This window comes from Rutidosis leptorrhynchoides, chromosome 11, assembly GCF_046630445.1.
Source record: "Rutidosis leptorrhynchoides isolate AG116_Rl617_1_P2 chromosome 11, CSIRO_AGI_Rlap_v1, whole genome shotgun sequence".
NCBI lineage: Eukaryota > Viridiplantae > Streptophyta > Magnoliopsida > Asterales > Asteraceae > Rutidosis > Rutidosis leptorrhynchoides.
The window spans coordinates 195,484,677-195,556,765 of NC_092343.1; the positions used below are offsets into that span (position 1 = coordinate 195,484,677).

A 72,089-nucleotide genomic window follows, 5' to 3' on the forward strand; every position below is an offset into this window, starting at 1 on the left:
TAATAAAAATTATATTTGTAATACTTATCATTAATTATAGAAATAGGAATAGTAATATTAATAATAAATATAGAAGTACTTATAATAATAATAAAGGTAATTATAATAACAATATAATGATATTAGTAATTCAATTATTTTATACATTACTATATATTTCAATTTAATTTGAATGATTTATCTATATTATATTAATTTAATCTATACACTTATAATTATATTTATATATATGCACATTTATTTACAACAACTGTTCGTGAATCGTAGGAAATAGTCACAGGGTTAAATGAATTAGTGATAATAGTTCAAAATTTTCTAAACTCAACATTACATACTGATGCGTTGAAACAATACCTTTATTTATGAACGGATTGAGTTGTTTTGTTACACGAATTGATTTATTGTATATATGGTATTTTAACGATTTTAGGTTGGTTTCAAACATATATAGGCAACTGGTCCTATCCGCGTAGTTTAGTTTGTAGGTAAATCCGGTTCGTTCCACAGAGAGATGGAGTGTTTAATGGTTTTTAATAGTCTTTGAAGTCAAACTTATTTAAAGGGGGTTTTGGATTAGAAATTTATAAAATGACAATAATGGAAACGAGACTTAACTAATTTACTTCATAATAAAAATTACAAAATTACGAGATTTATAATTACTAACTTAAAAAAAATGAACTAAATGAAATTATTCTAATTGTGATAAAACAATTTTAATACTAAATGATAATAAATAAAACAATAATTTTTAATAAAATTAAATGATTAGGAATTTGTTTTAAACAATAAAATAAAATTACAAATTAACTTAAATTAACTAAAAGACATGTTTTAATTAAATTAAAAGGAATTACAATAATTAACTAATTATAAACTAATTACTAATTATAAATTATATTAATTAATACTAAATAGTAAGATTAAAACATGTGTTATAATAATTAATACTAAATATAAATTAATAACTTAAAAATAATAATAATATATTCAAAACCCTAGATTTTAACCTAATTTTGTACTGTTCCTGTATTTATACTTACGCGTTTCGCGTATTTATACGCGTTTAGCGTATGGTTTAATATGTACGCGTATCGTGTAGAGATATACGCGATCCGCGTATGTTATAATCCAGGTGACAAAACAGTGACGAATAAACTGGAATATAATGCTGTGTAATATTATTTTTTTTAATTTTACTTTTATCTTTACTGAATAAATGAACGAAAATAATAATAATAATGATTTATAAAATAAAAGGGAGTGTTTACTTAAATGTGTCACCTCTAGGTCCATGGATTGTTTTAAGTTTAAGCTCGTATTAAAATGTTTAGTATAAAACTTATATTTTCCTTTCGAAAAAAATAATAAGTTTTGACTAACTAAATTAAATCTAATTTTCATTGGATTATATTTAGATAGTTACTAGTCCTTAAGTATTTAAATTGAGACCCAACCCAGTTTTGACCTTCGCCAAAACCCAAATCATAACGGTTTCCCTTTTTACAATTTCACTATTATATGACTAGTGATATTACCCAAACCACCGAACCTTACTTTTTAATTTAGTGTTAGTAAATTAGTTATAAGTTCGTCTAGATCACTTTTAATGTTGAAGCTTAATTTATATAAATAAAAATAACTTTCGTTATTTTAATCTAACAAATTAAGTGACAAGGGTTAAATATCCAAATACATAATAATGGTTCTTTTAATTAGGCTCAATATTAAAAATACTAAAGTTACATTTTAATTTTTACAAATGATAACAATCCATTTCACTAGGGGCTCTACATCTAAGCAAACACTAGGGAAATTAGCTACTCATTATACTAGGGTAAACATAAATATATAAATATGTAAACATAACAATAACTATAAAAATTAATAACAATAATTTTTAACAGTATATACTTACTAAAAATTCTTCACTTTCATTAACTTCAATGGTAGAAAATTACAATAATAACACCCCTTTTGCGCGTACAATAATACCCTTAATCACGAACAATACACCCTTAATATTTGAAACTATCCTAACTCTTCAAACTTGAAAATTAATTTGGTACAGAATACTTAAAAATAAATGACAGTAACTAATGATTTTTTTTTTTGTGTAGTCTCCTTGAAAATGTATGTGTGTACTCCTTCTCTATTTTTCTCTCTGCTTTCTTTTTGTAAGAGTACTCCGTATTATAGCATGTGTAGTAGGTCAAAAGTTGATGTCCTTGCTGTACCACTTGAAAAAGAATGAATATTAAAACATAAAAGTAACCGTCCCATTTGCTGTTGAATCTGGATCTGGACTGGATATTACGCATTTCGCGTAGGAGTCCACACGATCCGCGTAAGAGTTAAATACTACGCGTTTCGCGTAGGTTGCCACACGATTCGCGTAAGAACAGCCGACAGTTTTCTTTGTTTTTATTTTATGTTTTGTTCTCTTTTGATCCCGCGTTGACGTTTATCGATTTGGAACTTTTCATTTGAACTTTTATTCTTTGCTCATCTTGAACTTGTATTCGGGTAATGTTATCTCGACATATATTTGGTTTAAATCCATCGTTTATCATCTTTTCTTCAAACTTCGAGCTCGTATTATCTTTTGTCGTTTTCTCGTGATTTATACATTTGAATGTCTTAGTAAACAGTAAAAACCTATGAAATATAAATGATATTGCGTCGAATAATATGTATGTTTAAAACAATATCAAAATACCCCACACTTGAACGTTGCTTGTCCTCAAGCAATTACATCTTCTAAATAGAATCGGAACATTACATATTTTTCCTTATCGATCATTAAATCACACAACACACACTACACAAAATGAAACACACGCTATATGGAATAAGTTGGAAACACTACACAATTTTTATTGAATCACACGCACACCACACGAAACGAAATTCTGACAACAGAAACAAAGTTGAAACTCGTGATTAAGGTTTAAAAATTTGGATCCTTAGGGAAAATTGGACCTTGTGAAAACATTTTATGATTTTATAAAATGTCATGCTAGTTTTTACACTAGACACGTTTTCCGGTTTTAACCTCAAATTTCGGTTGAGGGTAACTGAAAACCAAAGTCTCAGTCGGCGATTAGCAAGCTATCCGCCCCCATAATTGAAGTATCATGGAACTTGAAACCGAATGTCCTAAAAATGGTTTTACACAATATAATTCATAAAATAGCACAAGTTTTAGAGTAAAATTATATCGTGTCCAAATATCATCGGTGAACCATGAGTTTGCACACCTCAATTTGTTATGGCATATGTATGTTGACCGCGGTCAAACATAGATGTGGTTGATCTTTACGGAGATCATCCATCTGGGGATTAGATTCATTAGTCTTAAAAGCTAATTTGCAATGTGCCCCCCCATTGTACGAGACAGATCCATCTCATGGTTAGGATAAGTCTGACCACCAAAAACCCTGTTTGATGCTGAGGTGAGGTGGATTTCCAGCCGATGATAGAGATGACTTTTCAAGATTTTTCGTCAACCTACAGCTGTTCTGGACTACATCTTCTAACATAAGTTAGCAAGTGTGTCATTTTGGAAGACTTTACGTCCTTTACGAGATGTTCAGGTTTATACATTCCAAAGCGATGATATCTGCAATACTTCATAGAAACATGTGATAAATAGTTCTAAACATATAGAGTTTATAAATTCTGTTATACTTGGTTTTCTTTTATATATTTCAATCAGATAAACTTATGTATTTTTAATGTATGGAGACAATAATTTCGGTTTTTGACACCTAATCTTTAATTGCTCGTAATTACCTTAAAAATTGATTAGTTATATTTGTTTAAAAAAAATGTAAAATTTTTCATAAAAACCACCAAGTTATAAGTTCTCGAGAATTTATATATTCCCTACCCTACACTTAAGATTATGTAATGCCCTCATTACATAAAATCAGATTAAAATGTATAAATTTGAGAGGACAAAAAGTGTACAGTATATAGAACTTCCTTTGTTAAGTAATTGGATATTGTAAAATGCTTATCGTATGAACATATCCAATCCATTTTATCACAATAATACTTTCTTTTTCGCTATGTCGAATCTCATCATCATAAGTACCTGTCAACAAATATGTTAATCACAAACGAGATGGGGTTGTACTTTAGTAGTACAAAAATTTTACCCCACACTAGAGTTTTTGTAAAGATAATTAAAGATAAAAATAAATTAACACACCATAAAAATCATTTTATACAAACAAATAAAAAATAAATAATTCTAAAAATAAAAAATAAAAACTAGAAAAATGACCACGCAGGGCCTCCCTGATCTTCCTGTTCTCGTTCCTGTTGCTGCCGTTGTTCGTTTAGGCATTGTTCCTCGTAAAAACGCCTATAGGCTTCCTGACTCGCGGCTAGGGCAGCGTTGGGATCATAAGGTGGAGGTAGAGGGTCTCCGTGTTCTTACCACTGGGGGTATGAAGGAAAAGCTGAGGGAGCGTACTGTTGTAGGGTAGCTGCGTATAAATAAGCCTGATGATGCGCCCACTCTAACTGTGCTCCCTGGCCCCTCTGATCGTAGCGGATGTTTTCTAACATAGTATCATGGGCCAGTTGGGTATGCCTAATATCCCCTATTTGCCTAGACAAACTAGTGTACTGTTCTTCTGATCTCCGTCCCCAATTATCATACGAGTTCCTTAAATCTAAACTCAATGAATTAAACGAATTTTGTAGCATATGGAAATCAGAAACACCTACGTTAGACGTACTAGCCTCATCTGGCTGTCTTCGTCTCCTCCTAGTTTCCCTAGCGGGTTCCTCATCCTCCTCCATAGGAGCGTGAGCGACTACTTCTTGCCATCTCAAACTAATTACCCCACCCCTCACTTGTATGGCCTTAGCCGTCCTATACACGTCCAATCCTAAAGTTCTAACAGCTTGATTTACCGGTTGGATTGGAGGTTCTGATTCACTCGGGTCGAGTCCGAACCAGCTTCCTAGACACGTGATATAGTGACCCCCCGACATGTCACTCGTCCCTCGAGCACCCTTACCAACATGGGCCAAAAAGTAAGCAACTCCATAGGGTATACTAATAAATGTATCCCTATCTCTGATCGCATCCAAGTACCAAAGGTCAATATAATTAATTTTATCTGTATTAGTAAATGACCTTTGGTTTATTGTGTTCGCTATAAACTTATGAATTATTCTGAAGCGAACATCAGTGATCTTTAGATAAGATTCCTGGCCTGGCTCATATGTATTTCTATTAGTGAAAGATCGCCAGACTAAACCAGAATCATAGTTACCTGTATATCTAGCCCCTGTAAAAATATATTCCCTAAAACCGGGAGCTATCATCTCGTCTACGGTGTAAATCCCTAATGCGGTAGTCATGTCACTTAGGGACATTGCTCTATCTACCCCACCTAGCCTAAATTGTAGAAAATTAATATCATCAATATTTTCTGGGTGTAAACTTATTCTAACGGTAGAGTAGAATTCTAAACACCATTCTCTGTATACAGGGCTATTTAAACTAAACAATCTCTCAAAACCAAAGTCATTCCAAATTCATTTGTAAAACTTTGGTTTAAAATTCCCTTTATTTGCAAATCTAAATTGACTGGTGGTCCTAAAGGAGCCCAGTCCACAACGTATACTGGAGAGATGTTTCTAGTGACTAAAGAAAGTAAGTCCTTAACCTTTTGTAATCGGTTAGGTACATCATCAGGAAATCTCAGGTTTGGGTGTAGATTCTGTAGTTGTTGTTCCATTTCTGGGGTTACTTGTTCTTCTCCTTGTTGTTGGTTAACAGCTCTCATTCTGAATAATCCCTGCATAACATTTTAAAACAAGAGAACCGTCCCAATTGGGTATGTTAATGTTAGCAACGAATTTATTCTTGACATACAAGCTTGTTTCAACACCACATGAATCAAATCTTAACAACAAATAAAAACAAACAAAAATAAATCAAAAATTCCTAATCAAAAATCAAGTTTCAAAAACAAAAATGTGAATCACAAATGGAAATACGCAATGAGCTAAGTATATATAATCCAATTCAATCACATTGTGTATAATCCAGCTTCTAATCATCATCACAATACACACTTGATTCATGACAATTACAAAAAAAAAGTATCAAATTTACACTAAAAATAAAATCACAAAATCAAACAATCAAACTTATGTTCAAGGGTTCTAACTACTATCAACACAACTAAAAACATCTAATTATAACCAAAATAACACAATTTATAGCAGCTCCTCAATTTGTATAAACCCTAATTTTTCAATAGTCAATTAAACATCAAATTTTTATGCTAATCGGGTTTATATTCATGCTTACAACATAGCCATATCAATAATTAAGCTAAATTTATCAATAACAAGCATAAAATTCGGATTAAAGCTATATAAATAATTAATGAAAAATTTGAAGAACAAGTGGTAAAATGGGTTGAGGACCCTTACCAATTTCGGCATGTTGAAAGGTAGATGAATTGGATGAGATTGAGAGTGTTTAATTAAGTTTTGGGTGTGATTTTGGTAGAATTCGGGTGTTCTTCTCGTCTTCACAGCAGTAAAAACAATAATAATAATGGGAAGGAGAAGCAGAAGCAGAATTCGACAGATTATCTGGACTTATTTTTGAACCTACGCGTTTCGCGTAGTCTTACGCGTTTCGCGTGGCTTTTGATTATACGCGTTTCGTGTGGATAACCCCACGATTCGCGTAAGTTTTCTGTCCCTTTTTTTTCAACTTTATAAGTACTTAAAATTTCAAAATATCAATTTTAAATTCATATTTGATGTAACGGAAATTTCGGTTGTTACACCTAGTTTTTATCCGTTTATAAATTTTCAATTCCAATTTATAATTTAATACTTCAAAAGTTAACGTTTTAATATTTTTCAAAAACAACTTGAAAATAAAACACTCCAATTTTTTTATTTTATTTTAAAAAAAAAATTATATAAAAGAAAATTAATATTTAGAATTAAAAACAAGTACATGAAAAATAAAAATTAAATGAATTTAAAATACACACTATATTTATTTTTATTTGTTTTTTTATATATACTTTTAAACCAACTAATTTTTAAACTTAAAACTTTGTTTCCTATCAACTAGGTAGAGACAATCTCGGTTGTTACACCTATCATTACCCACAACAAAGGTTTATAAGTTATATATTTTTACAGTTATTGATAAAAAAGTATAATTTTAGTAGTTTTGATTTTTCTTCTGTTTTTGGTGGTTTACCATATAAAAGATATATTATGAATCCAACAATAAATTTCGTGCAATTTGAAGAACGACAATTCAGTTATTACACTTAGCATTATCGTTTTCAATGAAAACAGGTTAAACTCAAGGTTTATCAATTTTAAACGGTAGACCCTTTTTAATAACATCACAGCAAACAAATATAAACTAAAACATACCAAAACATAAACACACAAAAATTCAAAAATACAAAAGTGTACAAAAATACAAAAAATGCACAAAAACACAATTGGCAAGAAAAAGACTTAGATTGTGAAACCGCGTTGACTAGCCTCGTAGTGTAGTCGTATCATTTCACCCCCCATGGCTTCGTAGGTGTAACCTTGTTGGTTTAAGAGGTTTTCTTTTGAACATTTAAAAGGTTCTTCTCGGCATAAGGTTACGTACTCGAAATTAGAGTTTGTCTAGTTCTTTGGACAATTTCCATAATGAGCTGGTTTTCCACATTTTACACATTTGCCCAAATGACGCGCTCGGCGTTTCTTAGCTGATTTTGATTTTCCTTTGGCATAATTTTTCTCGTTAAGTTCTTGCCTTATTTCTTTACTCGCTTGATCGCATCTTCTCTTTATATCTAACACCACATCTCTCGGTAAAATTTTATCGCACATTAAAAAGAAGTGGTTGTAGACATATTGATTGCGCATCTTGAAAATAAACAATAAATAAAAACGAAAAGAAGAAAATAAAAAGGTAGAGTGGAGGGAGAAGACTAGTTCTTTAGGGTCTGCTAGGGAAAGACCAATCTAACCCCACTCTTAAAGATAAAAATAAAAATTGAGAATGGAGTTTAAAACCTTAAAGTTACCCTGAATTTACTTATCCTTAGGGTAGAATGTGATCTCGTCTCTTTCCGTAGTATTGATTCCTTCAAAGTATAATTTGAGTCGATGACCGTTCACTTTGAAAGTTCCACCGTCTTTGCTATATAATTCTTCGAGATAAGCATACTCCAAGTGTTTGGGTAGCTCTTTAAGCTCTAGTACGGGTGGTTCTTCCAAGGAATTCTTTATACGGAATCTATCTTCATTCTTGATTTCCTCAAACGATTCCTCTTCCTTGGGAATTTCTTCTTTAATGGTCTCGTCATCCGTGACCACCTTCATCAACTCATCAAAATCTTTATCAATATTGAAGTATTCATTCTCACTTACCGGGGCTAACCCCAGGATATCAATTTCCAGTAGCTCCTGCAATTCATTCTCGACACAAAGATCTATAACATCAATTTGAAAACAAGAGACATCGGTGGAAGTGGGTCTTTTCATGGCTTTGTCAATGTGACAAATTATTCTCTCATTTCCCACACCTAGACTCAATTGTTCTTTTTGGACATTAATGATAGCATCTGCAGTGTTAAGGAAAGGACGTCCTAAAATGATAGGAACTTTTGTGTCCTCTTGCATTTCTAGAATAACAAAGTCGACGGGAAAGATAAGTGAGCCAACTTTTACAAGAATATCCTCGGCTATACCTATGGGAGTATCAAATGATTGGTTTGCTAATCGAATACCCATCCGGGTTGGTTTTAAGTCTCCTAAGTCAAGTTTTAAATATAACGAGTAAGGCATTAGGTTAACACTTGCACCTAGGTTGGCTAGTGCATCGTACACTACCGAATCACCCATCATACATGGAATGATAAAACTACCCGGGTCTCCCAATTTTGGAGGTACATTTTGTTTCTTCAAGATGGCCGAACACTCCTCATGGAGGAATGTGGCAGAAACGTCATGGTATTTACCCTTCGAAGATATGAGATCTTTCAAAAACTTCCCGTAATTGGGCATATCCCTAAGAACCTCCGCGAGTGGCATGTTAATGCTAATTTGTTTGATCTTGTCCGCAAATTTCTGATATCGACTCGCGAGTCTATCTTTCTTTAATGATTTTGGGTATGGAATAGGTTCCTTATACACCTTTACTGGTGGTTCTTCACTTTTCTTTGATATGACCTCTGGTGGATCATCTTTTTCTTATTCGTTGTCAACTTGCTCATTTTTATCAACCGGTACTTGTAAAATAGAAGGAGATAAAGGAACATCCGGGGACTTTAGAGTCTTCGGGTTAATAGTTAAACCACTTCTAGTAGTTATAGCATTTACATGCTCATTTCTTGTTTGGTTGTTGTTGGGATTCACTTGAGTATTTGAGGGGAGAGTACCTGGTGGTCTCTCTGATAGTAACTGTGAGATCCTTCCAACATCTCTTTCTAAATTCTGAATTGTGGCTTGTTGATTTCGAATTTTCTGAGTTTGGAGCTCTGCATTTTGCTCGTGCTTAACCATAAAATCTCTCAAGAGATCTTCTAAACCGGATTTCTTCTCGGGTTGTGGTTGTATGAGTGCTTGTGGTTGTGGTTGATTGTGTTGGAAATTATTTTGATAAATTCGTTGAGGTTGATTTCGGTTATTTAAGTGATTGTAACCTGGTGGTGCATTTCTTTGATTTTGATTTGGGAAATTCCGGTTATTTTGGTAACCTGGATTTCCTCCTTGATAGTTATTATTATTTGAACCTGAAGGTCCTCCTATTTGATAGTTGTTTATAGGAGGATATTTTCGGTTGTTTGCTTCTATTGCTGGAAAATCATTGAAATTCATTTCACCTTTTCGCAAGTAACCTAAGAAATTTGCTTGCTCTTCCATTGTACTTTGATCACAATCTCTAGTAAGATGGGGACCTTGGTACAGTTCACACCCTACTCTGATAGCGTGCATTTCTTTGGTTACCTTCTCAATTTGTCTTGCTTGATTTGCTATTTGGACTTTTAAAGAAGCAATTTCATCATTACTTTCGATACTAGCAACCTTTGATGATCTAAAGAATTCCATCTCTTGATGCCAATTATGGGAATGGGCTGCTATATCGGCAATGATTGTGTGAGCGTCTTCAGGTGTTTTCTTCATGATCGAACCTCCGGCTGCAACATCTATATCTTTTCTAGTTGCCACATTGACTCCTTTATAGACTATTTGGACCTTTTGGAATGTATTCAACCCGTGTTGAGGACATACCCTAAGCATTTTGTTGAATCGGGTCCAAACTTCATAAAGAGTTTCATTAGGCTTTTGCATAAAGTGGTTTATATCACTTTGCAATTTTGCTGCTTTTGAAGCAGGAAAGAATTCTGACAAAAACTTATCCATCATATCATTCCAGTCTTCAATATAACCTTCTGGTAATGAGTCTAGCCAATCTCTTGCATCATCCTTTAAGGACCATGGAAAGATTTTTAAACATGCAACTTCATCGGTGACATCTTTGATTTTGAAAAGCTTGCAAATGCTTACAAACTTACGAAGATGCTCGTTAGCATCCTCATTTGGGGCTCCACCGAATTGACATGTATTAGTCACCATGTAGAGAAATTGACCCTTTATTTCAAAACCGTCAGTCATAGTGGGTTGAATAATTACGTGGCCTTGACCTGTTCTTGTTGCCTTCATTAATGCTTCCATCGTTTGATTTGTAGCCGCCATCTCTTCTTCTTCTTTAATAAATGGCTCTATGATTGGTTGGATAACTGGTTCAGAGTCAGATTCTAAGGAAAGTGATTGTAAATTCTCAGCAAGAGATTCTACTTCTTGAGCTCTTAAGCGTTCGTGGAATTCCCTTTCGGGTTCAGGATATGAAGGAGTTAATTCAGTGTTGGAGGAACGTAAGTTCATGCATTAATTTCTATTATGAGATCATAACACCAAAAGATTTTCTAGTGTTACTTACTTGTTTCTTTTTTAGTGTTTTTCTGTGTTTTAAAATTACTAGTACTTCCTGCTTCTTTTTGTTGTTTTTGTCCTTTATTAATTCTTTTCGGTTCCGGATTAAGTTTAACGAGATTTTCTGAATGGATCATACAATTGGGAAATTGTACAAAGAACTAAAGGATTTATTCATAAACTTTGAACTTTCTAGGAAATGAATTTCCTCGAGAGGATCGAATAACATAAAAACAATGATAAAAACCCTTAAACAAACAGATTTTCCTTCTGATTTTGCCCACGTTTCGAATAGCCAAAAGATGCAGCAGAGGGGCAGGATCCTTCTATTGACCAATAAAATTGGTGATCCAACAACCCGGTCCACGTACAAATCTAACTACTACTACGAATCAGAAAAATTATCTATTTATTTAACTGCCAACTCCCCGGCAGCGGCGCCAAAAAGTTGATGCGTTGAAACAATACCTTTATTTATGAACGGATTGAGTTGTTTTGTTACACGAATTGATTTATTGTATATATGGTATTTTAACAATTTTAGGTTGGTTTCAAACATATATAGGCAACTGGTCCTATCCGCGTAGTTTAGTTTGTAGGTAAATCCTGTTCGTTCCACAGGGAGATGGAGTGTTTAATGGTTTTTAATAGTCTTTGAAGTCAAACTTATTTAAAGGGGGTTTTGGATTAGGAATTTATAAAATGACAATAATGGAAACCAGACTTAACTAATTTACTTCATAATAAAAATTACAAAATTACGTGATTTATAATTACTAACTTAAAAAAAATGAACTAAATGAAATTATTCTAATTGTGATAAAACAATTTTAATACTAAATGATAATAAATAAAACAATAATTTTTAATAAAATTAAATGATTAGAAATTTGTTTTAAACAATAAAATAAAATTACAAATTAACTTAAATTAACTAAAAGACATGTTTTAATTAAATTAAAAGGAATTACAATAATTAACTAATTATAAACTAATTACTAATTATAAATTATATTAATTAATACTAAATAGTAAGATTAAAACATGTGTTATAATAATTAATACTAAATATAAATTAATAACTTAAATATAATAATAATATATTCAAAACCCTAGATTTTAACCTAATTTTGTACTGTTCCCGTATTTATACTTACGCGTTTCGCGTATTTATACGCGTTTAGCGTATGGTTTAATATGTACGCGTATTGTGTAGAGATATACGCGATCCGCGTATGTTATAATCCAGGTGACAAAACAGTGACGAATAAACTGGAATATAATGCTGTGTAATATTATTTTTTTTAATTTTACTTTTATCTTTACTGAATAAATGAACGTAAATAATAATAATAATGATTTATAAAATAAAAGGGAGTGTTTACTTAAATGTGTCACCTCTAGGTCCATGGATTGTTTTAAGTTTAAGCTCGTATTAAAATGTTTAGTATAAAACTTATATTTTCCTTTCGAAAAAAATAATTAGTTTTGACTAACTAAATTAAATCTAATTTTCATTGGATTATATTTAGATAGTTACTAGTCCTTAAGTATTTAAATTGAGACCCAACCCAGTTTTGACCTTCGCCAAAACCCAAATCATAACGGTTTCCCTTTTTACAATTTTACTATTATATGACTAGTGATATTACCCAAACCACCGAACCTTACTTTTTAATTTAGTGTTAGTAAATTAGTTATAAGTTCGTCTAGATCACTTTTAATGTTGAAGCTTAATTTATATAAATAAAAATAACTTTCGTTATTTTAATCTAACAAATTAAGTGACAAGGGTTAAATATCCAAATACATAATAATGGTTCTTTTAATTAGGCTCAATATTAAAAATACTAAAGTTACATTTTAATTTTTACAAATGATAACAACCCATTTCACTAGGGGCTCTACATCTAAGCAAACACTAGGGAAATTAGCTACTCATTATACTAGGGTAAACATAAAAATATAAATAAGTAAACATAACAATAACTATAAAAATTGATAACAATAATTTTTAACAGTATATACTTACTAAAAATTCTTCACTTTCATTAACTTCAATGGTAGAAAATTACAATAATAACACCCCTTTTGCGCGTACAATAATACCCTTAATCACGAACAATACACCCTTAATATTTGAAACTATCCTAACTCTTCAAACTTGAAAATTAATTTGGTACAGAATACTTAAAAATAAATGACAGTAACTAATGATTTTTTTGTGTGTGTGTAGTCTCCTTGAAAATGTATGTGTGTACTCCTTCTCTATTTTTCTCTCTGCTTTCTTTTTGTAAGAGTACTCCGTATTATAGCATGTGTAGTAGGTCAAAAGTTGATGTCCTTGCTGTACCACTTGAAAAAGAATGAATATTAAAACATAGAAGTAACCGTCCCATTTGCTGTTGAATCTGGATCTGGACTGGATATTACGAGTTTCGCGTAGGAGTCCACACGATATGCGTAAGAGTTAAATACTACGCGTTTCACGTAGGTTGCCACATGATTCGCGTAAGAACAGCCGACAGTTTTCTTTGTTTTTATTTTATGTTTTGTTCTCTTTTGATCCCGCGTTGACGTTTATCTATTTGGAACTTTTCATTTGAACTTTTATTCTTTGCTCATCTTGAACTTGTATTCGGGTAATGTTATCTCGACATATATTTGGTTTAAATCCATCGTTTATCGTCTTTTCTTCAAACTTCGAGCTCGTATTATCTTTTGTTGTTTTCTCGTGATTTATACATTTGAATGTCTTAGTAAACAGTAAAAACCTATGAAATATAAATGATATTGCGTCGAATAATATGTATGTTTAAAACAATATCACATACTTTGCTTATCGTATCGAAATCATATAAAGATTAAGTTTAAATTTTGGTCGGAATTTTCCGTGTCGTCACAAACCCTGCATTGTTCAGTTCCGTCATATGCATATTTTACCACAAATATCGTATTGTGAGTTCATTTGATTCCCTTTTACTCTTTACAATTTTGGGACTGAGAATACATGCGCTATTTTTACAACTGCTTTATTAAATGTTTTTGAAATATATTTTGAACTGAGAATACATGAAATGCTTTTATAAATGTTTGACGAGATACACATAAGTAAAACATTCCTTGAATGAATTATTATGCAGACAGAAGTTCTGTGGATTATTATTGAATTATGTGGACATGATAATTGCCACTAATTGATGTGAATATTTTTCCCCTGATTATCATTGCTTGGTAACCTAAGAATTAGAAAACGGGTATAGCCCTAATTCACGCGAATCCTAAAGGTAGCTACCGGGTTTAACACCCCCACCCAGAATGTCCACTAGACGGAAGAGCTAGTGGGCATGGTGTTTAGTACTTCGAAGTTTATATATTATACAGACGAGAGGTTCTGTTTTGGGGATATTATTGATGCGCATTATATGTTAAGGTCGGTTACCATGTTGAGCAATGAAATCGAAATGAATGTTGTGTATCGAGAGAATGATTTTTATACACAGGTTATGTGTATTAGTTTTGTGCACGAGATATGTGCACGATTATTTAAAAATCGCGAGGCAACCTACGGGGGAGAAAAGGATACGAACCTACTCTGCTAAGCATTATGAAAAATGGTTTCGTACACGAGATAGGTGTACTGTATTTGAATCTTGTGGTCTATCAAAATGATGAATTTTATTGTTTTATGATAAATCTATGAACTCACCAACCTTTTGGTTGACACTTTAAAGCATGTTTATTCTCAGGTATGAAAAAAAATCTTCCGCTGTGTATTTGCTCATTTTAGAGGTATTACTTGGAGTCATTCATGACATATTTCAAAAGACGTTGCATTCGAGTCGTTGAGTTCATCAAGAATATTAAGTTATTTATAGTTGAATATATTATGAAATGGTATGCATGCCGTCTACTTTCGATGTAATGAAAGTTTGTCGTTTAAAAACTAATGCAATGTTTGTAAAATGTATCATATAGAGGTCAAGTACCTCGCGATGTGACCAAATGTTGATGACTTCGTCCAGATGGATTAAGACGGGGTACGACATATTTAATTGTGAACTATATGCTTTTGGTGTTGCTAGCTTATTATGAATTTTGGATTTTGGTTTATGCATAATGTTTACATAGTTGTCGAATTGCTAGCTTGTATGCGGTATTGTGTAAATGATTGCAAGTAAGTAGGTTATATATGTATATGTATAATTATTGCATTCACTAAGCTTTAGCTTACCTTCTCGTTATTTACCTTTTTATAGGCTCTGACGTGGACAAGGGTAAGGGCATTCGTTCGGATTAGTGATCCCGCTTTGTTTTGATTGGGGACGCTTTTGGCATATAGCTTTTAGAGACTGACCGAGATTTGGGTAGTTTAACCCCCAAACACCATGCTCATAGTGTCGTTTGGAATTTAAACTAGTGTGGTCAAAACTCATATTTTGTACGGAACTCGTATTACGGCATATGTGGGCCCGGTTTCATAAAACTTATTTTATTATTGAATCGTGTGAGTTTAAACTATTATAACATGTTGTGAAAAGCGTTTCGTCTAAATATATCGGGAAGTGAGAGATCTTTAATTGAAATTTGACAAAACCGGTGTGACGACCCGGGAATTTCCGACCAAATTTAAACGTGATCTTTATAAGATTCTGACACGATAAGCAAAGTCTATTAAACTGAGTTCCAAAATGATTGAACTATTTTTCATGAATGCATTTAACCTTTGACCATTCCCGACGATTCACGAACAATTATTTATAAATAAATATGTACATATTATATGAATATAAATATAAGAATATATAATATTTTGAGTTAATAAAGTATACTTTAAATAATTGGAATTTAAAATGTAAAAATAACAATTAGAACAATTAAAGTATTGTTAAAATATATATAAATATATATATGTTATTATAAATCTACGATTTCTATTAAATATATATATAAAATATATATTAACTATTCAGTAAATGTAATCATATAATATAATACTACATAAATAATAAATGGTATTATATTAAATTACAAGTTTAAAATATAAGTGATATATTAAAATTATTATCATTACTTTCAATGTTATTGTTATTATTGATATTAATATTAATATTAGTATTAGTAATATTATTATTTCTAATATAAACCATATATGTATAAAATCTGATATGTATAAGTTGTTATATTATTATTATTAGTATTATTATTATCATTAATAATATTATAGCTAGTAATATTATTAGTATCATTAATAAGATTATCATTATCATTAGTACCAATTAAATTATGAAAATTTTCATTTATCATATTATTTATAGTCTTTTATCAATAATATTATAATAAGTGATATTAGTAAAAGTATTACTAATAATGCTAATATAATTATTAAGAATACAAAATTTATGAATTATATAGATACAAATACATTAACAGATATAGGAAATCAGATATATATAAATACTTATATATATAAAGTTCAGTTATATATTATATAGATATAACTGATAAATATATATATGTACGGTTATATGCAATTATCATCTTTAAGAAATTTAATTTGTTATTCATACTAATGTAAACACAGATATATATTATGCCTTTTCTATCACTATCTAGCTGATTGAGGATCTTTGATTTTGTATCTATTTTGTTAACTGTCCTAATCCAATCCAATACACAAACCGAATTAGCTCACAAGCAAACCAACAAATTCTGTTAGATGTTGCAATCCCCTTTTTATTTATTTATTTTTTTGTCCTTCCTCTGTTCTGATAGTCGACTTTGTGCACAATACAACAAATCATTCAAATCATTTTTATTAGATATATACTGGATTGATATCAGTGTCTAATACGATACCTTCTGCAATTTAAAAAAAACAGAAACCAGAGTTAAACAGCTCGATACCTATGTACCACTACCTTTTCTTCAAAAACCCAAATTCGAATCCAATTTCAAAATGTAATAATGCAGCAATGTTAGGAATTCACCAAACGAACTTTCTGCAAAGACTCAACCTTCAATTTTTCGAATTGAGTAAGAATTTTTTGAGTCAAAGTTACAACTTTAAAAGTCAATTATCTTGTTCATTGTAAAATTCGAATTCCTGTTAATGTTTCTGGATCAATTAACGATTCAATAAGATTCTAGGATGGATTTACGATGTATTTTATGTAGAAAACATTGTCTAAAAGTGATTGGATTTTAAAATCAAAATTGGAGTTCTTCACATTTTTTTACAAGCTATTTTGATTTTAATTGTTTTTATTTTAGTGTCTGTTAACAGAAATCGAATTTAAAAGCTGATTTCTGATTCATACAAAAGTCTAGATTTAACTGTTAAATTAGTTGTGGTGATTAGAAGGTGTTATGGGTCGTCTGATTTTGAGGAAGAAGAAAGATATTAGGAAACAGAAAAGTATACGGTTTATAAATAATTGGGATCTGATATAATCAGATAAACAGACACAGCAGCATGGTAAAGGGTGTAGACGGGTATTCAAGCGGTTGAGGGTTTGATCCTCAGTTGGGTCTTTTTTTTAAGGAGCCTATTTTGAGGTAGTTCCATGTTTTATGATTATTATTATTATTATTATTATTATTATTATTATTATTATTATTATTATTAGTATTATTATTATTATTATTATTATTATTATTATTATTATTATTATTATTATTATTATTATTATTAATATCATTATTGTTATTATGATTATTATTATTAATGTTATTATTACTTATTGTTGTTATTATACACTTAAAATGATTACTATTATTAACAATTAGTTATTATTAAGTAATAACATTAGAGCATAATAAGTATTATTATTATTATTATTGTTATGATTTTGGTTATTATTATTATTTTCATAAATATTAGTATTATTATCATTTTATAAATGTTAGAACCATTTTTTTTATTAATATAAGCATATTATTATTATTATTATTATCATTATTTTTATCACTAATGAAATCAGAACTATTAGCATCTTAATTAGTAATATTAAGTAGTATAACTATTATCATTTTTATTATTATTAATATTACTCTAGTATTACTATAACTAATATTTTGTAAACAAAAGGTTAAGTAAATAAAAATATGTGTAATAACCATAACATAAATATATAAACACATTACTTAAATATACAAAATGAATATATAATAAAGTATATAAATTATTAATATAAAACTTATCACTAATAATGATATAATTATTGGTTCAATTACAATTATATGTATTGATGAAAATATAAATGATATAGGTTCGTGAATCCGAGGCCAACCCTCCATTGTTTATTATCATCATATGTATTTTTACTACAAAATACAGTATAGTGAGTTTCATTATTCCCTTTTAAATGCTTTTGCAATATATATTTTTTGGGACTGAGAATACATGCGCTTTTATAACTGTTTTACGAAATAGACACAAGTAATCGAAACTACATTCTATGGTTGAATGATCGAAGCCGAATATGCCCCTTTTTGCTTGGTAGCCTAAGAATTAGTAAACCGATCTACTAATTGACGCGAATCCTAAAGATAGATCTATTGGGCCTAACGAACCCCATCCAAAGTACCGGATGCTTTAGTACTTCGATGTTGTTTTTATCATGTCCGAAGGATTTCTCGAAATGATAGGGGATATTCTTATATACATCTTATTAATGTTGGTTACCAGGTGTTCAATCCATATGAATGATATATTTGTCTCTATGCATGGGACGTATATTTATGAGAAATGAAAATCTTGTGGTCTATTAAAATGATGGAAATGATTATTTATGTTAAGTTAATGAACTCACCAACCTTTTGGTTGACACTTTAAAGCATGTTTATTCTCAGGTATGGAAGAAATCTTCAGCTGTGCATTTTGCTCATTTTAAAGATATTACTTGAAGTCATTCATGGCATATTTCAAAAGACGTTGCATTCGAGTCGTTGAGTTCATTAAGATTATTATTAAGTCAATTATAGTTGTATATATAATATGAAATAGAATGCATGATGTCAACATTCGATGCAATGTTTGTAAAATGTATCATATAGAGGTCAAATACCTCGCGATGTAACCAAATGTTATTGTATTCGTTCTTATGGATTAGGATGGGTCTCTACAATCGAACAGAAGCTGATGAGGCTCGTGCGCGCCGAGCACCCTAGGGTGCTGCGCGCCGCGCACTTGTGCTGATATAAAAAAAATGATTCGCGTATTCGGTTAGATATTGGGTTGGGTTGTTACAAGTGGTATCAGAGCATGGTCTAAGGGATTTAGGCGACTTGAGATAGGTGCCTAGACTTAGACTTGTATTGTGTATGCTCTTTATGCGGGACTTGTAGGAGACGGGTCAGACCGGGAATTGGTTAGTGCCTAGGTTTAGGTGAACTAACTATGCGCAAATTGTTTTGCGTTGTGTTGCAATCATCAAGCGATATAGACGTTGTACTAGCAAGTTAATTCGACGTGCTCTTGTAACAATGATTAGCTACCATTGTTACGGGTTCAAATCGTGTCAAACAAGCGATGTACGATGATTGTTGAGCAAGTTGGGGCGGTGAGGTGTATATGTATATATTTATGTCTTGTCCTCTCATTTCAATGTTTAATCTATTTCCGTTTTATAGTATGAAGATGAGAAACAGACCCGAGAACAATGATGGAGGTACGAGTAAGGATGTTGAGTTCACGGCCAAAGTTGAGGCCATCTTTAAACGCCAAAAAGCGGAGTTTCTCGAAGACGTTTAAAAGATGTTTCTAGATTCAATTGACGAGCAAGTAGTCAATATAGTTAAGGAACAAGTTAAGCTTGTTCTACAAGAAGACAACGTAGGAAGGCGGGACTTCTTTTATAAGAATTTCAAGGATTCTCAACCTCCCACTTTTGATGGCGAAAGGGATCCGCTAAAAAGCAATCGTTAGATCTCCGATATGGAGGGGGCTTTTCGAACTCGTGAATGCCCTCTCGAAAAGAAGACAAGGTATGGTTATAGGATGTTACGGGGTGATGCCAAGTTGTGGTGGGATGCAAAAATCCAACCTTATGGTGAAGAACAATGCATGGATTTCACTTGGGATGAGTTCAAGGCGGAGTTTTTCAACGAGTACCGAACTTCGGCCGATCTTACTAGACTTAAGGACGAGTTGCATGCCTTGAGGCAAGGGTCGATGGATTTGAACACTCTCAAATCCGTTTTCTTGTCAAAGACCCAATTTTGTCTGGGGTATGTCGGGAATGATAAAATGTTGAAGGAAGACTTCTATCGAATCTTAAACGACAACTATCAAGATAAGATTAGTGTAAACATGGTGAAAAGCTTTGATGAGTTGTTTGATATGGCCAAAGGTTTTGAGTCGATTGCCTTGAGAAAGAGTGGCTTCACTTTTAGCAAAAGGAAGTTCGAAGCTACTAGTCATTCGAACAAGAAGAGTAAAGGTGCAACCGAGAGTGTTGGTAGTGTGAAGAAAGGGGCCTCCGGAGCTTTTCCTTATTCTTGTCACAATTGTGGATAAAGGGGGCATATGGCCTGTGATTGTACCAAACCATCTACTACAACCAAACTCACTTGTTATAATTGTGGTAAAGAAGGGCACCGAAGGCCGGAGTGTCCCGAGTTGCGGGATGATCATGTTAAGAAGTTAGAGAAGGCGGCGGGTACGGCTCGGGGATGAAATTACTTAATGACCCATGATGAGGCCAAGCAATCAAACGAAGTTGTCTCAGGTACTTTCATGGTTAACTCTAATTCGGCAAGAATCCTATTTGATAGCGGTGCTAATTTATCGTTTGTTTCTCCAAGTTTTGTGTCTAAGCTTGATAAACCGCTAGCTAATTTAAGTCATCCGGTAGAAGTTGAAATAGCGGATGGTAAGACGGTGCTAGGGGTTGATGTGTGTAATGATTGTGATATTGTGTTTAGTTCTGAAATGTTAGAATTGATCTTATCCCGATGACCTTGGGTTAATTCGATATTGTCGTTGGTATGAATTGGCTCGATCATCATAGAGCCGATATTGCATTCCATGAAAAATCTATTCGTGTGAAGACCCCAAGTGGGGGAGAGTTAATTATTCACGGCGAGAGACGGAGAAGACTTGTGCCATTATGCACTTATGCAGGGGCACGTCATTTTCTTGTTAGTGGTGGCATGGCTTTTCTTGACCATGTGGTTGATACTCGTGAAGAGCCACCATCCATTCATGAAATTCCGGTGGTTAGTGAATTCGAAGATGTTTTTCCGAATTAATTACCGGGTATTCTAGCGAAAAGACAAGTTGAATTTCGCATTGAGTTAGTTCCGGGAGCTACCCCCATTGCTAAAACTCCTTATCATTTAGCACCAACGGAAATGCAAGAGTTGTTAAATCAAACCAAAGAATTACTTGAAAAGGGTTTTATTCGACCGAGTACTTCTCCATGGGGTGCTCCGGTTTTATTCGTGAAGAAGGATGGTAGTATGCGGATGTGCATTGATTATCGTAAGTTGAACAAGGTGACAATCAAGAATCGTTATCCATTGCCTCGGATTGACGATTTGTTTGATTAACTCCAAGGCGCGACTTATTTTCTAAAATTGACTTACGGTCCGGCTATCACCAAATGCGGGTCCGTGAGGAAGATATTGAGAAAACGGCCTTTCGAACGCGTTATGGGCATTTTGAGTTTGTAGTTATGCCTTTTGGTCTTACAAATGCACCGACGGCATTCATGGATCTTATGAACCGAGTGTACCAACCTATGTTGGACAAGTCGGTGATTGTATTCATTGACGACATACTTGTCTATTCGAAGTGTATGAAGAAACATGAACATCATTTGCGTGGTGTGTTGAAGACGTTGCGGAAGGAGAAATTTTATGCAACATTCTCCAAATGTGAATTTTGGCTAAGGGAAGTTCAATTCCTTGGCCATATTGTGAACAAAGATGGTATTCAAGTAGATCCGGGGAAGATTGAGACGGTAAAGAGTTGGGGACGACCGACTACACCTACGAAAATTCGAAGCTTTCTCGGATTGGCCGGTTATTATTCGGTTTATCCAAGACTTTTCTAAAATCGCTTCTCCATTGACAAAGTTAACGAGAAAGAACGCGAGATTTAATTGGGAAAACGAGCAAGAGATTGCTTTCCAATTGTTAAAAGAGAAGTTATGTCAAGCTCCAGTGTTAGTGTTGCCGAAAGGGATAGAAGACATGACGGTTTATTGTGATGCGCCTTTAAATGGGCTCGGTTGTGTTCTAATGCAATGAGGTAAAGTCATCGCGTATGCCTCTCGACAATTAATGGAACACGAAACGAGATATCCGACTCATGATCTTGAGTTGGCGGCGGTTGTTCATGCATTGAAAATTTGGCACCATTACTTGTACGGTGTCAAGTGTATGATTTATTCGGATCACAAGAGCTTAAAACATCTTTTTGATCAACGCGATTTGAATCATCGTCAACGTAGGTGGATGGATGTGGTAAAAGACTACGATTGGGAAATACTTTATCATCCGGGTAAGGCGAATGTGGTCGCGGATGCGTTAAGTCAGAAGAGTCAACATCCGGCAATACGAGTTGGATCACTACGCATGATTATTACTAACGATTTTCTTGTAAAGCTTGGCGAGACTCAAATAGAAGCTTTTGTTAACAACAAACATGAGGAATGAATCGTGGGCCAAACGGAGTTTATTACCTTAGGCCCGCAGGGTTTGTTGTCCTTTCAAGGACGAGTGTCGGTGCCTAGAATGGGAGATTTTCAATGAGTGCTACTTGATGAAGCACATAAGTCAAAGTATTTCATTCATCCGGGCGCGACGAAAATGTATCTTGATTTGAAGAAAGAGTATTGGTGCACATTACCATGGATTTCATTACAAAGTTACCAAAGACGGTGAGAACCCAATTTGATTCGATTTGGGTGATAGTTGATCGATTGACGAAAAGTGCCTTGTTTCTTCCCATTCGAGAAACAATATCGTTGGAGACTTTGGCTAAATTATTTATCAAGGAGGTGATATCGAGGCATGGGGTTCCTATATCTATTATTTCGGATCGAGACACTCGTTTCACATCTCGATTTTGGAATAAGTTTCATGAAGATATGGGTACACAATTGAGAATGAGCACGGTGTACCATCCTCAAACGGACGGTCAAACCGAACGTACGAATCAAACATTAGAGGATATGTTACGGGCGTGTATTATTGATTTTGGTGGTAGTTGGGATGAGCATTTGCCCTTGGTAGAATTCTCGTACAATAATAGTTATCATACTAGTATCGGGATGCCACCTTATGAGATGCTTTATGGGCGGAAGTGTCGAACTCCGATTTGTTGGGGTGAAGTGGGTCAAAGAGAAATCGGGAGTACCAATTTGGTTTTAGAGACGAATAGCAAGATTGAGATGATTCGTACTCATTTGAAAGTAGCTCAAGATAGAGAAAAGTCGTATGCCGACAAACGTAGGCGGTTGGTTGAGTTCCAAGAAGGTGACATGGTGATACTTAAGGTTTCGCCATGGAAGGGTATTATTCGGTTTCGAAAATGGGGAAAGTTAGCTCCTCGGTTTATTGGGCCATTTAAGATTTTAGCTCGTGTTGGTGAAGTTGTGTATCGTTTGGAATTACCCGAAGAGCTTGCAGGGATCCATAATACATTTCATATTTCCCATCTCCGTAAGTATCTTGCGGATGATTCTTCATGGATGCCATTAGACGAAATTGAGCTAAACAACAAGTTAGAGTATGTTGAGGATCCGATTGCAATACTCGACGAAAAGGTAAAAAGGTTGAGAAATAAAGAGGTGAGAACTTTTAAGGTTCAATGGCGTCGTAGTAAAGGTTCCGAGTTTACTTGGGAGCCCGAAGAGTTTGTGTTAGTTTATCTTCCCTCTTGTCATGCGGCTTGGATCGCGAGGACGCGCTCCGACTCAAGTGGGGGAGAGTTGTAACACTCGAATAATTATTGTACAGTGGTGTAAATAGGGTACTCAAAGTGTGGGAAATATTGTGCAGTTAAACAGAGGTTAGGGCTTGTCCAGACCAGGGTGCGCTCAACGCACACTTAAGGGTGCACGTGATGCACTACTACTGTAGCCGGATTCTGTTTCTTTTAATTGATATTTTGGAAGGGTTTTTTGGTAAATTCACTTAGGGCCGAGTTAAGGGCCACAAGATCAGTAGATGGAGTGTCATAACTCCACTTTCAACCACCTTCGTCTTTCTACTTCAAGTTTAGAGAGAGAAACCCATTTGAGAGAGAGAAAGCTCAAATCAAGGAGGAAGAAGTTGATTTCGGGCCAAACCGCGTGTGTTAAAGTTGTTCATCTAGCGTTTAGCTACGTGTTGATTGTGGCGGTATGTCCTAACTTTGATTTCCTTACTTTAATTTATATAAGGGCTAGGGTTTGGGTTAGTGATGAACATAAAACCCATATTTGGTGATCTTGGGTGTTCTTGGGTAAGGTTGAGTCATAAGGACTCAAAGATGACTAACCTAGGGTTTTGGAAATGTTAATTTGTGTAAATAGGTCTTAAATGTTAGTAAATCACTAGCACACTTAGTGGTTAAAGTGAATGGGTGTATATGGATATGATAGTGACCCAAATGAGTGTGTTAACCTTGAAATGGGTCAAATGAGTCTTTGATGACCTAAGTGGATTAATGGGTGCGAAAATGAGATAACTTTGTGTTAAAAGGTGTATTAAGACCATAATCGAATTGTTGGTAAGGGTTGGACATAATCCTGACCTAGTGTTAGAATGAATGGTGCAAATGGGTCACGTTTGCACTATGGGCCAAATGGCATTTGGATGGCGAATAAGTTGGTTGACCAACTTGAATGTATGATTAATATATGTGCATAATATAATAGGTACGTTATTTTGAAGTTACGAGCTTGGTTTATCAACTCACCGAAGGTGTAAGGTGAGTGGAATAATTATGCATGTACGTATATAATGTATTTATTTATGTAGCGCGAAATGTGGAATTGTCGCGGTGTTCAAGACACCACATTCTATGTAACGAGTGGAATTGTCGCGGTGTTCAAGACACCACTCATTGATTTGATTTACATGTGGAATAGTCGCGGTGTTTAAGACAACACATTGTCATGGGAGTGGAATTGTCGCGGTGTTCAAGACACCACTCATTTGGTTGATTGACATGTGGAATTTTCGCGGTGTTCAAGACACCACATTGTCATGGGGGTGAGTTAGTCGCGGTGTTTAAGACATCACCCGGGAGATTAGTGATTACGCTGCGTATGTACACTAATGGATGTTATGAACTCCGATGGTCTCTAGCGAGTACCGTTCCCTTGTACGATTGGTTAACCATGGTTGTGTGAATTTTGTGTTAGCATATTTAATTGTGAACTATATGCTTTTGGTGTTGCTAGCTTATTATGAATTGCGGATTTTGGTTTATGCATAATGTTTCCATAGTTGTCGAATTTCTAGCTTGTATGCGGTATTGTGTAAGTGATTGCAAGTAAGTAGGTTATTTATGTATATTTATAATTATTGCATTCACTAAGCTTTAGCTTACCCTCTCGCTGTTTAACTTTTTATAGGCTCTAGCGTGGACAAGGGTAAGGGCGTTCGTTCGGATTAGTGATCCTGCTTTATTTTGATAGGGGATGCTTTTGGCATATAGCTTTTGGAGTTTGACCGAGATTTGTGTAGTTTATCCCCCAAAAACCATGCTCATAGTGTCGTTTGGAATTTAAACTAGTGTGGTCGAAACTCATATTTTGTACGAAACTCGTATTACGGCATATGTGGGCCCGGTTTCGTAAAACTTATTTTATTATTGAATCGTGTAAGTTTAAACTATTATAACATGTTGTGAAAAGCGTTTCGTCTAAATATGTCGGGAAGTGGGAGATCTTTAATTGAAATTTGACAAAACCGGACAGAAGCTGATGAGTCTCGTGCGCGCCGCACACCCTAGGGTGCTGCACGCCGCACACCTGTGCTGATATAAAAAAAGATTCGCGTATTCGGTTGGTTGGGTTGGGTTGTTACACTAAATTAGCATACATATGTTGCAATGGTTACACATACAACTCACAACAACCGAAACACAACACCCGCTGTTGCGTTGTCTGCCAATAACACAACGTGGTTTAAACCCTATTTAACATTACTCACAAATAATTTGATATATGATCAAACCAAAATCGACTAGTGTAGATAGATTTCGGGATTGAGTGCTTGATTTTGGAAAAAAGAGTGAGTCGAATGTTTTAACTCCAATAATTATGCAAACCCCGATTTGAAATCTGGATTCCATGGGCGTAAAACAATCGATCAGATTAACCTTATTCGATTGTTATAGAATAAGTTAATATCTAAGAATGGGGATTAATTTCGACGATGATCGGAGCATTGAGCGGAATAGAGTTAACGACTGGAGTAATGCTACCGTACTTGATTTGGGCAGAGTAACATTAATGCATCCAGTATTATGGAATAAATTATCTTGTTCACGTATTTATAAATGTTAGGAGGGAATGATGACGTGGCATATGTCCCTTTCATGGTTGTAACAAACTTTGCCAATCCCGAGCGGTGACGTGGCACCTGTCCCTTTCATGGGAATAATCGAGCAGATCCTAACAAACTTTTCTAGATTCGTGGGCTGACATGGCATGCAACTTGCTTGCACGTTTGTTCCGGGGTCAAGTACTCGTTCCGGGATGAAGTGTCTATTTTGGGACAGTGCACTTTCTCCGGGACGGCGTGCTTGTCCCGGGAGAGTATCTTTATGCTGATTTGAAATACCGAACCAAGAAGTGGTGATGGTACCAGCAGCATGTCGGTTCCGTCTAAGGTATCACAGAGCTCACAGTCTAATCTGGGGAGGTTTTGCTTTCTACTTGTTCCAAGTGTTTCTTCACGGTTATAGTTATCATAACTGGCTACAAGATGACGGATGATGTCGGGGAGTAGCCCTTCTTCCGGGATGGGCCGTGCCGGGTAAGATCCTAGCCGGTCGCTACTTTGTTAATGTCGTTTTGAGACGGATCCTTATGCATATCATTAAGTCCCCCCAGTTTGGTGAGGTCGGCTGGGACAGCTGCGTCGCCAAACTTAAGTTAACATGAGCCACGCGCATGATTTGACGTGTAATTAATGCTGTCTTAATCATAGAAAAGTACTTCTCTTGTTTCAATGCACCTTTTTGAGTTTTATGGGACCCACATAGGATTTTTTCCTATATAAACGATCATTTATCTTCATTCAAGCCTTTCTACCATTGATAGTATTCGCTTTGCATAATACAGAGAAACAATTTTCTTATCTTCTTCAGTTTGAATCTCTCTATTTTCTTCTTCGCTCAATATGGCTCCCAGATCTGGCAATATTCTTCATGACGTGTTACGTGCGCCTAGCAACGTCGAACAAGCCTATCTTGATAGGATTTGTTATATATGCCCTCAACTACGAGGCTTGGTGTTAGTGATTCCAAGGTCACAGTAGTGTGCTTGTGGGCCCCCACCAAATCATTGTGCTATCTATTTGAGACCCTTTGAGGTCTCAAATCTGAGATACCCATTTACTCGCTTCTTCATGAAGGTTTTAAATTTTTATGGCCTTAGTGTTGCTCATTTGCATCCGAATGGGGTTCGCGCGATCGTGCTGTTTGAAATGTATTTTAATGGTTTAGGCATGGTCCTAAGCTTGAACATTTTCAGAAGAATTTTTCGGCTATCGTCCTATCGCAGAGGGTGGTACACGTTTACTGATGAGATTGATTTCCTTGGGGAGGCACCAACGATTGCATATAACTGGGTGCAATCGTTCGTTTTTGCTGAGTGTTCTGACTTTCCATTGAGGAATGCACAATCCTATTTATTTAGGTCGGTGACTGTTCAGCAGCCGAGACAGTTGTCTGAGTTGGGCGAATTGATGGTTGACCAGTTGAGGGGCCTGAGGATTCCTCAACGATCTTATGATGAGCAGGTGTTGGTAATGGCTAATGTTAGCAACAACTAGAACCATTCTGATAGGATTCCTGTCGCTCGCAGAGGCGGGAGAGGTATTTATCCGTACGACGTTTTCCATCCTTTTTTTCGTAGTCATGATTTATAAAATGACGTTTTATGATCTGTGTAGAGTTTACTGCATCGGAGGTTCTGACGGCGACGAGTCTGGATGGCATGGTTTTTACCGACAAGGTGGTTGAGGGTATGCCTCCGGAGTCTTCCAGCCGTCACAGGGCGCCGCCTCCTGAAGACTTGGAATCTTCCAATAGCGGTTCTTTAGAGGGCGGGCTGATCCGTCTGCGGCAGCTGAAGGTATGCCTTTGACTCGCACTCTCTTTAACTTACCTAATAGTATCTTGTGATGACTACATTGCTTTCTTTCGTGTATGCATAGGTAACGCTGGTGTGACTTCTGCGGGGGCACAGGCATTTGCCCCCATGGTTCCGGTGTTGGAGGGAGCTACTCCCCGGGAGAGGCTTGAGCCAGTTGTGGGGGAGAGTCTGGTGGCTGAGGAGGAGCCATCTACTGAAAGGGAGTCGGTTCAAGGGCACCGTTCTGGCAAAGAGCCCACCGTGGAGCCCTCGGATGCTCATCCCCGGCTGACAACAAATGCTGGGCAGAATGTTTACATTCTGCCCGACTTTAATGTCGAGCCATTCTGTGATCTTCTCCACTGTGATGCTTCAGACTACCCGGTTTATAGGGAATATGTGGACTTCATAACCTTTCCGGCTCTGAAAGAGGCGTTGGCCGCTCTTTCCGCCACTTAGGCACAATGCTTGTGTTCTCAGTTTGCCGTGTTTGCTCAGCATCTTGCGGCAGATGAATTAAACCGGAGCGAGGCTGATGCTCGTCACATTCACGAGCAATGTGTGATGTTTGAGAATGATAACCATCACGTGGCGGAATTTTCGGGGACGATCACTCGCCTTGAGAGGGAGCTGGCGTCGGCGAAAGAGGCCTTGGAGCCCACCCGGGACGAGTTACGTGTTTCTCGGGAAGTGCAGGAAGCGTTGAAGACGGAACTTGCCCAGGAACAGGAGAAGGTCGCCCTAATTTCTGATGACAATAAGAAGTTATCAGAGAAGGTGTCAGTCACGTTAGGCGAAATTACCTACCTTCAACATGGTATTCCTGTGCTTTTTGCCCGTCTCCTGAAGTCATCCATTGTTCATCAGCCGTTCAGTGCCTTTATTGAGGCTATCAAGAAGCTGACTACGTTTGAGGTGTTGAAGGCGGTGCAGTGTTTCTTGCCACCTGGTAGTGCGACCCAAAAGATGAAGACTGATTTGAGCGCTACCTGTGTCCAGGACTGCCAGCAACCACATGAGGCTCTTGGCCAAATTAGTTTTGAAGAGTTAGACAAAATCTGCAGGGACGAGAACTCATCCGTGGAGGATATTGTAAATTACCAATCGTAGAGATATGCACTCGGTTGTGTTTTGTATGATTAATGTGACTTCTTTATATCTTGTTACATATTGTGTATAAACTAGTTTATTTTGCTTCGAGTTGCGTATATTTTCATGACAAAAACGTAGATATCTAGACTACGCATGAGTATGGTCGAGTTGTTTATACGGTAGAACCGGACCATCAATGATATGGTCGGACACCCTTGTTATCAGAGAAGGTTCTTCAAGGGGTGTCCTCATACCAACGAAAGCTAGAAAGCATTTCTTCTAGCGATAGGTCTGAAATATGCCAAAAGACTTTTGATTTTACTTGTGTCATATTCATAGTCGTTACAATGCATAAGTATATAGAGAAATATTCAAATGAAACCAACTTTTAAGTTGAGATCTAAGGGACCAATCAGAGTGCGACACGTGATGCGATAATCACATGTGATTGAAAAAAAATAAAAAAAAAAAAATTTTTCAAGAAACTTTTTTTTTTTAATTTTTAAATTTTTTTTTCGAAATTTTTTTTTTTTTTGAAATTTTTTTTTCAATCACATGTGATTGGATTTGACATGTAGTAAATCATATGTGATTCTGCATGCCAATCACATGTGATAGTAAAACCCAATCACATGTGATTCTGCATGTTAAATCCAATCAAATGTGATTGATATGTTTTTTTTTTAGTAAAATGACGAATTTCAGTAAGTTTGTGCTAAATCCCATAACCACCAAGTTTTTGATCAAAACTAGGGATGACAATGGGCGAGAAAAAACCCGTGACCCGCGAGTACCCGGTCAGCGATGGGCGGGTAAAACCATCAAATCTTACCCGTGAGCACGGGTACGGGTAAAAATTTATACCCGCCGACGGGTCGCGGGCGGGTCGTGGGTATATATTACCCGTCGCGGGTAAAACCCGACCCGTGAATACATGAGACTTTTCTTAAATTACCTACCAATTAATACTTACAATTATTAAATTTTAAAAGCTATTTTACTAGTATTTGGATAATGATTACAATATAATATTATATACAAGTAAAAAACTTAATTTTAACGTCATTATACATATAGCTTGTACATATAATTTTATAATTAATAAACTTATTTGGATTTTCTAATAAAAAATTGTATATTATTATTACCCGCGGGTCACGGGTATCCGCGGGTCACGGGCATGGGCGAAATATTTTTTCCCCTGGGCGAGTAACGGGTCTCGACGTGCAAAAAATAAACCCGACGGGCGGGTCGCGGGTATATAGAACCCGTGTCCGTTACCCGCGGGCGCCATCCCTAATTAAAACTTGATTAAGTAACTGAATTAAAGTCTAAAATTTTGAAAATATGATCACGAAACGCTAACAAACTTGATCAAATCACCGAATTAAAGTCTGTTTCAGGTTGAAATTTTTTTTGAAAAAAAAAATTGAATTTTTTTCAATCACATGTGATTGAATTTGACTTGCAGAATCACATGTGATGTGTTTTACAATCACATGTGATTGGATTTGAAATGCAAATTTAAAAAAAAAAAAAATTTCAATTTTTTTTTTAAATATTAAAAAAAAATTGGTAAATTTTTTTCTCAATCACATGTGATTATCGCGCCACATGTCGCGGTCTGATTGATCCGTTGAATTTCAAGCAAATTATTGGTTTCAAGTGATTACAACTCTAAGTATATAAAATGAAACTTTATTGATGACTTATACATAGAAATGATTTGAGTAGATAAGGGTTTTGTATTTATGCCATCCGAGTGGGTGATCAGTCCTCCCAGTCGCAGACAAGTTACACATGATATTTCTTCAAATGAAAGGTGTGCCAATGGCGTTGTATCGGAACTCCGTCTGGTGTCTCCAGGTGGTATGCACCATAATTAGTTATGCCGACAACCCTGTAAGGTCCCTCCCATCTTGGGCCCAGTTTTCTGACATCTTACTGTTGGCTGGCCTCGTTGCTACGTAACACCAAGTCGTTTAACTGAAAGTCCAGTGGCTTGACTTTTTTGTCATAGTGGTTTGCGATTTTATGCTTCTTTTCGGCTTGCCGGATATGTGCTATCGTTCGTCGTTCTTCTAGAGCATCCGAGTTTTCTCATAATGCTTCATCGTTTTGTTGTTCATCGAATGTTGTTATTCGGTTGGTTGGGACAAGCACTTCAGCATGGATAACAGCTTCGGTGCCGTACAGCAAGCTCAAAGGTGTTTCGTTCGTACTGTCTTTTGGTGTTGTCTGGTGTGCCCATAGTACATGTTGGAGCTCGTCCATCCATCCTTGTCGATGTTTACCTAGTCTTGCTTTTTATCCCGGCAACAATGTCTCTGTTAGTGACCTCGACTTGTCCGTTGGCCTGTGGGTAGGCCACTGAAGTAAATGACTGTTGAATGTCCATGTCTGCACACCAGTCCTTAAATGGATTATGTGCAAACTGTGTGCCGTTTTCGCTGACTATCTCTCGTGGTAAACTGAAACGAAAGACAATATTCTCCCATACAAAGGTTAAGATTTTTCTTCCCGTGATCGTGCTTAACGGTTTTGCCTCGACCCATTTTGTAAAGTAGTCGATTGCGACTACTAGGAATTTGACGTTTCTGACACCTCTTGGGAAAGGGCCGACAATGTCGATTTCCCATTTGCAGAATGGTCAAGACGTGTGTATAGGAATCGTGTTACGGCGAGGGGATCTGTTAACTAGAGCGTGTATTTGACATGCCTCACAGTTTACGATCAGGTCATATGTGTCCCGGTACATGTGTGGCCAGAAATAACCCATCTCTTGATCCTGCTAACTATCGTTCGGTAGCCGGAATGTGTAGACAGGCTCCTTCGTGCATTTCTTATATGATCTCTTTGGCCTGCGCTGGGCCAACGCATCTTAAGTAAGGCTCTGTGAATGATTTCCTATACAGGATGCCATTTTTAAAGTTGTACATTGGTGCCCGCATTCGTATTCTGCGGGCTTGTATTTTGTCCTCCGGGAGGGTACCATCAACAAGGTATTTTATGAAATGTAAGACCCGAATAATTATCTTACTTACTTGTGTATTATGGTGTTCAAGGGTGTGGGTTTTATTGTATATAAATTAAAATGCAAAAGAAACTGTTTCAGTAGGATCGCGCGCCGCGCGGGTTTGGGGCGCGCCGCGCCATTTGGCGCTGACAGAATCCTTTGTTTTAAATTGGTTTAAATGAAGGGTATTTGGGTAATTTCACTTGGGGCCAGATTTGTGAGCCACATTAGCTGGTTTGGATCAGTTTTGGATCATTTTCACATCCATTCATCACTCCCAACTATCTAGAGAGAGAGAGAGAGATTCTAGAGAGAGATTTAGGGTTTTGGTGAAGAAGGAGGCCGAATTGATCAAAAGCTCGAGTTCTAAAGTTGTTCCTTTCGTTCCTAGCTACGTTGTGGTGGTATTGGTAAGCTCAAACTCCGAATTTCATCTATTTGATTTGATATTCAAGTTAGGGTTTGAGTTAGTTTGATGAAAAACCCTTTTAGATGATGAAATGGGTTTAGTGATGCTAGTAATTGGGTTTATTGTTAATTGTTGGTGGATTTTGGGTTGGTGAACTAATTGGTCATGTTTAGGACTTGAAATTGAGTTTAATCACTTAAGTTAGTGATTATGGAAGTATTGAAACCCATTTAAGGTTATTTGGTTGACTAATTGTGACTTTGGGTCAAATTAGGGTTTGGTGGTGATTATGACCCATTTGGCGATTTAATGAGGTTTATAAACTTGAAATGGATTAAGTTGAAGTATAAAACCAAGTTAAATGTGTTTTGGTGTCAAAACTTGTAAATGGTGAGATTTTGACCTTATGGGTCAAAATTAGGGTTTAAGTGTCAAAATGGGTATGACACGTGTTTAACACTTGAGTTCGGGTTTATTTGGCATATTAGGACCATTCTCACTTGTGTGAGTGATTATCGGTTAGTTTGGGCGCGGTTTGTACTTGGTAGTGCATTTGGGTCAAATTTGCACTAAGTGACGAATTGGGTTGATTTGTAAATCCACTCTAAGTGTATTGTTGTAATTGTGATAATGGAATAGGTACTTTCCATTGGCGAGTTGCGGATTACTTGGAAGCATTCTTCAAGACTTCAAGGTGAGTGTTAATATCCTATGTGCATATGTATGTGTAGGATGGGTGCGGGTCGGGTTGAAGTGTTTCTTGGTTATAGAGCTCACTTCACATATAGGTGGATTTGATGGACTTGTGTATAGGTCTAATTGGCACGGTTGTGCGTTTTGGTTGGCCACCTTTGGCGGGGTACACAATTTGTGTGTACATTATCACACGCGGTATGATGTGGATTATATAACCCCAATGGCGAAGGGTTAATATTGTGATACGAACTTAGATATAACCCCAATGGCGAAGGGTAGTATTGTGAGTGGAATTATTATACGTATGTGTATATGGCGTATTTATTTGTGAATGTTATGGTATGAACCATCGAGCCGGTAGTGCCATAATGTGTGTGTGTGTGATAGGATGTGAACCACGAGCTGGTAGCATCGAGTGTGAACCACGAGCCGGTAGCACTATAAAATAATTGATGTGAACCACGAGCCGGTAGCATCGAGTGTGAACCACGAGCCGGTAGCACTATAAAATAATTGATGTGAACCACGAGCCGGTAGCATCGAGTGTGAACCACGAGCCGGTAGCACTATAAAATAATTGATGTGAACCACGAGCCGGTAGCATCGAGTGTGAACCACGAGCCGGTAGCACTATAAAAGAGTATGACTCAATTGCGTATGGTGTGAACCACGAGCCGGTAGCACCATAGCGTTATGGTTAACCTTGGGAGTTTTACGCGTTGTTATATATATATTGTATACGTATAATGTTGTATTGACGTGATGTAGCTAACCTTCTGGTTGTAGCTTATTGGCATTGTTCGCAACGTTGTTTGCGAACTTACTATATTGTTGGTGTCGTTAGCTTGTGCTTAGTGAACGTACGGTATGCTAGGTTTAGCTTGCCTTATACTTGGATGCTTCGGTATGCGCTATTTGATTGTTATTGTGGCGTGTCCATTTTATACATATATATGTATGTAGTATATTATCATTCACTAAGCGTTAGCTTACCCTCTCGTTGTTGACTCTTTTTATAGATTGCATGCGGATGGTGGCTCGGGTAAGCGCGAGGATTAGAGGACTTGCATAGTTTGCGTAGAAGGCTTGCTTTTGGATTTATTAGGATTGGGTAGCGTATCCCCAATCACCATGCTCGGCTTTGTTTTGTATTAAAAGTCTTATGGTCGAAAATTGTATTTTGATACTTAAAGGGTAATTTGGGTCGATGTGGGCCCCGCTTCATAAACATAATTTTATTAATAGAACGTGCTAGTTTTTATATATGGAACATGGGGTTAAAAGCGTTACGCCTAAATATGTCGGGAACTAGTCAAACATTTTCGCATTTAAAGACTTTCCGGACAGTCAGGTTTGGCGCGCCGCGCGGCCTATATGGCGCGCCGCGCCAGGTGGCAGTTCAGCAAAAAAAAAATTTGTTTGTAATTTAACGCGGTTTAATGCGGGTTGGTTTGGGTTGTTACAAGTGGTATCAGAGCATGGTCTAAGGGATTTAGGTGACTTGAGATAGGTGCCTAGACTTAGACTTTTGTGTGTGCTATTTTGTTGCGGGACTTGTAGGATTACGGGTCGGAATGGGTTTAGTTAGTGCCTTGTTTATAGGTTGACTAACATTTATATTAGTAATGCGGATATTATTAATATGCTATTGTGCTGTGATAATTATTCTCGCGTGTGTTTGTACCGCGTAGAATTTTGGTTGTGTTTGTGTATATCATCGAGCGAGACGGTTGTTGTACTAACGAGTCGATGCGGCATATGTGCGTAATAAGAACTTGCAAACCTTATTACGGGTGCAAATCGTGTCTAACAAGTGATGTACGATGAGTGTTTAGCAAGATGGGGCTGTGTCGTGCGTACGGTTTTACACGTTCGTGGACTAATCGTTTTGCATTCTTTCGAATGACGACGCGAAACGAGACCGAGGCGAATGACGCGGAGTTTAACACTAGGGTTGCGGTCGCCGTTGTGGAGCAAATGGGTGCGTTAGAAGAAAGAATGGAAAGGAGGTATTCCGAACTTCAAAGTAGTGGTGAAATGGAGCGTTATCTTAAGAGCTTCATGAGGACTAAACCCCCGATGTATGACGGAAAGCCGGATCCTTTGGTAAGCACAACTTGGATTTCGGACGTCGAAGGGTGTTTCCGTACTATTGATTGCCCTCCCGAGAGAAAGACGAGACTCGCTACGAGTTTGTTGCGGGGTAGGGCAAGGGATTGGTTGGATGGTAAGATTGATCTTGTCGGTGGCGAGACGTTTATGGCTTTATCGTGGGACGACTTTAAGGAGGAATTCTTCGAGGAGTTCCGGACTTCGGCCGATTTGTGGGAATTGCGTAATGAGTTGCGAAATTTGCGACAAGGATCTATGGATTTGAGTACTCTCAAGACGACCTTCATGGCAAAGGCTCGTTTTTGTCCGGAGTATTTGGGGAATGATCGTTTGTTGATGGGAGATTTCTATCGGACCTTGAATGATGACTTGAAAAGTAAAATTAGCCGGGGTCAAGCGAAATCGTTTTCGGAATTATTCGACTTGGCTAGAGGTTTCGAGTCGTATTCACGATCGAAAAAGGGTGAACCTTCAAGTGAGCGAAGGGTCGTTTCTTATGGTGCTCCGAGTAAGAGGGCTAAGGGTCCGAGTGTGAGCACGGGTGGTACGCGAACGGGTATGTCGGATTCTAGTGCGGCTAGATGTTACAATTGTGGCGTGAGGGGTCACAAGTCTTGGGAATGTTCGGTACCAAAGGGTGATGGTATGGTGTGCTTCAATTGCCAAAAAGAAGGACATCGTAAGTCGGAATGTCCCAAGTTAGCGGGGACGGGTGCGGCCAGGAGACGTTAAGGTACGTTTAATTTTGATAAATATGTCTTTTGATTAATTATTAAATGCCGTTTGAGTTTGAGTTGCGTGCCTTTGTTGTGCATGTTATGCTATGGGTGACGTTCCTAATGGAAGTACCCTATGTTGATGTTCGATTGACGGGCGAAGGGCGTAAGACTTGGCGTAACCAAGCATTCCTTAGTATTTGGAAAATGTCTCTACCAAGCCATGGAAATGAGTTTTGGTGTTCGGATGTTAGAGCATGTTCGCTCTCGTGTTGAAGTTGATGAACCATGAGGTTCGACGGGTGGGATGAAACCCGAGAAATCGAGTGTTTTGGATCTCGATATATGTTGGTAAAGGATTCTACGTGACACGACATTAGGTGCCTCTTTTATACCTACTAGCGTGGTGTTCGACTCCGATTGTGTTGCGGTTACATTGTACTTAGGGTACCGAAGTGAAACCCTTAGGTTCATGAGTGATCGGGTGAAATTCGACACACTAAAGCAATTGGATGATTGCGAGTGTATAGTTCGTGTAATTTGTGGTACACTTTTTGTTCGAAATGTTCAAGGATAGGTTAGGATCCTTGGTATGCTCAAAGTTGGAACAAGACATGGTGATGGGCCGTGCGAACCCAATTATTGGTAAAGTCTACCTTTAGTAGCATTGTACGGGTGTACGAGATGCGGTTATGGAACGTAATTCCAAGTGGAGGAGTTACACTCCCGCATGAGGAGATTTTAGTGTGAGATTTCGGACAATGTTTTAGTAAACCGAAACTTGTGTCGGGACCTAGATTTGGTCGATTTGTGGTAGAGTACAATTTCGGATAAATTGTACTTATGGTTTGGATTTGAATCATCACCGAGGTGGTAACGTGGTAAATCTCGTTGAGAGATAATGGACGTGTTTGGCGAGCAAGGTGAAATCCTCCAGTTAAGGGAGGTGTGTGTCGGGTTCTCTTGTGGAGAATTATTATTTGGTACCTATGTTTGGTATAGGTGGTTCTTGCTCGATTATGGTATGGTTGTTTGATGAAGCATGATCTTCGGGTCCGCTGACTTCATCCGGTGTTGTGATTGGTGGAGGATGACCTTCGGGGTCCGCTGACTTCATCATGAGCGTGGTGTTATATCGGTGAAGCATGATCTTCGGGTCCACTGACTTCATCCGGTGTTGTGATTGGTGGAGCATGACCTTCGGGGTCCGCCGACTTCATCAAGGGAGTAGTGTTATGTCGGTATGGTGTAACACTATCGGGAAATGAGAGTACCGGTGGGAAATGCGAGTACCATTCCTGTGTTGAGATTGTGGATCGCGTGTGTTTTCGGATTCACGATGACGCGTGTAGTTCGGTCATTCCTCCGGGATAGTGACTCTCGTGTAGTTCGGATTCACTATGGCGCGTGTAGTTCGGCCATTCCCGATTGTTGTTGTGGTGAACGTAGTGAGTCGCGTGTAGTTCGGATTCACTAGGGCGCGTTTGTTTTCGGCCAGCCTTCGTGTCGTGTGATCTATTGGTTGTTTGATACACCAATGGTAGGGTCGTAAGGACCATGTTGCGGGAACTATCGGTCGTTTTATACGTCGATGGTGGGGTCGTGAGGACCATGTTGTGGGATTAGTGAGGCGATAGCCGTGTTTCGCTCACATGTTTGTTACGGGTGTGACGATGGTTGATTTTGTACACCTTGGGTTTTGCGTTTCCATAGTCGTTTTGGGCGCTATCGGTTCTAACTGTTGGATTATGATGTTACAGTAGTTGTGTATTGTTCGTATGGCGCACTACAAGGGATGTTTAGTGATTGGTGTAATCCGTAAGAGTTCGTTTGGTTCGGTCTTCATCGTTTCGGGTTGTTGACCTTAGGTCGATATTTGGTTATTTTTTTTAGCATTGTACTTGGAAAGGGTACACTATAGGGTTGATATCTCGGTTCGAGATTGATTGAGTTTCCCAATGTGAGGGATTGAGCATGGTTTTAGTGCTCGGATTGTGATTTGTTAAATCGCGTGTGACGATTTTGGTTGTTAGAGGTGATTCATTGGGAAGAGTTGCCTAGGAAAGTCGGATTGGGATGTATGTTTGAAGACCGTGGAGTGTGGTCCGTTTGGTTAAGTGACGAGGATCACGAGGACGTGATCGAGTTTAAGTGGGGGAGAGTTGTAAGACCCGAATAATTATCTTACTTACTTGTGTATTATGGTGTTCAAGGGTGTGGGTTTTATTGTATATAAATTAAAATGCAAAAGAAACTGTTTCAGTAGGATCGCGCGCCGCGCGGGTTTGGGGCGCGCCGCGCCATTTGGCGCTGACATAATCCTTTGTTTTAAATTGGTTTAAATGAAGGGTATTTGGGTAATTTCACTTAAGGCCGGATTTGTGAGCCACATTAGCTGGTTTGGATCAGTTTTGGATCATTTTCACATCCATTCGTCACTCCCAACTATCTAGAGAGAGAGAGAGAGATTCTAGAGAGAGATTTAGGGTTTTGGTGAAGAAGGAGGCCGAATTGATCAAAAGCTCGAGTTCTAAAGTTGTTCCTTTCGTTCCTAGCTACGTTGTGGTGGTATTGGTAAGCTCAAACTCCGAATTTCATCTATTTGATTTGATATTCAAGTTAGGGTTTGAGTTAGTTTGATGAAAAACCCTTTTAGATGATGAAATGGGTTTAGTGATGCTAGTAATTGGGTTTATTGTTAATTGTTGGTGGATTTTGGGTTGGTGAACTAATTGGCCATGTTTAGGACTTGAAATTGAGTTTAATCACTTAAGTTAGTGATTATGGAAGTATTGAAACCCATTTAAGGTTGTTTGGTTGACTAATTGTGACTTTGGGTCAAATTAGGGTTTGGTGGTGATTATGACCCATTTGGCGATTTAATGAGGTTTATAAACTTGAAATGGATTAAGTTGAAGTATAAAACCAAGTTAAATGTGTTTTGGTGTCAAAATTTGTAAATGGTGAGATTTTGACCTAATGGGTCAAAATTAGGGTTTAAGTGTCAAAATGGGTATGACACGTGTTTAACACTTGAGTTCGGGTTTATTTGGCATATTAGGACCATTCTCACTTGTGTGAGTGATTATCGGTTAGTTTGGGCGCGGTTTGTACTTGGTAGTGCATTTGGGTCAAATTTGCACTAAGTGACGAATTGGGTTGATTTGTAAATCCACTCTAAGTGTATTGTTGTAATTGTGATAATGGAATAGGTACTTTCCATTGGCGAGTTGCGGATTACTTGGAAGCATTCTTCAAGACTTCAAGGTGAGTGTTAATATCCTATGTGCATATGTATGTGTAGGATGGGTGCGGGTCGGGTTGAAGTGTTTCTTGGTTATAGAGCTCACTTCACATATAGGTGGATTTGATGGACTTGTGTATAGGTCTAATTGGCACGGTTGTGCGTTTTGGTTGGCCACCTTTGGCGGGGTACACAATTTGTGTGTACATTATCACACGCGGTATGATGTGGATTATATAACCCCAATGGCGAAGGGTTAATATTGTGATACGGACTTAGATATAACCCCAATGGCGAAGGGTAGTATTGTGAGTGGAATTATTATACGTATGTGTATATGGCGTATTTATTTGTGAATGTTATGGTATGAACCATCGAGCCGGTAGTGCCATAATGTGTGTGTGTGTGATAGGAGGTGAACCACGAGCCGGTAGCATCGAGTGTGAACCACGAGCCGGTAGCACTATAAAATAATTGATGTGAACCACGAGCCGGTAGCATCGAGTGTGAACCACGAGCCGGTAGCACTATAAAATAATTGATGTGAACCACGAGCCGGTAGCATCGAGTGTGAACCACGAGCCGGTAGCACTATAAAATAATTGATGTGAACCACGAGCCGGTAGCATCGAGTGTGAACCACGAGCCGGTAGCACTATAAAAGAGTATGACTCAATTGTGTATGGTGTGAACCACGAGCCGGTAGCACCATAGCGTTATGGTTAACCTTGGGAGTTTTACGCGTTGTTATATATATATTGTATACGTATAATGTTGTATTGACGTGATGTAGCTAACCTTCTGGTTGTAGCTTATTGGCATTGTTCGCAACGTTGTTTGCGAACTTACTATATTGTTGGTGTCGTTAGCTTGTGCTTAGTGAACGTACGGTATGCTAGGTTTAGCTTGCCTTATACTTGGATGCTTCGGTATGCGCTATTTGATTGTTATTGTGGCGTGTCCATTTTATACATATATATGTATGTAGTATATTATCATTCACTAAGCGTTAGCTTACCCTCTCGTTGTTGACTCTTTTTATAGATTGCATGCGGATGGTGGCTCGGGTAAGCGCGAGGATTAGAGGACTTGCATAGTTTGCGTAGAAGGCTTGCTTTTGGATTTATTAGGATTGGGTAGCGTATCCCCAATCACCATGCTCGGCTTTGTTTTGTATTAAAAGTCTTATGGTCGAAAATTGTATTTTGATACTTAAAGGGTAATTTGGGTCGATGTGGGCCCCGCTTCATAAACATAATTTTATTAATAGAACGTGCTAGTTTTTATATATGGAACATGGGGTTAAAAGCGTTACGCCTAAATATGTCGGGAACTAGTCAAACATTTTCGCATTTAAAGACTTTCCGGACAGTCAGGTTTGGCGCGCCGCGCGGCCTATATGGCGCGCCGTGCCAGGTGGCAGTTCAGCAAAAAAAAAATTTGTTTGTAATTTAACGCGGTTTAATGCGGGTTGGTTTGGGTTGTTACATGAAAGGTGTCATCCAACACTCTTCTTCCGTTGTGATTGTTGCCATGAGAGTATCCTCTTCGGTTGAATTTCTTTCCAGTACTTCAACCATAACCTTTTTGGTGAAGTGTCGTAGAGCAGAGAGGCAAGCTTGCTCAAAGCATCTGCTTTCTTATTACGGTTACGGGGTATTTGCTTTATTTCAAATACTGCGAAGGTGTTGGTTAGTGCTTTCGTAAGCTTTAGGTATTTTTGCATCGATGTATCTCTTGCTTCAAAGCTGCCGTTTAACTGGCTTGCTACCAGTTGTGAGTCGACATAAGCTGTAAGTTGTCGTACATCAATACTTTTTGCCAAGCGTAATCCGACTATTAGTGCTTCGTACTCGGCCTCGTTGTTTGAGGTGGCGAACTTCAACCGGATAGCGTAGGTTATTTCTTCTCCGTTTGGGGAAACGGGGAGTACGCCTATGCCGTCCCCCTCCTCAATTAACGCTCCATCCGTATATAGTTCCCAGAATTCGTCCGTTTCCCTTCTTGTAACAGTGGTTTCTCCTTGTTTAATCATGTCGGACGGGAGCTCTACCAAGAACTCGGCTATGACTTGGCCCTTTACTGAATGTCTCGGGAGGAAGGTGATTTCGTGCTCGCCAAGTTCTATTGCCCATTTCGCCATTCTTCCAGAAATTTCTGGTCTAGTCAGGACGTGTTTGATCGGTTGGTCCGTGAAGACTTGTATCGGATGTGCTTGAAAATATCGCCGTAACCGTCTGGCTGTGTGCACTAAGGCGTAAATTAGTTTTTCCATGGCCAGGTAGTTTACTTCGCCGTTTTGTAATACTTTGCTTACGAAGTACACCGGCATTTAGATATTACCTATGTCGGCAATTAGAACCGAGCTGATTGCTTCAGAGGAGGCGACAAGGTATACCGTGAGGGTTTCACCCGGTATAGGTGCCGTTAATGTTGGCAGCTCCTTTAAGAATGCCTTTACATCCTGGAAGGCCTTCTCGGCCTCATCCGTCCAAATGAAATCTTTTTTGCTCAGGCAGCCGGTTAACGTCTGGAAAAAGGGGAGAGCTCTGTCGGCGGCTCGTGACAGAAACCTTGTGAGTGCCGCTAGCTTCCCGTTTAAGCTTTGCACGTCTTTTACATTCCTGGGTGACTGCATGTCTTCGATTGCTTGGATTTTCTTCGGGTTTGCCTTGATTCCTCTCGGAGTTATCGCGAAGCCTAAGAAATGGCCTTCTTCCATTCCGAAAGAGCATTTTGAGGGATTTAACTTCATATTGATTTTGCGTAGTGAATCAAACGTTTCAATGATGTCCAAAATCATTTGTTCCTCTGTTTTGCTCTTGATGTCGATGTCGTCCACGTATGCTTTGATATTTTGTTCGATTTGGTCCTGGAATGCTTTGTCGATTACCTGTTGATATGTTGCTCCGGCATTCTTTAACCCAAATGGCATTTTTGTATAACAAAAAATGCATTTGTTTGTGAAGAATGCAGTTTTTTCTTCGTCAACTTCTGCCATTGGGATTTGTTGGTAACCCCTGTATGCATCCAGGAAGCTTAGAAACTGGAAACCCGAGAGGGACTCCACCTTTCAGTCGATTTTCGGCAGAGGGTAATTGTCTTTTAGGCATGCTTTGTTGATGCCCTTGTAGTCGACGCACATGCGCCCAGATCCGTCTGCCTTTTTTACCATTACGGGGTTCGCCACCCATGTTTGGTATTTTTCTTTTTTCATTATACCGGCATCGACCAGTCATTGTACCTCGTTGTCCAGGAATTCGCTCTGTTCTAGCGCCATTGCTCTTTTCTTCTGAACGACCGGTGTGATGTTCGGGTTTACGTTTAGCCGGTGATGTGCTATCTCACGAGGGACTCCTGTCATATCGGATGGCTCCCAGGCGAAGACATCGATGTTTGCAGCTAGGTGTTTGCAAAGTGTATCCTTTGCGTCACCACTCAAAGTCGTCCCAATTTGGATCCTTTGCTCTGGGTATTTAGGGTTCGGTGATACATAGCCGTCATCATGCATTGTGATGTGATCTGTCCCTTTAAATATTTGCAAGCACTCAACCGGCTCCATCTCCTGTGTCCGGATGGTTGCTATGCCGGATGGGGTTGGAAATTTTAGCATGCCGTGTATTGTGGACGTGATTGTCCCATATTTCTGCATGGCGTTACTCCCAAGGATGACGTTGTACCGGGAGTCTGTTTTGACGATGGAGAATTCTATGTCCGCAGTGCTTTGAAAAGGTAATTTTCCTAGTACAACTTCCAGCGTGATGGAGCCTACAGGCCAGGTTGCGGCACTGTTGAACCCTGCTAACGGGGATGTCGCAGCTTTCTTTTGCCGGCGAATGCTCTTGGGTAACTGCAAAAAATAGTTTTCAAACATGACCTCTGCTCCTGTACCTGTGTCAGTGTAAATTCGTCCAATTTGACAATTGGAATGTGTGCCCGAATGATGACCGGATCTGAAGACGGGTTAATATTAAACAACGACGGGAAGACGATTGGTTCGTGCTTCCATTCATCTAACACACCTGATTTGCGTCGTTGTCCGGCGACCCATGAGTGAATCATGCACACATCAGCGTCAGCTGTGTTATTCGGGCTTGCTTCTTCGTCTTCTAGCCTGTTAGGGCAAGCAGTGAATAATTTCGTACGTTTAGATAGCGCCATTTGATCAAACCAAGATCGACTATCATAGATAGATTTCGGGTTTGAGTGCTTGATTTTGGAAAAAAAAGATTGAGTCGAATGTTTTAACTCCAATAATTGTTCAAACCCCGATTTGAAATCTGGATTCCAAGGGCGTAAAACAATCGATCAGATTAACCTTATTCGATTGTTATAGAATAAGTTAATATCTAAGAATGGGGATTAATTTCGACGATGATCGGAGCATTGAGCGGAATAGAGTTAACGACTGGAGTAATGCTACCGTAGTTGATTTGGGCAGAGTAACATTAATGCATCCAGTGTTATGTAATAAATGATCTTGTTCACGTATTTATAGATGTTAGGAGGGAATGATGACGTGGCATATGTCCCTTTCATGGTTGTAACAAACTTTGCCAATCCCGAGGGGTGACGTGGCACCTGTCCCTTTCATGGGAATAATCGAGCAGATCCTAACAAACTTTCCTAGATTCGTGGGCTGACATGGCGTGCAACTTGTTTGCACGTTTGTTCCGGGGTCAAGTACTCGTTCCGGGATGAAGTGTTTATTTCGGGACAGTGCACTTTCTCCGGGACGGCGTGCTTATCCCGGGAGGGTATCTTAATGCCGATTTGAAATACCGAACCGGGAAGTGGTGACGGTACCAGCAGCATGTCGGTTCCGTCTAAGGTATCATGGAACTCTCAGTCTAATCCGGGAAGGTTTTGCTTTCTACTTGTTCCAAGTGTTTCTTCACAGTTATAGTTATCATGACTGGATACATGATGACGAATGATGTCGGGGAGTAGCCCTTCCTCCGGGATGGACCATGCCGGGTAAGATCCTAGTCGGTCGCTACTTTTTTAATGTCGTTTTGAGACGGATCATTATGCGTTTCATTAATATACATGTATAACTTCTTTTCAGTGAAAAAGCAACTAGTCAAACATGAGAGTTAAGAAATACTGTTACAAAGTTGATATCGTTAATAGTATTGAGGCGGAGATAACAACCAAGACAGTGGTGACGGATTGTACTGACGATGAGGTGTTACAACTACAGCGATAGTGACGACAATTTCGGATGAATTGAAACCTTTTCTTCCAAATCCCAAATCGATGGCACGACATCAAAAACCCTAGGGTTAAATGATAAACGAACATGACATAAACGTATCGCATGAAACCCTAACATCTCGTACGAAATCCAAAACCCTAGAGTTAAATCGAAACCACTAGCACCGAAAAAAGATACCCTAGAATCGAACAACGTTTTCGAACGAAATAAAAAAAAATCAAGGGTTGAATCGCAATTGTTGAATGAAATAAAGAACCCTAGTTTTTCACCACAATCGCACACATATAGGCAGATAGGAGAAGAAGCGTGGATGTAAATTAAAATGAAAAACAAATGACGTTAGCACCCTAGGAACAATAGATTACGACAATTTTAGGCATATTTGACCACGGTAAACGACATTCTCCACTTCCACTAATATAAGTAATAGAATCCATAAATATTAAGCTACCGTGTTTTGCTTAAAAACTCATTTCCCACTCAAGAAAATTTCATCGAGACATGTTTTAAGGAAAAAAGAGGTTCCAAAGGAAAATGCATTGAAACCTGTTTAAAAAAACAGGTTTCTATTGTCTGAAACCTGTTTTGTTTAATAACATGTTCCTTTTGTTTGGTTTATAGACCGTTTTTTCTTAAATCTTCTACAAAGGGGTTTCTATTTACTCTTGGAACCTATTTTTCTCTCACTTTTCAGAAAAGAGGTTTGTTTTTGGAGTTTCTATTCAACTTTTTTTGTAGTAATGCTCGATACATACTACATAGTGATGCGCATAGTCTTTCTTATTCTAAAAAGAAAAAGGTGGTACAAATGTTTGGAAATGTTTTGGAGTATGATAAAAATTCTTTGTTAAATACTTAAATTGTTTATATCAAACTTTTATACTATGTATCCGACCTCAGTTGCAAGTGCTTAGGTGACACTGTTTTTTATAATACGCCGATGACATGTTAGATGATGATGTGAAGACTTCTACGATTTACACGTGATCAAATTACCAACTAGCAAATGAATAAGTCACCAAATACATACAACAACGATAACTAAAAGTTTTTCTTTTACATTAGAACCAAATCATATTGGTCCATTCATGAAATTGGATATTGTTTGTATAATCACAACATAGGTCCAGTCTTATATATCTAACTACATGTTCTACAAAAACTTATGACTCAAATTATATACATTTTTTACCTCCATATTAGGAGTCCCTTCTTCACTTTCCTTGGATATGGGACCAACAATCACATTCTTCATCAATATCACACAAAACATAACGCGATGAAAAATCTTGAATATCAAATGAAATAAACAATGCTGTTCAATGTAGTTGGTGAATATACTGACTATCTATTTCACAATATCTTGTTCATCTGTTTGTCATGTCTTCAATTCTATAATTGTAACACGTAACAGAAACAGAGATATACGATCGAACGTGTATGTGTTATTACTTAGTTGAACATCTGCACTTTGCTTTAGCATCATTGAGAGTCTACAAGCCCAAAAAAAAAAAACAAAGTTTGTATGCATTAATATAACAGAATTAATGATTTTGAGTACTGTTAGCAGCTATCTATACAAAAAAGTGGTCTTTTTTGTCAATGAGTAAATGTGTTTGTATTATTAGTATACATAATATACCTGCAAATCTTTCTTGAGATTTTTAATGTACTGAACAGCCATATCTAACATATCTGCAGTGCTTGTTTGCTGCAAATGATTGGAAAATTATGTTAATATTATAACTGAAGCAGAGTTTATGCTTTAAATACAACCAACAAAGCAAATTTAATAAATAAAAGTAAGATGATTGAGATCCAAACATCAATTTACCTTGTCCATATCAGGGAAAAGCTCTTGTAACTTCTTCATTCTATCGCTTATTCGAGTTCTTCTCACCTGCAAATGGCACAGGCATGGCAATATTGAGTGATAATGAAAAGGGCTGGCTAGCTAGCTAGTTAGTATATCAGAATAAGATTCAATTCAATCTGAAACTATCATTGAGGCCCCGTTTGTTTACTGACTTTATGGACTCAATAGTATGGAATTTAATAAGTCGAGTGTCATTTGTTCACGACTAATTAAAAATAACAGTTTTAATATTTTAACTCATGAAAATATGAATTTCTATATTAGCCTTGACTTTTTGCAAAACTTCTAACATAACTTCCTCCCCACATTTGTTTTTTAAGGCAAGGCTCCAAAGTGTAGCGCACGAGGATTGAACTGCCTCATTTACAAAATTTGGTAATTTTAATCATTTAGACGCTGTTATGGAACACATAAAAATCAAACAAAAGTTATCTATTCGTCAATTATTCTCCACAAACGTCATATATTCATTCAGACAATTAATAAAAAGAAAACACACTGGACCTAAGATGGCCAAGTTATAAAGGATCAGATTAGGTTTGCATGTTCAAATTCCACAGGCATAAAGAAATTCGCCCTACCCGAATAAAGTAACCTGAACATAATTAAATCTCGGTTTGACCATTTTACCCTATTTCTATCAAGTTATTAATATATTCTCATTTCTTTCTATTATGGACGGTTGTAACAGAGACCTTCAATTAACTTACAATTACTAAATGAATGAAATAAACTAGCATTAGCCACTCTTCCTATATATTAAAACTCAAAACAAACGTGAGCATACACCCACGTACTCTCATTTCCTCTACCCATGTAGAATCAGTCAACACAAAAACTCATTCCATCTAATAAACATTCACCTAATGTAATTAGCTACGTGACCAACTACATAAAACTAACAAACTATTAATTAAAACCATAACTTGGACTATTAAAAACAACGGATTAACTCAACATGGACAATGTGATACATTGATAAGACCGTTCCCATTCATGACACCTTCTTCAACATTTCTTCAACGCCACATCAGCTTTCTCTCTCCACCTTACTCACCACTTCCTCCCATAACATTCCCATAACACACCACTACCAACCATAACATACTCTCTCCTCATTACATACCCCATAAAATTAATTAAATAAATAAATTTACAACTTTAATAGCAATATGTACAAGTTGTTTATGCAAATTAAAGAAGAAACAGAAAAGCATCTGTCCTGATTTATGCTTGTGGAAGAAAAAAAGGAGGGCGACAGAGGTGAGGGCGGTGGAGGGCAAGCCTAGGACAAGAGAATGCCATTAGCGCCCTCGCATGACATTCTTGATGACATTCCCCAGCACTTGCTGATGAGAATGGTCTAATAGCAGACAACTAAGGATGAATAGTCATTTTTTACATATAAACCTTTAGATTTTCTTACCCTCTCTGCAATGCTTCTTGGATGTGTAGCGCATCCTCTTTTAGCACGTGTGTTGCAAGTAACCGAGTCTTGTTCAAATCGCAAAAACTTTTCAGCAGTCGCCATTTCAGAAGAAGTTTTTGGCAAGCTCAAATGGTGAACTAAATTATGTGTATACTGTCCTGATATCTCATTCTGAATCCAAGACAAATCACAACTCAATATGCAATCACTTGGGGGGATTATTATTATTAGAATCAAGATATAAATATAGCAAAAAACCTGTCTTTCTAATGTTTTTGAATCACCATCTCTAGTTCTTTTCAAGCTCCTAAATGTAGAATCATTCATCTCATTCCTGTTTTCCGGAACTTGAGGCGAAAATATCAAAGTAGAGGGACCGGATGAGAAATTTATATGGTTATTCAATTTACTTGATGAAATTGTACGCTCCCCATTTCTTATACCTGAAAAACCTGATATCAAAGTCGAGTATAATTTAACTAACAATGTTAAGACACATCATGCTTTTGCAATATAAAAGCTAATTGTTCTCGAAATTCACTAAGTAAACACCCATTCATTTTAGTCGAAATATTAGCAGGTCAAAGATCATTTCTTATGTCCGTGTTAAATACATACAAGCTTCGGGTTTAAAGTGTCAGTCTAGATTAAGTTCAAAATTTTCATTCGCTTTCGGCCGGTAAAAATTAAAATAAGGGACCATCTTCTTATTTTATCTAGCCCATTATCATCTACAATATTCATAAGCCCACAGGCTAGGACGTATCGAAACCAAAGCATAGTAAAATGTAAATTTTCATACAATATCAAAATGTTAACCTATAAACAAATTGCATTATTGCATTCACAAGCATGTGCATTTCCCACTTACCAAGTTCAAAAGCACTAGGTATTTGGAATATATTACAGATATTTAAAATATCGCCAACTTATAAATAAATACTCTGCATATTTTAATATCAAAGTAATTATATTCGTCCAAAAAGCTATCAACGAGAAGAACGAGGGTTTAACATAATAATAAACTCAACGTAAGATGTTGACCGTTAAGAGCTAGTGTAGAATGTAAGTTACAAAGTTAACATTTTTTAATATGATCTTTTTAGTCTCCAAAAGGCAAAGTCAACTATGATTAACCAAGATTTCACAAACCTAATTATAGTTTAAGGTTGTCTTTCACATCGGAAAATGAATGAAATAAATGTATGTATATAAACTTAAACAAACCTTCCTCGATCATCAATTGCTTTTAAAGTACTAAATAATTTTTGAACTTATATGTTATACATGTTATATGTGAGAAAATGAGGAAAATTGGATATTGATAGTAAATGATACCACAACCCGCATGCGCATTCTATACGTATGCGGGAAATCACTAGCGTGCGTACGCATGTACTTTATATGCGGTATGCGGTATGCGGTAGCGTATTGAATGCCTTTGTTCCCGGAATGGCGGTTACTTGGCCATCAAGTCTAAATATCTTTTCCATAATTATATCCGAGATTCGGGGAGTTTGTTATGGAAAGAATTATCATGACCTTGGATGATTCTAGAATTAGGGTTTGCCTATATATACTAACCCTAATTATCATTCCAGGGACATCACATTTACGTGGCTCACAATACGTAATCATTATATCATTCATCAATGGTTAACAGGTTAGTCACTCTCGACGGTTTCCTACAACCTTATGCGGGCCTTCGATCGACGACCGTCATCAAAGGGGGACTTAATCACCTAGCCACCCCGCCGACATCATCATGTTGGCCAGGGTTATTCACGGTAGTTGGACCGGAGAGCTAAGTTCTAAGATCCTCAAACCTCTTTTAAACGTATTGAACATGCATATTAGCCTCTTGGAAAATATATGCACGATCAAGTGGTGCTTTCATTGAGAGTCGAACTAATTCAAGACGTGTTTAATTGTTTTTTCTTTTAAAGTTTTGAATTATAAAGCTCATTACTCACAAAATTCTCGAATTTCTTGTTTCTTTAACAGAATCATGACTTCCGGGAATCATCAGAACGTACTCAAACGGAAAACCAGAACATGCCGTCTGGTAATCAGCAGACGCAAGCTATGACTACGGGGGCGGGATACACGCCTTACCCCCCACCCGTGTCCGACGAACCTTTCCAAAGGTATAAGCCGATATTCCCGGATGGAATTACACCGCCAAGGGCAAACTCGCCGGTTACAACCATGTGGCTAGATTTTTCTGCAGTGGATCCAAGAGTTATCTTTGCAGGCACTAGCGGCGAAACTGTAGGCCCGCATGTAGTATGCTGCGGCCAGGTGCCTATTTACAGCACCACAGTTTCAATCCCTCTGTAGACGCAGGGTTGTCTGCAGAATTCGTCATTTACACTACTGCAGCCTTGGCAGCCGCCGCGCCCAATTTCACAGTTTCTAACCCCTGCGGATGCGCAGTCATTACTTAATAGTTGGGGATTCGGTCATTCCAGACGCCAATTCTCATTGGACGCCGATAACCGCAGAACAGCAAAGCACTGCACATACGGTTGGACTCATAACGGCATATCCTCAGGTCTCGCAGGCATCTGCGCCACAGGTTTCGGCACCTTTTCAGCCACCTGTATACTCTGCGCCGTCAAGCCTGCCTTCTTTTCCAACGCAGCAGCCTTGGTTATATCCGCAGACGTCGGGGCAACCTTGGCAAAATATTCAGGGGCAGGCGAATCTCGCAAGCCAATTTATGCAGGCGGCACCTCCTGACATGGTCCATTATTTTCGCAACCTGATTTTGTTCAGGATATGATGAAGCGTTTCTTCGCAGGACTCAAAGGGGATCTTGTTAAACCACCTTTGAGCTACCAACCACTTTTGATAAGTTTCCTCCGCATATAACCGCGTATCCATTTCCATCACACCAAAGATACCTCACACGTTAAAAACCTACAATGGCTTGACTGATCCAGATGATTTCCTGCAGCGTTTCGAAGGCGCAATGCGCACCCAAGGGTGGGTTGATCCGGTTGCATGTCAGATATTTTCCATGACGTTCCAGGGCATTGCGCGCGAATGGTTTAATAAACTTCCAGCAGGTAGCATATCCGGGTTCATGGATTTGCGGATAGAAATATACTTAACAGATAAAATAGATTGTTATTTGATTGAAAGAAGTCTTTACTTTCGGGCAAAGAAGTCTTTTCTATATGGTTAATCCTTTAACTTTTTTGATTGAAAGAAACAGAATTTGTTTTTTTTTTTTCGGCGAAAAAAGGAACAATATATTAATAACCATTATTACCTTCATCAAAGAAATGAAAGGTGACAATGCAAATAACGGTTACAATTGAGGATCGACAACTCGATCATGAGAATCTAGACAACAATTGAAAGAACTAGAATAAAATACCCTTGAAACTATAGGCATACAAATATGAAATTGGACCCCATGCAAACGTTTGAAACCCGATGCAAAATTGATAAACTAAAGGATATCCTTTATCTTGAAATTGCGATCGGTAACCGATCAATATTTGAAAATCCCGTTTGAAAAATAACGCTTCTTGAAACATCAAATTGTGTGTGGAGTCATTGCCAATCCAAATGAATTAGGCCCAAGAAAGCAAAAGATCAACCAAGTTAAATGGGCTCAATGGCCCATCCCCTACCAGAAAATAAAGTGCCTTAAAATAACAGGATAAAAGGTAGATGATACGAACCATTGACTGTCCTGAAACCATATCGCAACCAACTTCACGAATTGACCGCAAAGAAAACGAATATTTGGGGCAACCCGAAGACGATGACGGAAGCAGACGAAAGAAAGGGATAAAACGGAGCTGAAGACGATGAACGAACCAAATCAGTTAAAAAGATGGAGGATGGGGTTGAAGAAATTGATTGACATTAAATCAGTTAATTGCAAATAGAATAAATACAGAAATCGCAGGTTGAAGCTGGAAAACGAATTGAAGGAAAAAGAAATTGGGAAGAACGGATAAAAAAGGAAATAGAAACTTGAATTCATAATTGGGTTACTTGAAATTTGAAAAAATTCAAGGATAAGGGTAAGGATTAGGAAAATTGAAAGGAAATTCATCATCAACCATATTTCTTCCATATAACCATTTTAATGACTTTCAAATATCTTTAACCTTTGTTTGTTGTGTTGCCAGGACTTGGAATTGGTAAGAGATGATTAGTGTATTAACCATTCGACCAATTGAAGTGAACCCGAGGTGATTCTCATGGCTTTGGAGAGTCCTTGTCTACCATGTCATCCATAAAGTTGCAAAAATTTTGCATTTTCTCATTGTAAGTTAATTTTTTAGCCCCAAATTACTCACCTTTGGTCTTGCACTTTTTATGTGAAGTTTCGTGACCTACTACATGATTGATTTCACTAGTAGTGTCGAAAGCTTGAGAAAGATCGGGTGAATCGATTACCCAATTGATATTGGTGACATTACATGTTCTCTTTTCCTCAATAAAAGGTTCACTAACCTTGTTATTGATAAGGCATCTCTTTTTAATTTTTTCACACGAACTTCTACATTCATCACCGATGCATTGATCATTAGATTCTTGATTATCATGAATTGCAGCTTTCTTGGCATAGGAAACGTCTTTGATTAGAAAAGAAGGTTTTTTGGCTGAAGAGATATCAACAGAAGAAGAAGGTTTTGAGATGATTCTTGAAGAGTTATTTGAGAGGGCAGGATAGTCATTTAGATTGTAATTGAAGGGTTTTTTGGAAGGGGACACGTTGGCTTTATTATTCAAAGGGGTATGGTGTGTTTTGTTGTCAAAGGACACAAAAAGGTTCTTTTTAATATCCTCAGCAGTTTTTGTTTTTTGTTTAGATAAAGCAAGGTTAACTTTATCCAAAGATAAATGTAACTCCTTTGGTTCAAAAGAAACAGGGATGGTTGGCTTTTTAGGAGTCTCGAAACTTGAAACCCGAACCCCAACGGTCTGATTTTTCAAGGGTGAATCAGGAGGGCCCACAGAAGGAGATGTCGGAGGAGTTTCCGGGATGATATGCTCAGATTCCGGCGAAAGCAACTCTTTTTTGGTAAGTTTAGATTTAATTTTGTCAATAGAAATCAAGAAATTATTATGCTCTTTTATCAATACTTCTGGGATAATTTCAATTGGATCTTCTTGGATTATTTCTTCAACCCAAATTTTACAATTGGTATCATCTTCCAAATTTGCAGAAACAAATTGACCTATTTTACCAGATTCACTGGTTTCGATAAGTGCATAAGTAATTTCAGGATTGGCGAGTTTATGCGAGTCCCTGTCAACGGGAATGACCCTGCCGATGTTCTTCACTGCCTCAATTGTGCATTCAGGTGAACTACAATCATAGGGTATACGTCTAATACCTACTTGAACGATTCTTGTAAACCTGTTAGATCTTTGAACCATTGGAACTACTTCGAGAAATTCGATGGCATTTAATGACGGGCCGAGGTTTAATCGTTTAAAGCTATCACTATCTTTGCATTGAATGATATATGCGAAAGAACCCCATGAGCAGATTGATTCTATGATAATTGATCTACTCTTAAGCCAATTTATCAATTTACTTGCTTTAATTGGATTTTTATCGATAACCATTGCGGTTAGATTCTTACGAGCACATGTTGCTTGATTAGGAGAAATGTAAACAGGAGCTTTGGAAAAATTGTTAGTATTAAGTTGAATAAATGGGCGAGGAAGGATTTTAGTGTTTAAATCATTTTTGGCAAAGCCCACGTAGATGTTTTTACCTTTAAGATATTTTCTATTGGAATTGATTGCACCAGAAGCTTGAAACGGATTTTCAAAACGCACAAAAGCAAAGGAACGATTGAGCTTCCATGAAATACCCGTGATGAGACCAAACTTTTGAAAGAAATTGTTGATGATTGTAGGATCAACAAGGTTGGATAGGTTGCCTATGAAAATTGTGGATTTTTTAGTGTAGTTGGGGTTTGAATTCTTAGTGTTTTGACTGAAATGGGTGGGGATTGTGAGTTGAGATATGAAATTGTTTGATTGGAATTGAGTTAGGGAAGCAAGGTTTGAAATTGGATGTGTGTTTTGGAAGAGAGAAGGAAGGAGCCATTTTCAAAAGAATGTGTTTACTATAAAATAGATTGTTATTTGTTTTTGTTATGTCATTAAATTAAATGGAAAAAGAAAAAGTTGGTCCAAGCATTAAAATATTATATTTATCAAATGCGCTGATTTCATTGGATATTTGGAGTATAAAGTAATCTTTTAATAGGCGTGCAAGTTGATCAAATAAAAATAAAAATTATTAATAATAATAAATACTTATAATAGTTGGTACTCCCACATTATGACAACCAAACCTGTTACGTTCATTAAACGACAATAGGTCATAAATCTGAATTGTGTTCGAAGGTTTGCCAGTTAATAAATTAAACAAAGTATATACATACTTGGAGTAAGAGTAATTAGTAATATACAGATAATAAATATAAATATATATTTAAATATAAATAAACTGAAATTGTGTAATTACCATTTTCAGTATTCAACGAGGACAAAAATCCAGCTGGAGAGCTACTCTGTCGGATGAGATTCGAACTTGTTGAATTAGTCGATCTAAATGTTGATGTATTCTCAAAGTTGTTGTAGTTACGATTATAAATGTCGCCGTTGCTGTTACTATTTGGTGCTAAATGTGGCACTTGCGGTGAACTATCACCGAAAGTGCCTGTTGACGTGGGCGATGAGAGATCTAGCTTCTGAATCCCCGCGTCTTTTGCCTCTTGTTTCAATGTTGTTGTTGACGTGGCGTATTGTAGAAACTCATATGAATCAGATCGAAATTGTAGTTGTTTATGTTGTTTTTGGAATAATCTTTCGTCTGGCTCGATATATGGCGCGTCTACAGGAGCTAGAAAATCGCTTTCATCAAGTAGATTCGTAAAGAATGAGCTAGGCGCTGAACGATAACGCGCTAATGAAGATCCTGTATGTTGATCACTGTAATCTTGATTTTGGTTTTGGTTTTGGTTTTGATTTTGGTTCTGATTTTGATTATAGTTATGATTGTAGTTGGAAAACGAATCCGATGACATCAGCTCCTTGATCTTTGCAAACTCACCATCCGAGCCGAGTTTAAACGAATCCGAGGAACCATTATCAGCATACATTCTTGAACTCGTTTAATAGTCTGAATAAAAAAATTGTTATCGATCTGTTTTATTACTAAACTCACTGCGAAGTTAACAACAATTGTTATTGTTATAATTCAGAGCAACTTTCAGTGACAAATGTACGAATTTTATTTTTGATTTTTTATTTGTGTTAAAACGAGGGTTTAGCAAAGAAAAAAAGTTGGTTGAACAGATTAACTGAGAGTGTGTGGGAGAGAGCGCGTTATTGGATAAATAGAGCATGAGATTCAGGTGAATATAAATTTGCGAAATTGCCCTTGAATTTGGAAAAGATAATAACAGGGTAGTGTACAAAGAACCTAGTTATATGTGTCAGAATCCGACGTGGAAGTGGGGCTGTTTGGTGACAAATGAATGGTTTCAATTGAGGCGGCGCTGGTTTCTACTTTCTAATACCGTTATCCAGTTTTTAGTTTTTATGCCAACCAATCAGTGATTTTTTAATTTAATTTATTTTAAGTTTAATTTGACTTTTGCTTGTTTTAACGACACTAATTAATGAGTAAAATGAGAGGCCACAAAGTATATTGTTTTGTGTTTGTAGACTACTCATATTTAAAAATGATTTTGTAGCCCACCTAAATTTTAACTATTTGTGTTTGTAGGCCACCTATATTTAACAATGATTCATAGACCATTCAAATTCGTATGTTGTTACATATATTTTAAATCCGACTAAAACTCTTTATAAAAAATTATATAAAAATTGTTATAATTCAGTAGGCTTATAACTAATTTTGACCTAAGCCTATACAATCCTTAAATATGAGAGAGTAGTAATGGAAGAGAGAGAAAGTATATTTCTTATATGTAAGAAAATGGTGTGTATATGTGTGTTCATTATCCACATATATATAGTACAAATTTTACTATCCATATTTGACTAATTACCATCCATATTTTACTACTAAATTTACAACACTCCCCCTTGGATGGTAATTTTTTTTTTTTTAAGAGCAATTAATACTGCCTCGTTAAAAACCTTGCTAAAGAAAACCCAGTGGGATAAAACTTTAGCTAAGGGAAAAAGAGTGCAGCATAGAGTTGACTCCCCCTCAAGTAGACAACACTGAGTCGTCACATCTTTTGAACTTGCCTCATGCCAATATTGTGAATGTATGTTTTGAAAAACAGCGATTGACAGTGCTTTGGTATAAAGATCAACAGAGTTGTTGATTGAACGTATCTCATTTTAATCTGGTTGTCTTTTACGAGATCTTGAGTATATGAGAAGAATCTGAGGTTTTCATCTGAAACTGTATCATCTAAATCTTTTATGTACAAGTTTGGTCCACGTGATTTGTCTACAGTCTCCTTCATGGTTTGTTCAAACTGTTGTTTCAATTCCTATTCCCTTTCAGTCTTTTTCTGAGCCTTACTAATATACCATTCTTTTCCATCAAACTTATGACCGTTGAGACTGTTTATAACTTTAGCGCCTCGTCAGCATTTATGTTTTGTTCTGTCATTTTTTGATACTCTTCTTTCATTTGTACTATGTAAGCTGTATTATCTTCATAGATAGTTGTTAGGCTTTTATAGCGTTCTAGTCCACAAGAATCAATAATGATTTGTATCATTGATCTTAACTAAAATCATTCCCGAGTAGCTTCATGTAATGCAATCACTTCGACATGATTTGATGATGTTGCAACAAGTGTTTGTTTTGAGAACGTCATGATATTGCGGTGCCTCCATTTAGGAATACATATCCAGTTTGAGATTTAGCTTTATGTAGATCGGATAAATAATCTGCATCTGTATAACCAAACAAATCTTGTTTCGAGTTGTTAGAATAAAATAATTATAAATCAGTAGTTCCCCGAAGGTATCAAACTATTTGTTTGATCCCATTCCAATGTCTTTTGGTAGGGGCTGAGCTGAACCTTGTCAACAAATTAACTGCAAAAGAAATGTCAGATCTTGTATAATCTATAAGATACATAAGAACCTCAATTGCACTAAAATATAGAACTTCCGATCTGTTAAAATTTTCATGATCTTCGCAGGGATGAAATAGATCAGTGTCAATATTGAGTGATCTAACAACAATGAGTTTGTCTTTAAAAAAAATGTTTTAAAATCTTTTCGGTATAAGTTGTTTGATGTACAAGTAAACCATTAGGCATATGCTCAATTTGCAATCTAAGGTAATACTTGGTTTTTTCAAGATCTTTCATTTCAAAATAATTCTTTAGAAGTTGAATGATTTCATAGATCTCTTTATTTGTTCATATGATGTTAAGAACATTGACATAAACAACTACGATCTCATATCCGAACATTGTTTTTATAAAACATACGTGCAAAATAAGTTTATATTTATACCCTTTTTTTTTATCAAGTAGTCATTTAATCGGTTATACCACATACGTCCCGTTTGTATAAACCCACTTAGAAATCTTTGTGATTTAATGGAATATATTCTCTTGGGTTTTACATTAGATGCTTATGATACCTTAACCCTTTAGGTATATTCATATATATCACTATTAAGTGATCCACACAGATAAGTAGTAACAACATTCATGAGATGCATTTAAATAACTACCAGGTTGATTAAGTATCTAATAAGTAATTGTATCCATTACAGGAGGATAATTTTTCCTCCTAATTCATTTCTGGTCTTTGTGGGAAATATTGAGTTACAAGTCTAGTTTTGCCTTGTAACTTCATTTGCACATTTCTTTTCGGATAAAAATTCATTTGTATCCCATACGTTTCACATCTTTAAAAGTGATAACGATTGATCCGAAAACTTTTCTTTTATCGAGCGATTCTAATTCAGCTCTTATTGCTCCTTTCCATTGAGCTCAATCATGTCCATTTTGTATATTCAATGACAGATTTTAGTTCCAGATCATCATCTTTATTCATGATGTCATTGTAACATTATATGAAAATATCTCATAGAGATTTTAGTTTCATTTCGGTTCCATAATATTGCATAATTTATCGCAATTTTAGTATTTACATTTATCAATATCCTCTGCAGAAGGAATATTGATTTGTGGTTCTTCTTGAACACTTTCTCTTACCTCATTATCAGCTGATTTTCTTTTTCGAGGATTTTTTTTTATCTTCGGAACCAATTGATCTTCCACGTTTGATGCGTGGCAAAGACTCAACAGTGACATTATTGCCAGCTTTTGGAATTTCAGTTCGAGCTGGAGCATTTATCGCTGGTATATATGATTTAGTCACTTTTTTATATTTGTAAATGCATAAAGTAATTAATTTGCAAGTTCTTGCATATGCATTATTTTTGAACTTTCGTTTCACATTCTTTTGTGCGAGTTCAATATACCTTAATTGATGTTCGCATCATGAAGCATCATTTTATTTTTTTATTTTTATTTCTCCCCCTAATCTAGGGAACAATGTTTTATTAAAATGACAATCAGCAAAACGTGCTGTAAAAACATCACCCATCATGGGTTCAATATATCTTATGATTGAAGATGTTTTATATCCAAAATATATTATCATCTTTCTTTGAAGAACCATTTTATTGTGTTGTGGTGATACAATTGAAACATACACTGCACAACCAATGTTTTAAGGTAGAAAATATTTGACTCTTGGCCAAAATCAAGTATTAAGTGAAAATATTTACGACTTCCACATGGTATAATGCGAATTAATGTCGCAGCATGTAAATTTACATGTCCACATATAAATATTGAGAGATTTGTACTCATTATCAATTGTCTAGTTATTAGCTGTAAGCGTTTATCTATTGATTCAGCTAAACCAATTTTGTGTATGCACATGAGCAACTGGATGTTCAACAACAATCCCTGTAGATATATAATGATCATTAAATGCTTGAGATGTTAACTCACCAGCATTATCAAGTCTCATCCTTTTAATGGTGTAATCAGAATAATGTGTTCTCAATTTAATAATTTGTGCAAGAAACTTTGCAAATGCCATATTACGGCTTGATAACATACAAATATGAGACCATCCGCTAGATGCGTCTATTAGAACCATGAAATATCAAAATGGTTCACATGATGGATGAATTGGTTCATATATCTTACCTTGAATTCTTTCAAGAAACATTTGTGATTCTTTTTCACAATATACTTTTCATTAATCACCATATGTGCTTTTCATTAATCACCATATGTATTTTTTTTTTATAAATCACCATATGTGTTTTTTTTTTTATCATATATCTTTTTCACCATATACGCTTTTAATCATATGCGCTGTGTTTTTCACCAAATGCGCTTTTAATCATATGCGATTTTCATCATATGCGTTGTGCTTTTCATCATATTCGCTTTTTATCATATGCGCTTATCATATGCGATGCGCTTTTTATCATATGCGCTTTTTTATGTGAATAGTAAATTAATTAATTTCGTTTTACTATTCATATGAATTAATTTAGATTTACTATTTTGTTAATTGAGTAATATATATATACATCATATACTTGTGACTCCGAAGGCTTAAATGAATTTGACCATATAGTTATACGTTGTACCTTGCACATTAATTTTCAGTAGAAGCTTTAGATGCATATTATTTTCAGTAGAAGCTTTAGATGCACTTTTTTTAATCACCAAATACCACAAACACTTTGTTTGCGTTTGTTCATAGTCATCAATGAAAACCATTTTCTTTAATTTTATTTTATACAATAAAATTAACGCATCATTATTCTTTTCAAAAACAATAATCTATTGTTATTGTTCACTTGTGCCATGTTTAACAACAAAAGTCAACAACCTCTTTCTTGTTTGTTGTGGCAACCAAAAACAACCTTTGCTTTTGTTACCGAGAATCCAAGACCAAAAAAAAAAAATTTAATTTTTAATTAATCTTTTATCAAAACCATAAATGATTTTATTGATCTACGTTGATATGGCCATAAAGAATTGACGGCTGACCTACTTTTGTAAGTGTATTTCGGCTATCATCCCGAAAACGCACAACGACCTTTTTTTTTTTATGAACTATTTGTTTCATATCTAGCTTAGGCAATTATTGTGAACATTTGGTCCCTATAAGAGCATTTATTTTTTAGACTTTTAGTTGATTTGTACTTGTCACAATTAGGGATAGCACCCGCGGGTCGTGGATGCGGATCCATTGGATCCATCACCCGTACCCGCGGATTTTTTTTAAGAGACATCCAATTGAATCCTTGTTCGTTGAAACAATTTGACTATATTTTTACTCCCCATTATTAAACGGGCCATTTTGATGCACACTCTTAAAAAAAATAATTTGTTTTTTAAGTTTTATTATTCAACCTCCTTTTTTCAACGGTCACGTTTTTTAACAAAACATTTGACAAGTTTGAAAAAAAGTTTTTTATTGATTATCATCAAAAGTTTTCTATTGTCACTCTACTGGATGGAATTATGGCATACAACCAAAATTGCAACCCAACACTACATAAGAACAAAAAGGTTGTTTTTAATTAACATATGTATATGTGTTAAACTCGGAATAATAATAACTTATTTTAGAAAATTAACATAAGACATGTTGAAACATTTTTGTCACATTTAGCTCATCAAGTCTAATACTTATCATTGATAGATTTTATCACGTCTAGGAGATGTTTACTTTTTTCTTGTATTAAGTCCTACTTTCATTTACCTTTGTTTGGAAAAAAGTTTTTTTTTTTTTACTTTGCTTTCCTCCTTTCTGTAAAACTCATTTAAACACTTTCTTTGTTTTTTTTTTTTTAAAAAAAAACTTCCTTTTTTTTACGTTACCCGTAAATTATAAATATATAAAAAAAAACTTTTTTGTTTAAATTTTTTTTCTAGTTTTTAAAAGGCCACTTGACCAATTTTTTAATTCTTTCACAACACCTGATATCGTGATCGTGACCTTTCACCAAAGCAAGAGATATTCTTGATAAACTAAACACGGACTCGTGTTTGAAATTGTCGGCGACAAAAAAATTCATTTGATAAAAGTATATATTTTTTTTAGTTATAGAAGGAGACCACTTCATTTTCAATACTTCATTTTTGACAAAAAAACTATTCCATTTTACCATCCCCTTTTTTTTCTTACTTTAACTTTTAAGATATACTTTTAATAAAAATACAAACTACTTTTTATTATTTTAACTTTTAAGATTTACTTTTAATAAAAATACAAACTACTTTTTGTATTTTAACTTTTAAGATTTACTTTTAATAAAAGTACAAACTACTTTTTCTTATTTTAACTTTTAAGATTTACTTTTAATAAAAATACAAACTATTTTTTTATTTTAACTTTTAAAATTATAAATTTAAGAATAAACATTAGTATGCATGAAATAAATAATGATTAATTGCATAAGTAATCATAAATGTTAGATAACATATAAAGACCCCGTCGTATTCGTATTGATCGGAATTAATCTCGACCCATGGTACCGTGTTGTCAAATGACGTGTTGCGTACATAAAGTACCGTGTTGTCAAATGACATGTTGCGTACAATCATGAGGTCTTATTAACATAAATATAAATGTTAGTGAAGTTAATAAGAGTTAGATTACAGAAAATATAATTCAGGCGGTATAACCGGCCATATATAACTTAAATAACATAAATATAAATGTTAGTGAAGTTAATAAGAGTTAGATTACAGAAAATATAATTCAGGCGGTATAACCGGCCATATATAACTTAAATAACATAAATATAAATGTTAGTGAAGTTAATAAGAGTTAGATTACAGAAAATATAATTCAGGCGGTATAACCGGCCATATATAACTTAAATAACATAAATATAAATGTTAGTGAAGTTAATAAAAGTTAGTAAACATAAATGATAGTTAGGCGACAGTGTCGACCATATATAATTTAGGTGGCAGAGCCAACCATATAATAAGAACAATACAAATGCACTAAGAACTTAATAAAAATTAGTAGTTCAAAATGTTAGTAGTCCAAAATTTGATATGTCCGAGTCTGAAAAACCTTAATAATTTCATACCTTGATTAGTGACTCGTGATCGTTTGAGATATCCTTTGATTACACTAAGCTCTTCGTGCTGATAACGTGTTATAATTCAGTAGGCTTATAACTAATTTTGACCTAAGCCTATACAATCCTTAAATATGAGAGAGTAGTAATGGAAGAGAGAGAGAGAGTATATTTCTTATATGTAAGAAAATGGTGTGTATATGTGTGTTCATTATCCACATATATATAGTACAAATTTTACTATCCATATTTGACTAATTACCATCCATATTTTACTACTAAATTTACAACAAAAATGAAAATACTCGTTTATTTGCTATGAATTAATCATCATATAGATAACGTTAATTAAGAAACACTTGGTTATTTGTGTTATTTTTTAACATTTTTCTAATGAGATTTTAGCCAGATTTAGTACCAATGGAAGAACACGCGAACTTGAATTACCTACAAAATCATTTTCGAATATAGGTGACCTGTAAACACGAAAAGATAACTTTGGGTGGCCTAGAAACTCAATTTTAAATATGGGTGACCTAAAAACACAAAATGATAAACTTGAGTGGCCTCCCGATATATAATCCCTTTATAGTACATTCGGGTTGTTCTTTGATTTAGAACTATTCAATTCGAATAACAAACTAAATTCAAACAAGTTAAAATGAAACTGAATTTAAAAACAGTTTTTGGATCGATAAAAAGTGAAACAACTTCAATACTACCCACTACCCCAATATCATCATTATAGGTGTTTACTTACTTTTTACACAAAGATTTAAAAAATCTCACTAACGTCATTCTCAATTGTTGATACGTATTTTCGGTCAGCGGCTTATAAGTATTAGTACAGGACTAGAACTTCTTAGACCACTCTTATCCATGACGGTCCGTCATGGGTTCAGTGACTGTCACATCAGCGCCACATCAGCACCTTCTTCCCATCACTAACCAACCAATAACTGCTAACATCCATGACGTACCCATCACTTAGTTCTACCTCTATTTTTTATATTAAACTTTGATATTATTAACTTATATATAACAATTAAAATTCTAAAAATAAAAGTTTTATTAATAAAAAAAACATTACAAATTCTAAAAAAAAAACCATTACAATTACTAAAAAAGAAACATTACAAAGTCCTAAAAATAAAATAAAAAATAAAAAACATTACAAATTTCAAAAAAAAAAAAAAAAAAAAAATACAAATTCCTAAAAATAAAAAAAAACATTAAAACAATAAAAACTAATTTTGATTCGGAAACTTGCTCGAATACTTCTTCGTTATGTCACTCCTAGATCGCATCAACAAGTCGTATTGGTCTGGTGGAATGTCGGAAGACACCGGCGTAGCTAGAAGCTTCAAACTCTCCAACATCACATGAGTGTCGAATTGCTCCTCCAACTTTCTCGTTAGTTTTTCAGCTTCCTCCTTGATCGCCTTCATGGTTTCACGTGTAGCATTTGCAGTTTCATAAAACACGGCTCTAGCATCCTCCGAAAAACAACGAGATGCCGCATCCGATGAACAAGAACTCTTTTGACTCTTTGCACTACCCGGTGGACGACGGATTGATGGACCTCGAAATAAATTCTCCAAATTGATTGTCGGGCTATTAGTCGCTGTCTGATAGGCATCTCCTAAATCGATAGGGTCAGGCTCGGTTGCACGACGTTTGGCGGTCACCACAGTTTCATACACTTGAAATTGGGGGCAATATCTAACAACTCTCCACGCTTCTTCGTACGTGAAGGCTTTCTTTTGTTGCTCACGAAACGCCTTCTTAACTGACACCATAATATCGTTATCGGTTGCTCGACTAGGCAAATGCTTAGAAAGTTTTTCATAAAGTGCAACAAATATCTTGATATCTTTGGCCATCTTGGACCACTTGCCCGATATTTGATCCATACGCCTTTGTTCCGGTACTTTGGAGTTGTAATCTTTTCGGACGGTCCCCCAAAATTAACTATGTGTTTGAGAGTTTCCAATACTGGGATTTAAAGTAGCGCGCATCCAACACTCCGCCAAACCCTACTTTCCTCGTCCGATCACATAACTTTTGCCCTTTTTCCTTTGTTACATGCGGCAGTTTCTTGTGTTTCATCGACCTCCTCAATTTCGGTTTGTGTTTCTTGCACTTCCTCGAGTTCATCTTCTTCGAGTGATGTGTCGAACGTTGGTATGTAAGGGCTTTGAGGTTGGTTGTTTTGAGGTATTTGTGGTTGGTTATGTTGACCTGTTTGTGGTTGGTTATATTGAGATGTTTGATAGTAAGGATTAGTAAGGTAATGAGGTATGGAAAATGGATTAACAGCCCACTTATTTAGTTGAAGATATTGAGGGTATTGCATATTCATGACAGATTGTTGAACCGGGTTTTGATGAGTTTGATGAAGAGTGCTTTGAAGGACCGACTGCCACATGTCTTCATCAACGAGATGAAGTTGTTATTTTTTTTATTTTTTATTTTTTTTTGCATGAAGACATGATGGAGATTAAAGTGAAGATGAAGGCGATAAAAGTAGATGAGAATGGGTGCAGAATGTTGGTGAAAATGAGATAGATGTATGTGTTTAAATGAGATAGATGTGTGTTAAATAAGAGTGTAGTTGTGAAAAAAAAAAGATTTTGGTCAGTAGCCGTTGAAAAAAAAACAACAAAAAACTAGCCATTTAATTTGTATTTACTCTGTGATGGATTTTGTCAAAGCTAAGAGACATTGAACGACGGTCGACGAAGGGCAGTGGAGGGCTGGGTTGCTAGTATAGGCGGAGCAAAGGGCAGCCCCCAACGGAAAACCATTACTAGTGCTCTTAGCGTGATGGGGTGGATTGCTCATTGATGTTTACACTTGGTACAGAGTCCCTACAGACTCGGATCACGTTCTAAAACTGTGGGGTGGCTTAATTAATCTTGAGGAACCAAATTGAAAGTTGCTCAGTCTAGCGCTATGCGGCTAAGTCTTCAAGTTTTAGAGTGAAAAAGTACTGTGTGTGAGAAAAAGTCTGTTCTCTGCCACAAATCTGAGTAGTCTATTTATAGTCGTGGATGCTCCGTAATGTCCGGAAACACGTATCACGCTACCATTGATTGATTTAAGCAAAAAGTGCGTAACCGATTTTGTGCTTTACGCTGATGTGGCATGTGTGCTATTCACATATTCTTTTTTGGCTTAAGCATAAATAGCGGCCTGCAGGGCTTATGTAAAACGTTGGGCAGGTTGTTTTTTCTTAACGGAAACGCTAAATTGATGTACATAAAAAATGCCTTTTAGTACCAATTCTAAACCATTTAAGCGTCTTCTTCTTCTTCTTCTTCTTCTTCTTCATGAAGTGGTGTTTTTAGGCATACCAACCAAAGGGCGCACCATTAGTCTTCTCCAGTTTGATATTTTCTTTTGCAAAAAAAAGAAATAAAATAAAACAATAAACTGTAAAAAAAGAAATAAAGTGCCTATTAAATTCTCCTTAGGTATGTATCTCTTCCATCGCCGCCTATTGTTGATTGATTTCATTGTTAATCATGATTTTTGAAGGTTGGTTAGACTGAAAAACATTTTCAATTTTGAATCAGCCTTTTCGAATTTCAAACCTTATTTTGAAATTTTTTTCTTTTGATCTAAGCCTTACACGTGTCTTTATCTCAACCATTCATGTACTTTAACCGCCTTTTTAAATTCCCTTTTTACTTTTTATTGTATTCATCTTCGAAACCTAAAATCTAATTTCGTCTTTCACCTATTTTTCCGTTTTCTTTTCTTAAAGTACCTTATTACCTTATGACGCGCGTATGCCACATTGCTCCTCTTAATGTGACGAATGTTCATAGCTTTATTACTAAGACCTACTTGAAAGATATAAGTAAGATATTTCCCAATTTAATTGCAGCTGATGTTGTTGCTCCTTCTCCCTTGGAACGTGCTTCTAATCCTCCTCTTAGTAAAGTTTTCATTTATGCTCATACATTTACATTTTCTAACCTTCATCTTCCTTTTACTGACTTTTTATAGCGATTTTCTAACATTATGATGTTAGTGTTGGTTAATTTGATCCCCATTCCATTCGCAAAATTCTAATTTTGTCAGATATACTGTCATGCTCGTAAAATAAAATTACTCACCGATTAATCCCCGATTACTCATTTTTAAGAGTAAACCGTTCCGTTGTTCTAATATCCGTTTAATTAATCGATCAACGTTGATTGATGAATCAAAATCAAATTTGGTAATCAAAGTCGGTCAACGTCAAAATTGGTCAACATTTTAACACGAATTTAAACTAGAACTTTAGAGTTCTTGAACAAAATGAACAATTTTAGACAATTATGTTAAATTTTATGTTTATGTTTATGGTTTTCTTCTATATTTACACATATATTTTTAAAATTTAATATTTAAATATATAAAGTACGATCCGATTAATCCCCGATAAATCTTCGAATTGCCGATTAATCCTTCCAAAGTCCCGACCGATTAATCCCTGAATAGCGAATTTTGCAACCTTGCCTTCTCCCATATTTTGCATGTTACTTCCTTTCAAAGGGGATGGTTTTGTATTAATAAACATTTAGGACTCTTTCGTCGTTATAGAGATGTTGTTGGTGAATGTCAGTATTCTTCTTTCTTTTTTATTAACAGAGATGTTATTCATAATTATCACCGATATGGTAAAACCACACTTAAGTTAAATGTACTAAACTAAACGGGGTTAATTACATGAATCAGTCAACTATCCTAATCAATGTAGTAAAGTATTTAGCAAGTACGGGGTTGTTCACATAGAGCGGTTGATTAAGATTTAAAAACTAATAATTATTCTAGAGCAAAAGTTATAAAAGTGGGAGTTTGATTAAACTAAATACGAAATAAAATTAAACGAATAACCAGATGGAAGAAACAGTGTGCACGCAGATGAATCAGTCAACTATCCTAATCAATGTAGTAAAGTATTTAGCAAGTACGGGGTTGTTCACATAGAGCGGTTGATTAAGATTTAAAAACTAATAATTATTCTAGAGCAAAAGTTATAAAAGTGGGAGTTTGATTAAAGTAAATACGAAATAAAATTAAACGAATAACCAGATGGAAGAAACAGTGTTCACGCAGATGATTCACTAATGACATGAATTGTTTTTTCATTTAAAAATGATTAAATGTTTGATAAACTATATCAATCATTCAAACTTGACTAACTTACATTAATCTCATTCAAACAATCAAATCATAAATGATTAAACTACTGTGATTCAATCTAGGTTAAATTCACAATTAACCTTAATTACAACGATCACTCGGAGTAACTACATGACTATGCTATCAAATTAACAACTAATTACCATTCACACTCACCTGCAAATGTCTAAATCTCCTATGAGTTGAAGCATAATCTATTTATCACTAATATGTAGTGACCCGAACTTTTCCATGTTTATATATATTAATTGAGATTGATATTTACATGATTAAATGTTTCCAACATGTTAAGCAATCAAACTTGTTAAGACTTGATTAATTGAAATATGTTTCATATAGACAATTGACCACCCAAGTTGACCGGCGATTCACGAACGTTAAAACTTGTAAAAACAACATGACGATATATATATGGATATACATATGGTTAACATGAGATTATGATAAGTAAGTATCTCCATAAGTATATTAACAATGAGTTATATACATATAAACAAGACTACTAACTTAAGGATTTCGAAACGAGACATATATGTAACGATTATCGTTGTAACGACATTTAAATGTATATATATCATATTAAGATATATTAATATATCATAATATCATGATAATATAATAATTTAACATCTCATTAGATATAATAAACAATGGGTTAACAACATTAATTGAGATCGTTAACTTAAAGGTTTCAAAACAACACTTACATGTAACGACTAACGATGACTTAACGACTCAGTTAAAATGTATATACATGTAGTGTATTTAGATGTATTAAAATACTTTTGGAAGACTTCAAAACATATATCAAAACACTCATACTTAACGAAAATGGTTACAGTTACTTTTCCATTCTTTTCTTTCATCAAGAATTCTAGTTGTATTCTTACCCGTATTATACACAGCTTCAAAACGTACTTACTATGAGTATATACCAATAGGAACTAGCATGGGATTCCACTCTTGATTATGTCATGTATGACTAATCAATTTTAACTTCTACCATGAGCTAGTCAACTAACTAGAACTCCTTTTAACCCCACTCACCACTCACCAATTACCACTCATCATTCACTCCATTTCACTTCCAATTCTCTTTCTAATTCTCTCTCAACACACACATACTATTATGAACGTATTTTTCTAGTAGTTAATCATCATCTTCATCAAAAATCACTTCAAGAATCAAGCTATAATCATCATAGGAAGAACACTTCAAGAACACTTCAAAAATCCCTTCAAGTTTACTAATTTACTTCCAAGCTTTCTAATCCATTCCAAGTAATCATCTAAGATCAAGAAATCTTTGTTATATACAGTAGGTTATCTTTCTTATTCAAGGTAATATTCATATTCAAACTTTGATTCAATTTCTATAAATATAAACTATCTTAATTCGAGTAAAAATCTTACTTGAACTTGTTTTGTGTCATGATCCTACTTCAAGAACTTTCAAGCCATCCAAGATCCTTTGAAGCTAGATCATTTCTTGTCACTTCCAGTAGGTTTACCTACTAAACTTGAGGTAGTAATGATGTTCATAACATCATTCGATTCATATATATAAAACTATCTTATTCGAAGGTTTACACTCGTAATCACTAGAACATAGTTTAGTTAATTCTAAACTTGTTCGCAAACAAAAGTTAATCCTTCTAACTTGACTTTTAAAATCAACTAAACACATGTTATATATCTATATGATATGCTAACTTAATGATTTAAAACCTGGAAACACGAAAAACACCATAAAACCGGAATTACGCCGTCGTAGTAACACCGCGGGCTGTTTTGGGTTAGTTAATTAAAAACTATGATAAACTTTGATTTAAAAGTTGTTATTCTGAGAAAATGATTTTTATTATGAACATGAAACTATATCCAAAAATTATGGTTAAACTCAAAGGGGAAGTATGTTTTCTAAAATGGTCATCTAGACGTCGTTCTTTCGACTGAAATGACTACCTTTACAAAAACGACTTGTAACTTATTTTTCCGACTATAAACCTATACTTTTTCTATTTAGATTCATAAAATAGAGTTCAATATGAAACCATAGCAATTTGATTCACTCAAAACGGATTTAAAATGAAGAAGTTATGGGTAAAACAAGATTAGATAATTTTTCTCATTTTAGCTACATGAAAATTGGTAACAAATCTATTCCAACCATAACTTAATCAACTTGTATTGTATATTATGTAATCTTGAGATACCATAGACACGTATATAATGTTTCGACCTATCATGTCGACACATCTATATATATTTCGGAACAACCATAGACACTCTATATGTGAATGTTGGAGTTAGCTATACAGGGTTGAGGTTGATTCCAAAATATATATAGTTTGAGTTGTGATCAATACTGAGATACATATACACTGGGTCGTGGATTGATTCAAGATAATATTTATTGATTTATTTCTGTACATCTAACTGTGGACAACTAGTTGTAGGTTACTAACGAGGACAGCTGACTTAATAAACTTAAAACATCAAAATATATTAAAAGTGTTGTAAATATATTTTAAACATACTTTGATATATGTATATATTGTTATAGGTTCGTGAATCAACCAGTGGCCAAGTCTTACTTCCCGACGAAGTAAAAATCTGTGAACGTGAGTTATAGTCCCACTTTTAAAATCTAATATTTTTGGGATGAGAATAATGCAGGTTTTATAAATGATTTACAAAATAGACACAAGTACGTGAAACTACATTCTATGGTTGAATTATCGAAATCGAATATGCCCTTTTTATTAAGTCTGGTAATCTAAGAATTAGGGAACAGACACCTTAATTGACATGAATCCTAAAGATAGATCTATTGGGCCTAACAAACCCCATCCAAAGTACCGGATGCTTTAGTACTTCGAAATTTATATCATATCCGAAGGGTGTCCCGGAATGATGGGGATATTCTTATATATATGCATCTTGTTAATGTCGGTTACCAGGTGTTCACCATATGAATGATTTTTATCTCTATGTATGGGATGTGTAACGTCCTCCCAATAGGGTCTGGAAGAAACGTTACTAATATCAAATAAACCAACATATTATAATACGAGAACAATACTAAATGAGAAAATTTAACTTTATTGAGTACACAGCGGAAAATGAAATGTCGTTACAATAATGGAAATAACGATAAAGTAATTGTTCATATGCAGAAGTAATAAATGCGATATCTCTTGATCCTAAATCCAAGTAGCATCACATAAGTAGTAGATAAGAAAGCTTGAATCAAACAGCACCTGAGACAAAACATGCTAAAGTGTCAACCAAAAAGGTTGAGTGAAGTTCATAGGTTTAACAAAAGTAGTTATCGTTGTTTTTAGACCACAAGATTTAGTTGTAAAGTTGATCTCCCGCAGGATCAAAAAGTAGATCTCGCAGATCCAAAAGTTATGCCAGTGCGTGATATTTAGACTAAACGTTCAAGTTTGCCCCATGACAAGTTGTGTCTGTCCTTGTCGGTTTAAATTTCATTATCAAGTAATACAAAGACTGAGTCAAATGTATCGGGGACGTTACTCCCGATAGGCCTACCCCCAATAAATAAGCATGCCGCAGCACTTAAAAATATCACTGTAGGGACTTAGTCGGACGTAGCCGGATATAGCATAGTTTTAGCAGTTGGTACTTGTGTCTAAATTGTAAATAGTAAAAGCAGCATGTGTCTCACCCCAAATAAGTTAAATAAGTTTGCTAGCAATAAAGAGTGGGGCTATGAATTCACCTTAGTAAGTAGAGAGAGTTATTCCTCAGAATAGAGAGTTGAACGAGTGAGCAGGAAAGTCAACCTATTGACATTTAAGAGTAGTTAAGTGTTTTGCCCATGTTTAAGTTTAAGTATGTGTTTAAGTATAGTTTGTTTTACTAAGTTTCTATTCCTAGTAAGTTACTATTTTTATAAAGTTTCTATTTTTAGAAAGTTTCTTATTTTACTAAGTTTCTATGACTAGAGAGTTTCTACTTTTATGATTGTTTCCATTTTAGGATACTTGCCGTATTAGATAAGCTTCCAATCACCCCTTTCCCTTCGAATGGCTAATTTAGATCTAGGGGCTTGAGCCATAGGACCCTTTAAATCGGAAATCCAAACCCTCTGCCTAGAATCTCGTAGAAACCATTCGTCAAGAAAGTTCGAAGATCTATACATCTCTAATACATATCCCAAAATGTTTTTGTGCTACAATATAATTAGTAGGTTATAGGTGCTAGTAATAGTAATAGTGTATACATGTTAAGTACTAGTATAAGTAGTATTAGGGTTTCATTAATTAGGGTTAGTTAATTAAAGTAGTAATTAATAACTAGGGTTTAGTAATTAATGTCCTAGGGTTTCATAAATGTTTAGAGTTTAATTAATTAGGGTTTAAGAATTATAGTTTAGGTGTAATTAGGGTTTAAGGTTTTAATATGTATATGTATATATAATTCGTATATATATGTGTGTATATATATATATATAAATATATTTTTTTTACATGTATATATGTATATATAAATCTAGGTGTGTTTATGTATATACTTATGAATAACAAGTTTATAATATGAATATGAATTATCAAAGATCAAAGTTTATGTAAATAGTTTAGGGTTTATGTTATACCTTTGAAGATTCAAGATAATTAACAAA

General features: G+C 35.8%; 2 protein-coding genes and 1 long non-coding RNA gene across 3 annotated transcripts; 1 reads left to right on the forward strand and 2 right to left on the reverse strand.

Annotated features, from left to right (window-relative positions):
• Positions 1-41,087: 41,087 nt before the first annotated feature.
• Positions 41,088-41,732, reverse strand: LOC139875342 (uncharacterized). The gene has a single exon (XM_071862681.1). The coding sequence runs from the start codon at positions 41,730-41,732 to the stop codon at positions 41,088-41,090; it is 645 nt and encodes a 214-aa protein (XP_071718782.1).
• Positions 41,733-46,255: 4,523 nt separating this feature from the next.
• On the reverse strand, positions 46,256-55,346 carry LOC139875343 (transcription factor bHLH130-like). Its single transcript, XM_071862682.1, has 6 exons — positions 54,627-55,346; positions 48,371-48,564; positions 48,110-48,283; positions 46,642-46,707; positions 46,450-46,518; positions 46,256-46,300 (listed from the first exon to the last, which is right to left on the reverse strand). Exons 1-6 carry the CDS (start codon positions 55,261-55,263, stop codon positions 46,256-46,258), a joined length of 1,185 nt encoding a protein of 394 aa, XP_071718783.1. The 5' UTR covers positions 55,264-55,346.
• On the forward strand, positions 52,263-54,200 carry LOC139876825 (uncharacterized). The gene is made up of 3 exons (XR_011768315.1): positions 52,263-52,402; positions 52,693-53,162; positions 53,308-54,200. It is a non-coding gene; the product is annotated as an uncharacterized lncRNA (long non-coding RNA).
• Positions 55,347-72,089: the final 16,743 nt, after the last annotated feature.

What these genes read in the sequence shown, in the direction of transcription:
- LOC139875343 (XM_071862682.1), bottom strand. Translation starts at nt 55,263, where the DNA reads ATGTATGCTGATAATGGTTCCTCGGATTCGTTTAAACTCGGCTCGGAT. An exon ending in CTCGTTGAATACTGAAAATG is followed by an intron (nt 48,565 to 54,626) that starts GTAATTACACAA and finishes CTTTGATATCAG; the next exon opens with GTTTTTCAGGTATAAGAAAT. An exon ending in CAAGAAGCATTGCAGAGAGG is followed by an intron (nt 46,708 to 48,109) that starts GTAAGAAAATCT and finishes TGCCATTTGCAG; the next exon opens with GTGAGAAGAACTCGAATAAG.
- LOC139875342 (XM_071862681.1), bottom strand. Translation starts at nt 41,732, where the DNA reads ATGGCGAAATGGGCAATAGAACTTGGCGAGCACGAAATCACCTTCCTC.